Source organism: Oryza brachyantha, chromosome 5 (genome assembly GCF_000231095.2).
Source record: "Oryza brachyantha chromosome 5, ObraRS2, whole genome shotgun sequence".
Taxonomy (NCBI): domain Eukaryota; kingdom Viridiplantae; phylum Streptophyta; class Magnoliopsida; order Poales; family Poaceae; genus Oryza; species Oryza brachyantha.
This window is the reverse complement of record NC_023167.2, coordinates 10,276,049-10,348,137: the sequence shown is the minus strand read 5'-3', so window position 1 is coordinate 10,348,137 and position 72,089 is coordinate 10,276,049. Positions and strand designations below refer to the sequence as shown.

The following is a 72,089-nucleotide window of genomic DNA, read 5'->3' as shown; positions in this document are numbered from 1 at the left end:
CAATGCCTGCCACACCAGTGATAAACCTGGTTAGGGCACTCCTAATACTAGAAACTACTATGGTTTCTGTACCCCAGGACATCGTGTCAAAAAACTATCTTTCACAATGTAACTTTTGTATCTTGTTATTACATGGTCCACTCATCTCTCTCACAATCAGTCTTTACGTGAAGACACTAGTTCTTAATCTAGAACTAGTTTCTTTATTTTTGCCTCTCTCTTTTTAATAATAATTTGTTACATCATCAAATTACTTATGTGACATAGCAATAAATACAGATAGATAGATACTATCCTTTTGGTCTGCATTGTAAGAGCAGGTACAATAGCAGACTATAAGCCAGCTATAAGCATATTTGAAAGAGATAGGAGGGAAGAGAGAAGAGAAGTGGGCTACTAATTTGTAGCCAGCTGCACACAGGCTTGAAGACAAAATATGTATATGATATGTGAGACCATATATTAATATTTTATAGGTAACTATTATATAAATTAGCTATTAAATTAACTATAGATAAATTAGAACCAGTAGTTGAACTATTGAACTTGCTCTAGGTGCCCTTGGCACCGAGGGTGCATTAACCCTGCTTCATCAGCGTAGCCATGTCATGTGTTGTGTGGCCACCATAAGCATCTAGGGCTGTGGACCCCACCCGGCCTCTCGTTTAAAGTCTGGGCGTTGGGGGGCGGGCCCCGCTGTGCCGCTGGAGATGGGTGAAGCAATTGATGAATCGAAGCCGAGGCGCGGGGCATGCCGGTCGTTCGCCGGTATAGACGTATACTCTCTCTGTCCCAAAATAAACTAATTTTTTATTTTTTATTTTTAATTTTTGACTCTTCGTTTTATTTAAATTTTTTTAAAATTGATATTTTTGTTTTTATTAGATAAAAAATCATGAATAGTACTTTACGTGTGATTAATTTTTTTTTAATTTTTTTAAAATTTTTTAAATAAGACGGATAATAAAGGTTAGACACGGAAATCGAAACCAACGAATTCGTTTTTTTTGGCAGAGGGAATAGTAGTGTGTGGGTGCGTGCGGCGCGGGCATAGGTAGGTGACGCATTCATTCGTACAACATTGTCTCCTCTTCGCCTCATTTTCTCTCGGGGCCTCGGGTCGTTTAGTTTACAAACAAAATTTTATAAAAACATCATATTAAAACTTTAAACACATATTTGAAGTATTAAATTTAATCTAATTATAAAACAAATTTCAGATTCCACCTGAAATCACGAGATGAATTTTTTAAGTCTAATTAATCTATCATTAGCATATGTTAGTTACTGTAGCACTTATGGCTAATCATGTCCTAATTAGACTTAAAAGATTCGTTTCACTATTTCCTTTATAACTGTGTTTTAATATTTATATATATTTAATGTTTTATTTAGATATCCAAAGATTCGATGTGATGTTTTGGGAACTAAACAGCCCCTCGTATTCTCTGTGTTTATAAGCAAAAATTTAAAGATTTTAACTTATATTTAGATTAGACTCGTAGGTTTTTAACCATAATTTATTTTCTAACCTTAGTTTTAGATTAAATTTTTTATTTATAAATTTTTTTAATTACAAATATATTGTTTGGTTTTCAGTCCAACACAATCGTCTCCTCTGCCTCTCACCATCGTTTCCCGGTGGATCCTCTGCCTTTCAACATCGTTTCCCGTGGATCGTTTTTGTTTGTGCTGGCACACACGACACACGAATTTTCTATAGAAAAATTGCTTTAAAATTTAAATTAATCTATTTTTCTATTTTTATAGTTAATAATTAATTAATTATGTATTAATATATTTACTAATCTATTATCATATTTTTCGTGTTGGTTAATAAGTAGTTGTCGAACGCGGCCAAGTACTCTTTTCTCTTTTTTATTTCTTTTTTTTCTTTTTTCTTTCGGCAAATCGGTCGATGGATCTGAGACCGATGATGGGAGGATTGCTTGTGTCCCCCGGAGTATAATCCAGGACCATATAGACCATTAGATTCTTTTTAGTTCTAATAAAATAGATTTGCTTTTATTTATTTATTTTCGTATTGCGTAAGCTGCGAGAGCAAGAGGAACCGGCCGGCAGCAGAATAGTTGACGACTTTTCAAAGGGAACAAGATGCGAATGGGGCCCAGTGCAGCATGAAGCTCCCCGTGGAATCACCAACATGTACTGTATGTCTTAATCGCTGCTCCCTGGGTTTCATAACGCAGCAGGTTTGATTTTTTTTTACCCGTAATGTTTAACTATTTATCTTATTAAAAATTATGAAATATCATTTATTTTATTTTTTATTTACTTTATTATTAAAAAGAACTTTAAGCATAACTTGTCATTTTTTATATTTATACTAAATTTTTGAATAAAACAAATAATCAAACGTTGCAAAGAAAAAACAAACATATTATATCATGAAACGGAGATAGTACATTCCAAAATACGAGATGTTTTAGTTCAAACTCCTTAATTTGTTAAACAATAAAAAACTCGTTAATTTGTTTCTTCAAAAATAGTACACTATGGCTCTGTTTGGCACACTTTTGAATCTAATATTTATTTTAAGCTATGTATTCCTAGATCACACAAATGCATGAATTTGATCCACGATTACATAAATAACATGCGGATAAATTGATCTATTTACATTTTTGATAAAATATAATTTTTAAATTACTTCAATTTAACTTACAAACTCTAAATCACTTCATGTATTCGGAGGGAGTATTATACATATGATTAAAAAAAAATAAAACCTTGTTTGAATCTAACAAAACCAACTTACCTGCTCAGATCTCTCTGTGTCAAAATAAGAAAATATAGAATTACTCTCTCTATCCCATAATATAAGGCATAACAATTTTTTATCTCATAATATAAGACGTGCATGCAAACGTACATTAACTAGCACATTCTTTACCATCAAAACGTCCAATCAAATTACAGCACGGACCAGTAATCTAAATTATAACTCTTTCTTAGTCTTTATGTTAGGAGGTGATTATGCCTTATATTATAGGATGGAGGGAACAGATGACTACGAATACAGATAGATGATCCGTTCAAATTAATAGTATATCTTAATATTAGAAGTAATTATTTTGAGACAAAGGTACTTTCCATTTGAATTCGAAATCACCCCGACGTTAATTTGATTACACAAAATGAATCTAGTACAATCAACAACAATGCCCACGGGCCACGGCTACCTAGCTCCCAGCTAGTAGCTAGCAGGCAGCAGCTACCTGGCTTGTCTGCTGAGCCCAATTATTAGATTGCACGGAAATATTAAATTACTACTGCCCCACGGTAAATACGTGCTCCCAGGCCCCACCTCCCTGACGGCTGGGCCCCACCTGTCACGCTCTACGCACAACGACCGTACGAGCGAGCGACCAGCCGCTGATGGGTGATGGTGTGGACGGCTCTGCGATGGTGTGCAAGCCAAGCTAAGCTAGGCTTAAGTCCAAACTAAATCATTGTCATTAGCGACTCACAGACGACCACGTGATGATGATGACGGTCACGGAATATACTCCATATCTGTAGACACCCTGAGCAGCTACGCTTGCCTCGTCTCCGGTTCGATATTTGTTCCAAAATACAAGTATTTCTATTATATTTAGTCTAGGCTAAATAAATGTCAAAAATTCAATTTTAAGCTTTTTCAATGATTAATTTCTAAATTTTAAATTAATTATATTTTTAATTGATTCTGAAATTATTAAAATAATTAAAATCATAAGAATTAGTATAGAAATAATTATAGTATAGTAATAAAAATTTGAATTCTAGAAATATTTATATTTTAGGACGGAAGAAGCAGCATTACAACCGAACAGTATAATCTACTCCTCTAATGCATGCAGGCCAGGCCAACCACGAGAAAGGTAGGTAGTTAGTTAGTTATACTGTACTAGTACTGGTACTGCTGATTAGGAATTCTTCAAGAATCATCAATTCATCACGGAGCATGCATATATACGGATCGATTCGGTTTAATTCCTGCGTACGCGCGTGGTCACGTACGTACCTACCTAGCTAGTGAGTAGTGACACGACACTAATTAATTATGTATTAATCACGCACACTAGGATTCCACGTGAAAATTATCCATATGGAAACTGCGTCCATAAGCTTATTTTGTCTGTGTCCATAAATATATTATATATATCTAATGAGGACGAGTACTAATTTGTGTCTCAAGGTCACATTAGAGCGAGGCTAATAATATAGCCAACAAATTAGCTACAAGACTTGTTACAATATTTTTTTAGCCCAACCATATATTAGTTAGCTCATCTTCATTAATGCAGGACCCACATGTCACTCTCACAGAGCTTTTTGGTTCCTATGCCCAAGCTGGCTACAAGCTAACAGTCTGTTTACACTCTCTCTCATCCACTTTCTCCTCCACATAAACATATAACCAACTTATAGCCTGTTATTATACTTGCTCTTATGCGCATCTTATTTTATCCATTTAAACCAAACCACTCACCTCTAGGCTATAGTCGCGGTTCCGTGGTCAAGCGCTTGCATGGTGGTGTGCGTTGATAGACAGGGATGACGGAGCTAAGGCGATCATGGGGTTCATAGGTATCCGGTCTCGAATTTTTTTAAGCTAGAGTTAATGTATTTTTATCGTACATATATCTAATCTTAGATATTTATAGCGGTCTAAATTTAGTTCAAAATATTAAAAAGTAAGCGAGAGACACACCTCTATATTTTTGTTCTAGCTCCATCCTTGTTGATAGAGGAGAAAATGGTGATATAATACATACTTATTGTTCTCTAACTTTAAACATGAACTCTAGGCTAATGGGTTCATGCATACATATATAAATAGAAATGATCTATATAAGATGATAGCACATTAGACAAGTCTTATATATGATGATAGGGTCCATCAAACTCTATCGTCACACCAAAATACATCAATGCGAGGCTCAATAATCATGACCATAGTGTAAATAAGAGAAAATTGACGGAACCATTGGACGCATTGTGAAGTCTAAAATAGTATCGGAATATCGGTTATGAGCAACTGCATAGAGATATATTGGGCATATTTGATGGTCGCGGCTTTCGACACTAATGAGAGTTTATTCACTTATTTAAAAAAAATTATAGCTAAAAAGGCTAAAAATTATATTGATCTATTTTTAAGTTTGCATTAAATAATATCGATTTAGCAGTCATTAATTAAGTACTCCATCCGTCCTAAATATTTGACACCGTTGACTTTTTATACACGTTTGACCATTCATCCTTTTTTTTAAATATGTAAAGATATATATGCATAAAAATATAGTTAACCTTTTTTAAATATGTAAACTTTTTTTTAAATATGTAAATCTATATATATGCATAAAAATATAGTTAACAATAAATGAAATAATATAAAAATAATTAATAATTATGTAAATATTTTGAATAAAACAAACAGGCAAACATACATTAAAAAATTAATGGCGTCAAATATCAAGGAACAGAGGAGTATCTGGTTAAGTACTCTAGTAGAATCTTCTTACTCCTCGTTCGATCTACACCTCCATGTCTTAAAACCCTCCACCTTGAAAAAAACACAGTACAAAACACAGAAGCGGTAAGCAACAGTACACTAGCGTCCAAGAAGCTGAAATTCCAGAGCATCATATCCTGAACTTCTTACCTGGTGTACAGTAGCGTTTTCACCCGCTAAGCCTTAGGGAGGAGTGTTTAGTTGGTGAAATAAAAATTTTTACGTGCCACATGATCATATCAGACGTTTGATCGGATGTCGAAAGGGGTTTTCGGATAAAAATGAAAAAACGAATTTCATGGCTGGCATGAAAACCGCGAGACGAATCTTTTGAGCCTAATAATCCATCGTTAGCGCATATAGGTTACTGTAGCAATTATGGCTAATCATGTGCTAATTAGGCTCAAAAGATTCGTCTCACGATTTCTCACATGATTGTGTAATTAGTTTTTCGTTTTATCTATGTTTAATACTCTATTTAGGTGTCCAAAGATTTGATGTAATGTTTTTGGGTGAAAATTTTTGGGAACTAAATGAGGCCTTAGGCTCCGTTTAGTTTGTATAAATTTTTTGCAAAAACATCAAATCAAGTTTTTGACATCCATTTGAAGTATTAAACGCACTCTAGCTACCGAACAAATTTTAGATTCCGCTTGGAAACCGCGAGACAAATCTTTTGAGTCTAATTAATCCGTCATTAGTACATGTTGGTTACTGTAACACTTATGGCTAATCACGTCCTAATTGAGCTTAAAAGATTCATCTTATGATTTCTCGTATAATTATGTAATTAGTTTTAATGTTTATGTATATTTAATGCTTTATTTAGATGTCCAAAAATTCGATGCGATGTTTTACGAAAAATTTTTGCGAAATAACCGGGGCCTTATAATAGCGCATACTGCCAATAAAATAGGTGAGTAGTACGAGTATCATTTTCAGGGTCTAGGATCTAACAAATAAGCATTAATATGACCATCTCGGTATAGAGTTTATCGTGCTGTTTTTTAATAATAACATGTCATCGAAACATATTGGATTGGATAAATGAAACATGCACTCTTAATACGAAATTTTACTTCGGGGTTTATAGGGTAACCTACCACTTAAATATTATATTGGAATAAACAATAGAAGTTCATAAATATCCGGAGATAAAATAAATTACTCTCAGTGAGATTTTAATACAGTTTCATGCGTGTAACCGTGTATGTCAAGTTTTAATTTTATAAAACTCAACTCATCACCCTTATCGTATATTTTAGTTAGATCATTATTTTCATGTATATATGACATATTATTTAATAAGATTAAAACCTCATCAAACCTCCCGTTAGCAGTAACGCGTGGCCAGCCACAGCCACAGCCACAGGTCCTTCAGTTTGTGGGCCTTTTTGTGCTGTGGAGGCACATGAGGAGGTGGGCAGTGATAGGTCAAAGCCTTTTTACCCCCACATGCCACTGTCTGGGAGGAATCAATCACCACATTGATCTTGGGAGCTTTTACTTTTACTAATTGGACAGATTATTCAATTCTTCTTGGTCTCCGTGACCTATGAAACATGTCGCTTTGACACTTGACAGTGACTTCGTCCCTCAAAAGGTTATAATATGCAACTTGGTAAAATCACACTGTAATTACTACTTGTAATGACAACTATCCGTGAATGTATCCTATGCACGTAAGTTTTTTTTATATACCGTGCACATCAATTAAAATAATTGTGACATTCTAGAATAAAATTGTCAATATGCTTTTGGTACTATTACACATATATGTATGAAATCTCATGTACAAATTTATTAAATTTTAGCCACAACAAAAAAAAGCAAAAATATAACAGTTTTAAGAGTACAAATATGTATAACAAAATTCAAGATGACATTGTATATGTCTAATACTTGTATATGTATAACATTTATGACATTTGTTAGTTGGTGATATAGAGTGCACACACAAAGTTTGTTTGCACAACGGTCAAATCCTCTGAAGCAGCACTCATTGACATGTGAGTCTCACATGATATTGAGTTACGGATCTGTGAGTAGTATCATAGAGAATTTCACTTTATACTTATGCGATAACATAATTTTTTTAAATATATTTCTCCTAGTGATGTTTAAAGTAGTGAAGTTTTCGCTTCACAAAAATCATGGAATGAGTGTGAAAGTTTTTCGATTGTACCTTGTATTGTTCTTTTTTACTAACTGATGGTTTATCAGGTTTTTGTAACGTTTGAAAATTAAAACTAAATGGTAGTGTTTTTCCCGGAAGATATAACATTTTTATTGATTTTAAAAGATGTTGTATAATACCAACAATCTATCAAAACAAACAAATGTAACATTAATATATAATTATGTGTTTTCAGCTCTGATCATAAGGCGGCGTTAACAACTAAGCTACCATCTCTCTTTTATATGTTAGGACTTTATAGACTTATTTTAGGTTTATCCACTGATAAATATATAATTTGGATATATGTTTAGATTCATTAGCATTCATATAAATTAGGCAAGACTAAAATGTTTTATACTGTGAAACACAAAATTTATGTCATATGAATGTGTGAAATGTCTAAAACAAGTACAAGGTCATCTTTTGGCTTTTCCATAGATAAAAAAAAATATCATAGCTCTAAATGGAAAAATATTCTGTACATGAGATTTGTACATACATATTTTTATTGATATAAAACTAAAGACTAGAAAATAAACTACGATGAAAAAGTTCTAAAATCAACTTTTAGTTTACGGTTAAAAATTTAAATTCTGTTTTATAAGTTAAAGTACAAGTGAAACGACAAGGAAGAAAACAACGTTAAATTTGCTTGTAACTACAGTACAATATGCATGATGTTCGTCGTTTCCATTTCCGATAATATTTCTAATGCCGTTTTCTTTTCCAACTGTACTGTTAATTGTTATATAGAAAATAATTAGTTGTGGAAACAAGTTATTGCTGCGAAATTTGCTCATGCTTTTAAAAACATAGTTTCTTATAAATGACTTCTAGAAAAATTCTTTTGTATTGTTTAAACATATTGTTGTTGAGGTTATTTCTCAAAATATTTATTTTTCACATAATCTACAGAAATATCCGGTGATATTTTTTTTAAAAACAGTTTCCCCCTTCCCAGAGAAAAAGAATATGTGTTGGGTTACCTGCGGGAGAAGCAACGGTTACAAGCACAATGCTGAAACCCCTACTCTTTCCTTTCTCCCTTTCCCTTTTTCTCTTTTACGTGAGTGTTTTATTTTCTTTTTCTTGGGGTTAATAAAACTTTGCTATCCCAGTGGAGAGAGCCGTGACCCCACCCCGCGGGTGGGCCCACCGGTGTAAGTGACCCGGAGGTGGGGCCCACCGCCCAGCCGTCTTGTCCTCTTCCCCTCTCCCCCCTCGCCTCTAAGTGCGTGCCTCCGCCGCGTGTGCCCCTCCGCTCCCCTCCACTCGCTTCTCTCTCTCGCTCGCGCGAGAAAAAAGAAAGAGAGAAAAAATATTTCGACGAAAGGAAAATTAAACCCAGGAGAGAGGGGAGCTTGAGGAGGAAGAAGGCGCTCGAGCTCGAGCTGCGCTGCGCCTGCGCGGCGGCTTTGCTTCGAGGCGGCGGGGAGGGAGGGAGGGAGGGAGGGAGGAAGCGATGCGGATCCCGCGGAGGAAGGGCGGGGCGGGGGGGCTGGTTGTGGGAGCGCCGAGCAGGCGGGCGCAGGTCGCGGCGGTGTTCGCGCTCGCGCTGCTGCTTGGGGTGTCGGTGCTCTACGACAGCGCCCACATCGCCGCCTCGCTCCGCCGCCACGGCGTCGGGGGGAGAAGCGGCGGAGGGGGAGGAGGAGGGGGAGATGGCGCCCGCGCCTACACTAAGCTCTCCGCCACCACGACGGTAAGCTTCACCACCCGCTGCTCTCCACCTCGCTGTCTGCATGTACCATATGGCCAGCTGGTACTGACGGTTCGGGAACAACCACCTGCTCGGCTCGGCAGGAGGAGGCGGAGGCGGCCGAGGTGCGCTCCCCGCCGGCGCAGGGGGTCGAATCGGCGGAGGAGGCGACGGATCGGGGGCGGGGCGACGCTCCACCGGAGCAGCCGGCGGAGCGGGCGGCCGCCGGCTCTGGAGCGTCAGCCGAGACCCCGCCGTCTCTGCTGGAGCAGGTCACGGGTACGGAGACGCCGGCAGCGGCGGCGGAGGGAGGAGATCACAGCGGCGAGAGCTGCGACGTGTACCGCGGGAGGTGGGTTTACGACGAGGTGAACGCGCCGCTGTACAAGGAGTCCGCCTGCGAGTTCCTCACGGAGCAGGTCACCTGCATGCGCAACGGCCGCCGCGACGACGACTACCAGAAATGGCGGTGGCAACCCGACGGCTGCGACCTCCCCAGGTACGCCGCCACACATCGCCGCCGTACTTTCCCTCCCCCTCCCCTCCCCTCCCCACCCTCACCCTGCATACATACGATACGATCTACGGCCGTATACATACGTACGCCGTACACGCGTACGTATCTACGCCCCCGCCACATACGGTTGGGGCGGTAGGCGTGCGTGCGCTTTCGTTTCGTGAACTGGAAAGCGCGGGTGTACGCGTGCTGCGGATCAGGAGGGGCAGAGATCTTGTGTGGTCTTGTGGCGTGGTGAGGTGTTTGACTGCAGGTGCGAGCGAGCGAGCGAGGTTGGGGGTGGTGGGCGCGCGTCATCGTCCTATTTTTCTTTTTTCTGTTGCTCTGTCTGTTCTTGCGAATTTTCCGCTGACGTTGTGTGGTAAGCTCAAAGGTCTCCGGCTGCTGATGCCGCAATTTGCGTATGGTGTACACGACAACAGTATGGTCGTTGATACTACTTGCTCTCTCGCCTGATGTCATTCCATGTGTGCCATCACTAGTTTGGGGCACGATTTGGCTATAAAATAGTGGACTGACAATTAGTTTAAGCGGGGGCATCAGCATGGTGTTTGTAGATTATATCAGCAGCTAACTACTCCACGGCCAGAGTTTTACATTTACTGCAGCTCAATTAGTTTAAGCGGGGGCATCAGCATGGTACAGTTGCATCATAGCAACTTGTGCGTTTTACATTTACTGCAGCTCAATTAAGAGTACTTGCAAATTATTATGATGGCGGTTTTGTTTTTTTTGAACAATGGGAGTGCACTTGACATTTTATTCATAGTTGTGGAGTTCCTTTTTCTGATTCTTGCAAGGGTTTTGTCTTGATTGTTGTTAGTAGTCCAAAGTTCCATCAAGGCAAGTGGTTGTGTAGCATCACTCTGCATTATGACCACAAAGTAGGTCTGGTGTGCTTGATCCATTGAAACCTGTACTCATGAGCTATATTTCTTTGCAACCAAGATTGGTATATGTTGTACTTTAATTGGTTAGGTGCTATAATTGAAGAGAAAAGAGACTGCACCTATAGATCAGGGTAGTCTTCAAATGTATTAATCAATTCAATGGTTGATAGAGAAGTTATGGTTGTTACATAAAGTTGTTAAGAGGGGAAGTTGAGTGGTTTGGAATCTGAAAATAAATGGAAGTTGCTGCATGACAGGGCTTGAGCTAATATAAACATATCTAAATGGGGCATATTAGAGTTTGTGCATGTCTATCATACGGTTCTAACAGTTGAAGATTTTATGAGACCATGGACCATCTGTTTCGAGTTTTAGACATGTTTTATCTGCTAGTGAAATAGCTTTATGTCAAAAACACTCTTGATAAACCACAAAATCTTGATGCAGTACTTTCTGGTTTGGAAATGCATTGCACTATCCTCTCAAGCGTATGAATGTTGAATTGTTCTTGTTTGGATAGGCAAAGGTTAAGCCCAAGCCCATGGGATGAGCAGGGATTTTCATTTAATTTCATGGGGCTAGACTTTCTCCATCGAAATAAACCCTATGTAAACATTGGTATCAGAAAAAAGAATATTGATCATATTCATATTCTGTGTCCTTTTTTTTTTGCGAGAACATATGCTATAATCTATATTATGTAGTTTTTGTTGCGTGTGTTATTTTTTTAAAAAAGGAAAAAACTAAAATTGTGGCTTGACAAAAATATTCTCAGATTTGACGCTAAGTTGCTTCTGGACAAACTAAGGAACAAAAGGCTGATGTTTGTGGGGGATTCACTGAATCGCAACCAATGGGAGTCCATGGTGTGCCTTGTCCAATCTGAGGCTCCATGGGAAAAGAAATCACTTGTCAAGAACGATTCTCTAAATGTCTTCCATCTTGAGGTAACTACTTGTCCCTGACATGACAAATAATGGAATAATTTAATAGAGATTACAGAACAGAGTCCAGACAGTTACTAACATATGACTATAACTGGTTCTATAAATATTAAAATGTCTTTTGTAACAGCTATTCATGTTCTCTAATTAATTAAAATATAAAGCTATTTGTTTTTGTATATTACTATTTTTCCCAACCAAAGAGTAATGGCTGATACCTTACATTTCTAACTTGGAACATGTACATGGAACATTTCAGGAGTACAATGCTACAATTGAGTTCTATTGGGCACCTTTCCTAGTTGAGTCAAACTCAGATGATCCAAACATCCATAGCATCGTTGACCGCATAATCAAGCCAACATCTATTGCGAAGCATGCAGCAAATTGGGAAGGGGTGGACTACTTGATCTTCAACACTTATATTTGGTGGATGAATACACCAGAGATGAAAATTTTGTGAGTGGCTTATAAAACTTAAATCTTTAACCCTCAAGGACATTGACACTAATGCTGGACAACATCTTTGGGATCACCTGGAATGTTATGATATCCTCAATGTGCTAGACTAAGCTTGTAAATGCACTTTGGTTGCAGACGTGGTGGGTCTTTTTCAAAGAAACCAGTGAAATATGATGAAATGGAGCGCGTGGCTGCATACCGGAAGGTCCTCAAGACATGGTCTAGATGGGTAGAAAAGCACGTAGATCCAAAAAAAACTACTGTCTTCTTCATGAGTGTGTCACCAGTGCATATGCAGTAAGTCCTTCCTCCATTCTGTATATGTCCGTTTGTGTTGATTTCTCAGAGGGATCCACAAACAGCATGCAGTTAAATCCTTTACATATCTACGAAGTTAAAATGGTGCTGTTAGCTTGAAAGTTCAGATAATGGCATGTTGGTTTGATGTTATTCTGTTTGGATTGTTATATCACCCTCCTGGTAAAAATGGCTGGGTCTGATCAGGGATTGTATGATAACCTGTGGCTTTTATACAGGAATGAGGGCTGGGGAAGACCAGATGTCATAAAATGCTTCTCTGAGACGCAGCCAGCTATCAACTATAACAAGACATTGGAGCTGGGAACGGACTGGGATCTGTTCTCCATGGCTCAGCGCGTGACGAAGGCGATGAAGAGGGTGCCAGTGCACTTCATCAACATAACGGCATTGTCAGAGATCCGCAAGGACGCGCACACATCCGTGCACACCCTGCGGCAGGGGAAGCTCCTGACAGCGGAGCAGAAGGCCAACCCCCGCAAGTTTGCGGACTGTATCCACTGGTGCCTGCCTGGGTTGCCTGACACATGGAATGAGTTCGTCTATGGCCACATTGTGTCAAGCCCTCAAAGGAGGCCAATTGAGCCGACTGAGAATCAACCTCAGAGATAACAGTTTAAGAACTGTCTATCTGGAATCGAGTAGATCATTTAGCGAGCAAAAGATGGCGGTCGAGGCCATAAATTATTTTCTAGGCTTAGGAATCTATGCTGTTCATTCACCTAGGGTTTAATCAGAATGATGGCCATGGGGGTAGAGAATTGCAGTTGTGAGCAACCAAATAGATCTAGATGAGATCATGAGAGCTCTTGGTGCTGCCGCCTGAGAGTTTGGATGTGGTTGTTTCCGAGGAGAATGCTTCTCTGCTTCTCATCTGAAAAGGTGTGTGTAATTTCCATGGATGCATGTATATAATCTTGCTAAATTCTTTCGGGAATTATTTTACAGATTTGTTATTAGTCAGCCGCTTGAAAATTTTTAAACTCTTCTTCGATTTTTCTGTTGATTAGATTTGCTTTAAGATCAGTGTTTGTTATCCACATGCTATTTTGTTTGACTTTCTTTGCTACCATTTGATTTTAATCTTACTCCTTGCAAAAATTGATGGGTGGATCTAGTTTTTTCGAGCAATTGACCAATAGGTAACCTGCCTTTGTGGTCCATTCGTCTTGTCCTCGAACTTTAGCATTTTCATTTGTGGCAAGACAGCTGTCTCGCAAGGTTTTCTGCCGAACAGCTAAACATACTGCATTTTTTGAACGTAATGGGTTGGGCACTCAGATTTAACGTGATTGAAGTTGTGCCCTCGTGTAACATTACAGCAACACCCAGTGGCGGAGGACGGGGAAAATGAGGTGTTGCAGCAACATTGGGAAAACAACATAGGTAATCAAAATTTTCTATTTGCAATGTGCCGACCTAGGTAATATCTACATTATGAGTTGCTTAGATAAAGAGTACTCATAAGCTAATTAGAAAACATGAGTTAATACATGAATTTTGATATTTTGGTCATTTTGAAGAACTTATGTATAAACAGATCCCTAGAAAAACTTATCCCTGGAATGGCTCTTTTGACGGCGCCAATGTTTTTGACGCCGAAGGTTAACAGGAGGGCACCAATATTATTGGCCCCATTCTCCTGACACTTCATCTACGTGATCTGGTAAACTTACTGAATGGATCCATCGAGGTGATGCATACATCAATAAAATCAGAGAAATAGGAAATAAAACAAAGATTCATTGGGTTACTCCTCTAAGCTGATCAGCTCGCACCTCCTAATTATGCCACATCGCAGCCTTCACTCGTTGCCCTGCATGGTTGAGCCTCCTCCTGTATCCTGCCCGCGCTGGCTCAATCGGCCCCAAGCCGCCGCATTGGGTGCTTCCGCTGCCAAAACTTACGGCCTGCAGTCTACACCACGTTGTACTGCCTCCGCACATATGATGCACTCTTTCAATCATTGACCTACATACCAATGACACCGTTACAAACCCACAACACCAACACACACGCACAACCCATAGGCCCAATAGGTTGCCTCGCCTCTCAACTCGCTATCTACTCTTGCATGTCACATAACACAATTCGCTATCTACCATTGGCAAAGTGCTCATGTAGTAACTCACAACCAAATCAAGATATGGCGAGTGCAATGTCTCGCCATACCAAAAGCTCCGACACTGATAACATGCAAGGTGCTTCCTATGCATATAATTTAGATTTAAGATTTTGAGTATACTTGTTTTAGTTCTTTGTTTGAATCTTAAGCTCGACAGTCACTGGTCACGATCATGGTTACCGTATCCTAGCGGTAAGAGCGATTACCATGCGGCAACTAGGAAAAACAGGATGAAATTTATCAAAAAAATCATACTACTTACTAACTCTGTTTTTATCTATCTTGATAACGTTCATCGCAAAAAGTATGTATTCCACAGAAGATGCCACAACAGGTCAAATCAATGTGTCAGTATAACGGTTATAAAATATCCAATAGATGTGTACCTATTTTAACAAGAGTAGTACATACCTAGTGATATGTAAAAAGAGAGCCTTTTCATACATACATGTGCCCTACCAATAGAAAGACATACCACCATACTTGGTTAAGGAAAGACGGTGCAATCCTATCCAAGTATTAATCAACCTTGGTTAAGGAAAGACGGTGCAGTCATATCCCAATATTAATCAACCCTCTATCGTATTGTCTAAATACTTCTCCGAATTGTATGTGACACTTGTTGGTATAAAAACAGTGTCCTCATAGGAAGGGAGGAGAAAAAAATCATAAGATAAACATCCGTTGAGTCAAGATCCAAGGAGTTGCCTCACTGCAAGTCGTTGACTTCAACCTCTCCACCTAGTTATTTGCTTTATAGTTGTAAAGTCGATTGCTCCCGCCTTGCACTCTGTATGGATCTCTTATACATGTAAGTATTGTAAAATAAATATCTACGGATTGTTCGAGTACCATACAAACATGAAAAATTTGTTTTTTTGACCAAGAAAGGATATATTTTCAATAATCTTATTCTGACTAAATGCAACCGAGAGAAGATAGCCAGTACCTCCCAAAATGCTCGACGTGTTTATGGTCATAATTAAGATGTATAAGGAAGGTAACTTACGTTGGTAGGAACAAGATAAAGTAAATGTTTATAATTGTGGACAAAATATATCTAGATACACAAAGTTTGTTAGGTGTTTTGTAACTATAATTTATCTATTTATATTTAAAATCTACATTAAGCTAACAATGCTCGGGACTTTAATGTTTGCTAATAAATTTATTCGAGTATTTTAGGTGAAAGAAAGAACAGATAAGTGGGTACTCTCCAAAAATTTTATGCACGCACTTGGATGGACAAAATTTTCAACTATACTCAAATATAATATGTGGTGGCAAGGATAACTTGATCGAATGAAAGGATCAACGATGACCACACTTACAGATGTGCATTTTTAAAGTTTACGGATCTAAATAATATCTCCTTACATGTCTAAGGACCAACCATGTATTTTACTTTTTTATAATCACAGCAAATTCACAATCCTCTGTCCAGTTCATAAAATGAAATTTCTTTGTCCTCGTAACATAGTTAAACAATCTTTTAAACAATCATGCTTCTTTCAAGAAAAAATGTTCGGGATAAGAACTCAAGTGTGGTCATCGCTTTTCAGGGAAAAGACGAAACAACATACTTACAAATAAAAAAATATTCATGAATACAACTTTTATATATATATTTTTTGATAATCTAAAAGCAAAGACTAAAAATAAAATAGGGTAAAAAACTCAAAATCAACTCTGCATTTAAAGTTAAAAATTCAAAACTTGACTTATAAGCATAAAAAAAATAAGGTTAATCAAACTTGCATCGGTACACGCGAGACTATAGTCATAGGGGGTAATTGTTTGTTTTTTTAAGAAAAACCAAATATCATATTTGCAAATGAAAAAAATGAATAAAAATTTTATATACATATTCTTGGTGATCTAAAAGCCAAAGCTAAAAAAAATTGAAATTGTCTTATAAGCATAAGCATAATTAAAAAGATAGGGCGATAAGAAAAACAAAATGAAATAAATGAATAAAATCACTGGTCTGAGAAACAAAATGCATTATAATAGTTCAATTCGCAACCACTGGCACTATTTTATCAAAACTGGTCAACTCGTCGTACACTAGAAACCTAGTATATTGCATCGAGCCCAATTATAGCGAGCTATGAAAGGCTCGAACAAGGCTTACTCGTTCCTTTGCTAAAGCCAAAAGGGAGAGAACTGACATCTCACTGCAACAGGGTTCATAGAGTTGTAATATCAGAAAGGCAATATGAGCATCGCAAGGTAGAAGCAAACGATTGAGGCCTCCGCACAAGCCTTGGCATTCCAGCAGTATAGTATGATCCTTTCTAGATCAGAACAATGAGCCCCTAATACTATTTCAGACCACATTGTCACAATCGGTGATCACGAAAGGCAAACACCACACCGCTTGTAATGATGTTTACATAGATAATTGCCCGCAACACTGCTAAACGTTTCTTGCAATTTCAGTGCAAGGCCATGCCCTCATGACCATGAGTCATGTGAAGCTTCTCAATCTCCATGAGTCCTACAAGATGTGTGGTCGGCAGTAGGAGCCGAAGAAGTGGGAGCATGGACAAGCTGGACCGAGTTCTGGGCTTCACCTTTTCAATTGCAGATGACACAATATGGGGAGGTGGGATGTTGTACCACTGGAGATAGCAAGAAAGGAGCACAGCTTCGTTTTGTGCATCAGGCCATTTGCCTTTGCTCAGGTAATTCACGAAGTTGTCATGCAGGTTTGGCAATTCTGCGAAGATGTATTCTATGCGCTTCATAAGTGATTCCAGAAATGTAGACTGAATAATGCCTCCAGTTGTAATTCTACCATCAATCAGTGCTTCATTATAAGCTGATGCAACCTGCATGTTGAAAAAACATTACCAAAAGTTGCTCATTTTCTTAACGATCAGAGGGAAATACAGAAAAAAAAGGTATATTAAGAGCAGAAGATGCATGTGAACCTCCTATGGTATAATATGAAAAACAAAACATCGACCAACCTATGAGGAACTAGGCAACTTATTAAATTAAGAAAAATAGGCACTCAAATCCTCGATGAGGACTTCAACTTGGGTGGGTCTAGGCATACATCCACACCCTCGACCAACTGAGCAAGCCCAGTTCCTGAATTTCTTCAGTTACACACAGCGAAAATCTTAGTTTCTAATATCAGCACAAAATCCAGTTTCTGGCAATTCTAGCCTACAGCACGATTTATAATTAGTCAAAACAAGAGAAAGCACGTGAAAATTGATCTAAATAGAGAAAAATGCTGACAAGAGAGAATCATGAGAAAACAAAAGGGACAATACAGAAAGAGAAACAACATACTATAGAGATTCTAAAAGAAGGTAATGGTGGTGGCAGAAAATCTGCCATCCACCAACTATATTATTTCAAAATAGTACTACTTATTAGTTCTATTTTTCATCTCTAAAAAACAAGTTCCAAACAATACTAGCATGCGTACAATTCATATTTTTCCATAGCAAAGCACGGGTGTTTAGCTAGTACTATAGAGAAACAAATAAAGGCAAACAAATAAAGCTCTGTGAGTAACCCAAACTAGCAATAAAGAGAACATATCATATGCAGAAAACATAGAAACAGGTACAAACCTTCAAGCTGCAAAGGAAAAGAGAATCGGAGAAAGGGAAGTTTCCAATCCTTAGATGCTCCCACATAGTCTCAACCATAGTGTAAAAACTTATATAGACCTGGAAAAGAAATAATGATGACTAAATTACATGATAATTCATGGGCAGGGGACAATTAACAAAATGGGAACAAGTATTCAGTAAGAAACCTGTAATAACGCTGGCCTATCCTTGCTCATACATTCATAAAGTACTTGAGAGCAGAACTCTTCAAAACTGCCATTGTGCCTGCATTTGACATTTAAACTTAACGTTAGAAAGCAAGTCAGACACTGATGAGTGCTTACTATCTGATGGATAGGCCATGCACTTTGCACCATCTATAGGTTATGTTACCCCTACCCCCCCCCCCCCCCCCCCCCCAAAAAAAAAAAAAATCAAGATAAGATGTCACCTGCCTGTGCTTCCATGACTGACAGCACAGTTTTGCAAAAGCTATCAAGCTTGGATTAGCAGAAAATGTGCTTACTAGCTGATCAACTCTAAATGAACTATGAGTACCACTGTTTGCTTGATTACTGCACGATGTGGATGGTGTATCCCAAACCTAAAGAATTGACATAGAATAGTTAAATTAATATAGAAAGTTAGAAACATTAGGCACAGATTTTCTGTCAGAAGGGCAAGAAAACAATAACCTCATGCATTGCCCGAGAAAGCAAAGATTGGCATCCAATTGGATCGTCTGAGTAGGAACAAGATCCAACTTTCCGTTTTATATAGAGTACGCCACCATTAAATGGATCATTCTTGTCTCCAGATTTCCACCATGGCTTATCTATTGAACAGACAATATAAGAATGATCCAATGATACATTTATTTTTCTGAAGAAACATGAAATATTTAGAAGAGTTGTATACCTTCAGGTGTAAGTGTTATCACCTGAGTCCAATATCTGGGACCACAAACTCGAATCTTCTTCAGCTGCAACAGAATTAGCCTATCAGATTCTGCAGTTCATAGGTGAGAAGCCCACTCTGGTTCCATACACTCCAAAAACTGTAGATGAAGGGTAGAGATACTCTATGACCTTGATTTCCATACACTACTTTTAGACTTCTTTTATGTATATCCCAAATGATATAAAGTTTAATCATTAAATGTCATTTCCCCAACAGAGCGACTCCAATATTTTGAGAATTTTTCACATCCTTTGTGCATCAAACAATAGGGTTTTGCACTTTACAAGATAGCATCACTATTTGATATTTGCACTTTACAAGATAGCATTACTATTTGATGTTTGCCCTTTACAAGATAGTATCAGTACATTTTTGTTTACAAGTAACTTCTGTTCATATATTGGTTACTACTTGTTCACAATTGGAAAATAATTTCTGAACAGGTCAGTAAATTTGCTGTAACTTAGTGTCAACTGACATGTTACAATTATTTCAACAAATAAATATTCTGACAGTCTACATACCACTGAACGTTCTGGTAGAAGACAAGGTGTCACTTCACAGTAGTTTGTCTCATCGTAATACTCTGTTTCAGCAACTGTCACTTCCAGAGGACAATATACCGGAAGTCCTGTGTCAACATCTACTGTCTGAATCCATCGAGGTTCTGTAGCTATTACATACAGATGCCTGAATGCCTACTTACAGTACCATATAGAGAAGATTAGTTGTTTACAACAAGGGAAGCTACCAATATAGTGAAAAGTCCAGAAGTCAGAATTACAGGAACCTCACCTGGAGATGACAGCGATTATCATTTGGTCCAGTAGGCAAACGTGGGTATAGGGTGATCAGCAATGCAGCAACTGCACTATTTGAAGTTGAGAATGTGTGTGTACCACCTCCAAGGAATAAGAATCCTATAGCCAAGCTTACCTGGATTATAGACAAGAGTAAATGCACAGATAAGTCTACAGCTCGTAATTGACCTGGCAGATCTATCCATCCAGATCACAAAATAAGCAATCAGAATGTCAACAGAAATTTCTGTGCGATTGGAGACTTTATTTTTGAACTTGATGCAGTGATTTCTCACAGTTTGTAAAATAAGCTATCAGAATGTCAACAGTTTCCAAATTTGGCTGGCATAAACCAGGCACAAGTTCTCACTAAACTATCCAGGATTTCCTATATGAAATGGTCCTAGGTTGGTTCCAGGAATATGTTATTTGGGGGATGACCCGGTTGAAATGGTCCTAGGTTGGTTCCAGGAATTTGGATGGTCTTTTGGCAGCAAACAGAATCCAAACAACTTTAGACTTCTAGAAAAATGCAATGAAATAATATCAGTCCCTATCTGGTTTTTAATTTAAAGAGAGCACATTTTTTCATAACACCCAGTAGTAGTACTCACAGCCATCTGCAGTCCATAGTTTACTTGTCCTTCAGCAGAACTTCTTCCCCTCAGATAACGCAGTAAGCGGAAAATTTGTAAATGTCCAGATCCTGCCATTACCTTAACAAAAACGAAACACAAATTAACAAAACGAAAAGGAAGTGTCTTTATTATAGTGATAACCCATATTTATGACATAAAGCTAAAAGATTTCATGGAAAGCTAGAATGTTGTATCAATTATACAAAAAATAGCACCATATGCATTCTAACCAGTGATAAAGAAAGAACAATAAGATGCAAACAGAGCTCAAGAGTCCCACGATCAACATGCTGTAACAATCCCTTCAGTAATATGCTTTGAGTCTGAACTGATACGTGTTTAATCTGCAAAAACAATTTACTTTATAGTCAGACCTAAATATAAGAAAAATATTGAATAGGGACGTATCTCGGTACCTCGTTGAGAAAATGAACCGCATAAGCATATAGCAGCTCTTGGGCATCACTATTTCTGCTGCCTGCATACTTGAGTCCTGAAATCATTGATAATTGCTGGTAAATGGCAGCACAAGCCTGCTAGGTGCACAAGAATATTTAATGCAGATTCTACTTGTTACTAGCCAACACCAACAGTCCTGTCATGCGTTAGGAAATTAAACTAAGTTATACCAATGAAATGCAGTGCTACCAGAAGTAGGAAGGCAGTAACCAGGATGGGCCGATGGGGTTTACTGAAACATAATCAATGAATAATGAAGGGGTGTTTTAGTAAAGCAGATGACATTCTGCAGCAACAGGCTGTACCTACTGCCTTCAATAACAGATAGAGAAGGTTCAACGCAAATTCAGGAAAAAAAAAAGGGGGGGGGGGTGATCCCCAATCCAAAACAGTGAAGGCTGAAGAGCAGCTCCATAGTCAATTTTGATGGGCGAGGAACAAAAGCACAATGATTCCATAGGGAAAAGAAAGGTTCAGAGGGGTATGTACTGCTTTCCTTCGAAGGATGTTTCCAGGTTAGCCTATCTGTACATATGGCCAGCCTAATTAGACAATCACTGGTTAATAGATAAGTAAAGAAGGTTCCCTAGTTGAATTCTGCTCTCAATTACCAGATAATTTTTCACTCACTAACTATATGAAGAAATCTCCATTGAGGTTAAACTTGCACAATCATACATGGGATGAAGCCATCACATACAAATGCTGTTTCAAGACTAGCTGTCATATAAGGAGTGCGATAATAATAGCAGGGATATGGCGAAGAAAGGGATTTATGGAACAAATGCTGACTACTCACCAAGTGCAATGCATGCTCCAGTGATAATATTAACATAAGCTTGAAAAAGAGCTTCGGTATCAAATTCGTCATTGTCCATAGCCTCTTGACTCGTATTGGTAACACCAAACTTGACAAATGAAGGAATTTGAGATTCGACCCAATCTTTGGTAGGTTGTATTCTGTGAAATAAAAAACATTACCAAGCTTTATGGCACTAGTTTACAGCAAGTTTGTTAATGAGTTATCATAAAGGCCCACTAAGAATTCAGATTGATATTGCAAGATTTACCTGCTCCACAATATTAAATTCCGCGCTACAATGCGAAGCATTACAAAATCAGGTCTCACATACTGCAGATCAAAGTGAGTATTGGGAGCAGTAAGTCTAGCTGCAATTTCTTCTGACTCTGCCTGTACAGTGGGCAATAATTAGGAAATACACTAAGAATCTTTCTAAAATGTAGACTGATCTTTAGAGGAGTTAAAAAGGACCCAAATGACTAAGTGAAGTTACTTTAAGAAATATTAGGGCTAGAGCAATTATGGCTCCAGGTGCAGTAACATCAACATTTATCTGTGCTCCTTCCATCATCTGCACAAACGAGAAGATAAATATACAAATAGAATATACAGTTCACATGTGACTTATGGAATGTGCTGTGACTGAAAAGAATCAGGACCTGCCCAGTGTTGCCACTTTGCTCATCAGCAGCTATTGATGCATTTAGTTGTTTTTCCTGACAATATTAACAATCATTTATAAACACATTAGCAAAATCTAATTGCTCCAAAGGTGCAAAAATCATAATATATATAAATAAAAAGGTGTCAAAACAAAGATATTAGTTAATGGGAGTACAAGGTAGTTGTTTCCTCGACTATGCACCTGTGGCTTAGTGAGAGAAGCATCTCGAAGGGATTTTTAAGGGAAGTACAGATAGATGGCAAGCAAATTCTTTTATTATTGCTTGCCAAGATCATGCACCTTCACTGTTTAAATAGAAAGGCTGTAACAAGATTATCTAATGCAACTTAATTAGTTCAACATATGTAGCAATGAACACATGTCATTTTAATAGCTGTGCAACAAGGACATGCACAAATAAAAACAATACATCAGAATCCCATGTGGACTTATCACCATGTTTGGCAGCAAAAACAACAGCAGTATAGAGTCCTGCACAGCAGGCCACTCAATTGACATATCCAGACTTAAAAGAAAAGCCTTCATCTTAGTTTGTATTTCCATCAGGCATCAAGTGAGTTTGAATTAAGATTCCACAAATTCCTTAACTATAATCCTTAACTATATTTGGTTTTCCCAGAAATTATCTTGTTAGGGTTGGCTCTGTTAAAGGAGTCCTGGATTTCTGGGACATGGTTGCAAATTTGCAATTGAAGAAAAGAAAACGACGATCTATCTCTCTTCTAACCACTTGCCACGGTGACAAGATGCACAGCACCCATGTCTTCCCATCGAGCATAGTTGTTATCTCCATTCTTTCCATGCCATTCAAATCCACAAATGTTTTGAATCAATTGACACGTATTAAGAACAAACCATCTTAGGGGAGCACTCAGCATTAGATACTAAAGATAGAGGGCTATGAGATCATACATGGTAGACTTCCTTGCTGCCAATGTACTCAAAAAGCCGGTCTAGGAAAGTGTCCATGAATCCAAAAGCATTGCTTCCACGACCTTCAACAAAAGCTTCAGTTATTTTTGTTGTGAAGAAGTGCTAGCTTAAGATATGTATCTGTCATGAAATGCAATTCACCTAAGGCAACAAGTCCTAATGCAGAACCTGCAGCAACAGCATAGCCTTCTCTTTCTAGCACATTATCACCACCACTTCTTCGTCCAATCTCACCCTGCATGTATTAAGTGCACTATAAGTAAAAAAAATAAAATTTTGCAATTGGAAAAAAATAATCGTATACAATTAGTCTATATATTATCACATGGACAATGCCACACCAGCTGCCTATATGGGCCCAAGAAGCTGGGGGCTGCTGCAAGGAAGAAAAGTCAGTAGTATACTTTGCTTCAGATTCATTTTAGTACAATCACTTATTTCGGTTTGATTTGATTACATCCTTCTTTGTAGCCTTAGTGCCTTTTAGATTGGTTTGTTACCGCTGTGATTCTATTTAAGTGGATGGCAGATTCATTAAGAAGTAAAGTAAAAGGATGAATAAAACATCTCGTAGTCCCTAAAATTCTGCAGATTATTTTCTTAGCCAGCTACTCTAGACCTATTCCTTGTCACTTGGTGCCCTCATTCACGGTGTTCATATAGTGTTTCTGCCATGAAGACTGATAGCATATTGAAGGCCACAGGGAAAGATTAATTGATGTTTGGTTGCTGCCCTGGGAATAGGCCTACTAATGGGTTGGGTAGGAATGGTTTTAATGGGTTGGATTTTGGTTTGGTTTTGTTTTGGTTGGGTAAAAATGGACCGATACCTCTAATGGGCTGGATTGGTTTGGAAGCATAGAGATAATGGAATGGTGTGCATTGGTTTTGGTAATTAGTTTTTGGGTTCAAAATGATTACAATCCATGGGGATCCAATGGATTCTACTAAATGGACTGAACCAAGTTCAAACACAACTACAAAGGAGGTGTCCAAGCAGAGACTCCAGAGCAAGCAGTCTCCTGGCATGCTCAGCACGGAGGTCATCATCCGAGGCTAGCGGCGGTGGTAGGAGCAGTGTGTGGGTGACAGACCATGATCCTGGGATGTTGCACACAATGGAGCAGACAGCAGAGCATGGAGAGGCAATCATTGAGCCGCTATCACCGCTACAGATCGGTTCAGGTGGCCTAGCTCCTTGTGGGACGATCTCCGCTGCTCCACAGCTTGTCGTTTCTAACCAGACACAGCCTACCGACCGCCAAAGCTCTTCGTCGTCTCCGAGTGGTCGTGTTGCACTTTGCCACACCATGCCGGCTGCCACAGCTCGTCATTGTCTCCAAGCGGTCGAGCACCTCAGAACGCTATGCCAGCTGCCATAGCTCGCCATCCTCTCTGACTGGCCGAGCGCTTCAGAGCGTCATGCTGACCGCCACAGCTTGTCGTTGTCTCCAAGCACGCTGTCGACAGTGCCAATACAAACATGGACGGATCGGCAGTAGCGGTGGAGCTGCCAGGGAATTTGCCACGCCCCTCCATTCGGAACATCCCCACAATTTTCTTTCACTGTCTGCATTGGCCTGGTTTCCGTGACGCACCATTTGAGTAGTGAGTATGCGCGTGCCGTAAGCCTTCCTGATCAACATGGTGAGGTCGTTCTAATGTGCTTTCCTGTGAGCCATTGCCTGTAGTCATAGAGCTCATGGCCATTGTAGCATGTGGTTTAAATCCATGGGTTGGAAATGGGTGAATCCACTTGACTCAAATGGTTTGAGCAGAAAACTCTAACAAGTTGGATTGGTTTGGAGCTTTGAGGTAGAGAAGTGGAGTGGGCTTGTTTTGTATGTTGATTCCTAGGGAAATGGGTTGAAGTGAGTATGGACTGGATCTGACCCCATTAGCAGGCTTACCTGGGAATCTTGACTAACTCAGGCGTCTGATTTGGTCGCCTGTGGCCGGATCGACCTGCCTGAGCGAGAGCCCCCAGGCCATGGCAGCAACCAAACAGGCCGTGTAGACATGCTTATAGGATGGCTTGACTATCATGTGTCTACAGAGAACTCTTGCTAATGAAATGTGATGAAAAATTGATATTTGTGAGGAGCTTATGTCCTCATCCTTACCCTCTTAACATTAGTGTCATGGACAACTGATAATGAAATGCAAAGAAAGGCAACACAAAAGGCGAAGGAATCCCAATTGAATAGAAGAAGAAAGAAAGTACCAGAAGAATCTTCATGGTTAATGCATGTGCTGATCCTTCATAGAGAAGTCCGATTCCCATAACTGCTGCTGACTGGAAAGAATAGAAAATATGAAAGTGTAAATACATTGCCTGCTAGTAGCATGTAAATTGCAGGAAATTTAGCTTACTCAATAGAACAAAAAAAACAAAGAAAAAAAATTAGGTAAAAGATATATATATGATCATGAATTGATCAATCACTCCATAGCAGGTGAAAGTGAAGAGACATTTCTGTAACAGACTACGGGACAACAAGATACAAGATGGAAATGAACCAATGATAAAAGGCACCAAGGCAGGAAGCCACATTTGAAGATTCTCAGTCTAACTCTAATGTAAGGTGCAAAGATTAACCCTGGTCACACCCAAACTAAATCCAACCTATTACTCCCCACAAAAAATAATAAACATATTATAATGTTGTACCAAAACTAAAGCCAACAAATCAAATGCTAAGCATCAGTTTGTATATTTTTCTATATTTTGGCCCATAAACCTTTGCTTGTCAAATGTACTTAAACTCCCAGGTTAAGCATCTTCAGTCAATTTTGGAAATTGCATTTGCTAAAACCTAACAATATAAATGGACTTAAAGGAACCACATTATCTCTGATTTTTTTTTTCTGAACAAGAACATTAGGTAAAAAGATGCATTATGAACAACTGCATAATGAGTTTTTAGTAGGTTAAAATCATTTTCATTGCATCTGCCAATAAGCAAGCAAATTCTCAAGCTTCATCGAAAACAATCTCTACAATACAACCATCAAAACTTGCAAAACAACACAGTCTAGGATCCATTTCACTAACAAACATTCTCAACACGCAGCACTATACAGCATGTTAATGTAACACCTGTTAACACAAGGATCACATGCTAAGAATCCATAAAACTTAGTAAAAACACAGTAAGTCATTTAGATAATCGCATTGTTACCTGCAAAAGAGTAGGCAATTCCAACTCTGGTGTAGAAGATGGATGCCGGGAAGGGACATGAAAATAGAGCATCTGAAAAATTGCAATCAAAACAAAAACAACAAAAATTAAATTGGCAATCCACAAAGCAGCATATCCCAACATTCAAAGTAACTGTACAAAAACAAAACCACAATAAACAACTACAGAAGTAAACACTGGATGATGTATTTAACTTGTGCATTCAAAAGGGAAAAAAAGCAGGACACTGTTCCTTTATGCTCATACCAAAGACGGGGAACTACAATCAAACCATGTCAATGCTATGCAGATGGTTTTAGCCCCATCAGTTCCAATATCAAGTCTTCAGAGAATTAAAAGTTATTTATTTGGTTCTACTCAAAAAAGGGTTTTGAAGATAATATCTGCTACTCCTCCGTCCCATAATGTAAGCAAGCCCCTAAATTGTGTCCAAAATATAAGGGATTTCATGATCCCGAAATAACACTTCATTTCCCATACATCAACTTGTGTACTACTTTATTCTGCACTTATCAACTTTTATGCTACTCCCTATTTTAATAGATGACGCCGTTAATTTTTTGTTACGCATTTGGTCATTCATCTTATTCAACAAATTTATATAATCGTGATTTATTTTGTTGTGATTGGATTTATAACTAAATATACTTTTAAGTATAACTTACATTTTTGCATATTTGCATAATTTTTTTTGAATAAGATGAATGGTCAAACATGTAACAAAAAGTCAACGGTATCATCTATTAAAATAAAAAAGGTTTACTTTATTCCCTACCTACCAACTTTTGTACTATTTTATTACTCCAACTACCACATTTTGCAACATAACTTGTACTTTTTTCTACTATTTTTTTGCAAAAAGGGCATAATCCCTTATATTATGGGACAGATAGAGTATATCTGTTCAACAAGATCCTATGCAGATAAGGAGGAAAATTTATTGATGACAGAGGTCATGTATACAATTCACCATATATTCCTACAATGGATGGAATTCATAATGCCACTACTTTGAAAAGAAACAAAAATAATACACATATGAAAGGAAGACTTTTCTATTAAAGAATCAGTCATCATACAATTATCAGATGGATAAAATTTACTGACTCGGCAGTAACATACTTTTGACAAGTAAAAATTGTACAAGTTCAACACAAACTCAGGCTGTATACCTTTGATATTGCTGGGTGCATTGTCCCCCTATTAGATGCTGCCAAACCAAGTAGCAAACCAAGTCTAGTTATATCATGCTCCTGCGTTAAAATAATAATAAGATAAACCACACAAAACAAAAATGATATCATAACCCCATTTTCTCCTACTAGGTTGAGTACAGAAGTAATCAAAGGGAGGACAGAGTGGTGAGTGATGACTAAGGTGAAAAGTGGCCAAGTGGTACACAACAGTTAAGAGATAACAATGAACACATGAACACAAAATTAGTGAAAACAAAATTATTTTTTTAAGTAATGACCAAAGGACATGAAAGTCACCTGGGAGAGATATCGATAAGCATCAGTCATAGTTAAAACTCGTAGATGTTCATGCAAACCAAATGCAAGAAGCAGACCAGCATGAGTAAAATTTGGTTCTGAAGGTCTATTATATTGTATCCAGGTTCTCAACATTTTCTCCTGAAAAAGGAAAAATGACTGTTACACATCCATAAGTAGGAGGAAACACAGAATAAAAGCGGCAAGCATTTTCTAAGAGTTGTGAACTTTGCAGCTTGCTACTGCTGGCTAATATGGTCTATCTGTTTTGTGAGAATCCTCTTTACCTGAAAAGGAGCAAGCCTGAGCCCAGCAGCCACGCCATTGTGAAACTCAGCCCAGGATTTGAATTCTGAGACACTTCTAGTACTTAGGTCAAGATTAACCTACAAAATAATGTAACAGTAAAGATGAAGTTAGAATCTGGGATCTACCATGAAGAAATATTATAAAAATTCAAGGATAGCACGGAGTTAATGTTAGAAAGTCAGATAGATTGAAGGTGGTAGCTGTCGCAGCATGATATTTATTGCCCTGCCATGCTGCACATGGGAAGAAATGCAGTTCGGTGTGGGGGGCTGGTGGTGGTGGATAAGCTTAGTTTCTGTGGCTTTGTTCATAAACTGGTTAAATAAAGTTTGTCTGACATGAATATCCAATCAAACGAACTAAAAAGGAGTATCTAACCAACCCTGAAATGTCTCAGCTAAAATCATATCTTGAACTAAGATAAGGGTTGCTATCTCTAAGATGGGCATACAGCACAACAGTACCAGATATGCTGTTATTCAGCTGTTGTACTGCCATGAATAGGGGAGACCCTGTCTGACGCATGAAATAGACAGTGATGGCGCAGTAACATCAAAGTATGCCGCGTTATTTAACCCTTCTTCCCAACCTATATTCTCTTATTTCCATGTGCACGCTTCCCAAACTGTTAAATAGTAAATTTTTCACAAAAATTTTGTGCAGTAAAGTTGCTTTAAAAAATCATATCAATCTGTCTTTTAAGTTTATATAGCTAATAATTAATTAATTAATCATGTATTATTCTGTTGCTATGTTTTCCACGCCGGTTCCCACCCCAACTAAAGAACACGCCGTAACAATACATCTTTGTGATCTTAATAGTGGAGTTCTTCAGAAAGCAAGTCTAACAGAAAACATATAAAGCTTGAGTTGCATAAGAGGTAACATTACAGTTGCATTCTGCTGTGCAGGCAGCCGACCAGCTAGAACAAGCTTTGGGAAGACAAGAGCCTGCAGCAAAAGAAAATGGTCCCATAACATAGATAGTATCAACAGGCCAAGGTAACACAGTATTGGACAAAATGCAACCACAATCATGAATCATCTGGCTATAGTGACCGTGTGAAGTCATACCTCTGTCAACAGCGTGTAAGTTGTAGCTAAAGTAAAAGCCCCACGCCCAAAAGGTAAAGCTGTTGTCCTTTGTGCAAAATTCCATAGTTGTTGCTGAAAATACAAGAATAAGTTAGAAATAAGGTCACTCATAACTATTGAGATCACAGAAAGAACTGAATTAATACCCTGAGTCCCTGACAAAAATGATTTTTATCATTATTTCGAATTTAGGAATACTTAAGAAAACTAAAATGGCATATCACAAAGAGTGAAAGATCATCAACATGAGAGAAGGTGATGGTGACAATGGGAACATGGTTTTTCGTAATTCAAATTTAACAGAAACAATAATTTAATGTGATAATAAACAAAGTTGTTGTTGGGTGAAACAGTAGTTTACTGTATGTAGTCAGTAACAGCAATCAAATAGCAAGAAGAGGATTACCTGTTGTAGGTCCTGATCAGACACACTAGGATTAGTGGGTGTTTGTATCACGACAGGTCTTGCTGAGCATAAGAGACGTCTAACCTAGTTAACACAATAGGATAGAACAAGAAGCAATATATATAGAATATTAGAATAGACATCATGTCAATTTGACATATAATGACAACATAAGGTTAAAGAAGACTAATATAGCTTATGCAAGCAATGTGATTTCCTGTTGTTTATACGTATCAAGGATAGAACCATATATAAATAGATGTATATTTACTTGCTATTTTCATTAAATTATTTGAGCTTGCACCTACATCTTTACAGCCAGATCTGATGATCCATTGCAAGTGTTGAATATGTCAAAACAACAATTTTTGTATATTGTAATACTTCTGTGAAACATATAATTAAAAGACCAGGAAATGATTAAAAAACATGGAACCTCAAAAGGTTGCTTTAGAGTAATTTACAACTTTGTTTGTCAAAACTATACCTTTTCTATAAGAGAACTTTAGTGGGACATCAGAGAACTACCACAATAGCAGACATTTTTTTATCAAAACTGTACGTCATGCACTGCTATTAGCAACTGGACCATCTGATACGTCAAGCTTGCATGTCATACACAAGGCAATACTCATGATGTTACAATGCACAAGTTGGCCCTGTGTGTCTGACAGATAGACCCAACCTGTGAGATATCCTCATGCTAAACGAATTGTATTTTTATGACAAAATCATGCACTACCATTGTAGCTTGGTAGATTTACAGCAAATTTATAGTTCGGACAAAACAATTGCATTTTTCTGCAACTTCAGTATAGTCATAATATCTTCAAGTGGGCTCACTAACTCCTACTGCATCAGTCCTTTTTACGTGATATTTTGGAATTGACAATCTCCAATGCTCATGTTCTATCATTACTTTTTGTGACTATATATTTTGTAAAAAAATGTTGAAAACATAACTACATGAAAGAATTTATCATGATAAAACTATTAAATATCATTTTCACATATAAAATCCTAATATTTGTGCATATATTAATGATTTAAGATTTTAGGTGGATTGGGGCACTGGACACATTCTAGGACATCGTGTATGATGTATCTGAGAACAGAGGTAGTAGAAATTAAGAGTGAAAGACGTGCAGCTGTAGGGACAGTCACTGGAAGAACTTGATGTTAAGCAAACTAGCATATTGCATGTCTGTGTTGCAACAGAATTTTTTTTTTGATGAACATTGTCATCAATCTGTTTTGGCACCACTTTCTACATATCTCATTTTTCATTTCTACATATATCTTTTAGCTGACAGTTGGCCCTTTGGCCCCCTCAGTCCCTCACTCTCCTTTATTTCCTTGACAAATGGTAGGAAGTTGGTCATGGGGTGGTCACAGATTCACCACTCACCTCTACAACTTGCTTCTTTTAAAGTAGTAGAGATAATACTGCAATTATTAATATAATAACTCAAAAGACAACTGTAGACCAAACAACTAAATAACAATACAAACCTCATTCAGACGCAAATCACGACCATATCGCAGCTGTGTTGTTGAGGTGAAGATGTGTTCCATTCCATCCTCAACAGATCTGTAGACAGAATCAGTATCCTCAGAATTCAAAATTTCCGATGAGGGGACATCCAACGCAGTTGTTGGTACGGTTACAGGTTGCAAATGTAGCATATATGGGACTGATATTGATGTCAAATTATCATTGTTCCAAAACCCATTTTCTTTCCTTCCTGACCCCATCTTTGTCATAGCTAGATCATCCCTCCCAACAAGAATATAAGCCGGTGCAGGCCAGTCATCAGGAGGAAACTCGCGGCATTTGTCCAGTGCCTGTAATACAAAAATTATATCTTAAGAGAAATTCAGCACCTGCTTATAACAAACAACAAAGATAGTGGACAGACATGGCGAAGCACAAGAGATACTCCAATCGGTAACAAATCCAATTGTTGACGCCCAAACTTTTCAGCAACCATAGTGAGAACAGTAAGTTCCTCAGTGCTTCTAGCTGAACCACTGGCCACTTCACAGTAGACACCAGAAGAGAGATTTTTTCCTTTCCTTTCTGCTCCTAATAATAAACTATAAAATGACACCACTTTCCTGCCCCAGCTCACAGCAGAACCTTTTTCTTTGCACATTAGAGCAGGAATATCATCTGAAGTCTTCATATGATAGCCATATTGCAGACAGTTTTCAAACCAACGAAACAAGCATGGTGGAGATCTTAAAGCAGTAACAGATGATAGCGAATGAAATTCAAACAAGTTGTGGGGAAAGTCTCGGCAATAGTAATCTACATAACTTTTTTCACCAAGGGATGAAGCAACTCTACATAACAAGGAAGCAAGACATGCCAGATCCCTGAAAAGGTAAACCAAAGAGCCAACATAGGTTGTAAAGTCAGGAGAGCTTAACATATGCATGGTAACAACAAAGTGCTGATATATGATCCAAAGATGTCTCAAGCCATTCAAGATCACATGAATCTTATGTAGGTAGATTTAGAAAGCAACATTAACATGCGGAAATATGCAAGTTTTGATGCATAGGACCAGATAATATAACATGGACAGCAAACTTATTGGTGGTAGAAATGCTTTGATCCTGACACTAAAACAAATATCCTTATCACTGAATAAGCAAAAGAAAAACTATAGTCCCATCAGTCAATATCCCACTAACTAGTTGCTCCACACCTGGAGAAAAGCAAGAGCTCAAGCTGTTGCAAAACTCTAAGCTCTTCACTACCAGTTGGTGGTGAAACCTGACCTATCAAGAACTTAGATGTTCACTGTTTAGCAGCATGTATGATGTAGGACTAATTATATGTGGCTCTATCAAATAACCCTCATATCTCTGGAGGCAAGGGTACAAGGCTACCCTGAGATCACTTCAACATCAAGTTAAGACATCTAATGTTTTGCCAAATTACACAATTTTGCGATCACAAAGAACCAGATATTATGCTGTAGTAAATTTGGACCACCAAATTACAAGAATACAATACATGGTACAAAATATTTAAGGTCATAGGAGATGTATAGTGAAACAAACATCAACACGATGGCATTCAGAAGCGACAGAACAAACAGAATGTTTAGACAAAAAGAATAAGGAACTTACTGTTTCCTCAAAATGTTCAGCTTCAGGTTCTCATATAGGGCATGCAATGTGTCCAAAATTTCTCTTACAAACCGAATATAGAATGACACATCTGTGCTATTTCCGTCTTGGGGGAAAGAGTGAAAATCTGTGCTGCTAGTAGTACATGGCACAGGCAAAAACGAAGTGCAAGAGGATGGAGAAAGTTTGCCATACTTGGCATGGTGTTTGCTGTTGATCAAAAAGTCCCAAGCTGTGCAAGGCGATTTAGATGATTTAGCTGGTGAAATTTGTCCATATTTTGCACAAATTTTTTCTATCTCATAACTAAATGATTCCCATTCTGAATCCACATGAGAGCTCGAACAAAGGTACGCAGCATCACTATCACCCCAGAGAAGAGAAACAAAATGGCTGTAAAAGCAGCTCTGCAAGCCTTCTGCCATTGCGGTTATGCAATCACTAACCAGAGAAGAGGAAGGGCTCTTGCGTAATGAACATCGGAGCATCTGGAGAGAGAAAATTTGTAAAAATGTTATATAAGATCAACTGAAAGGTAAACATCAAGGCCTTGTACAATTGGAGATAATATGGAGTTTACTATCAAAGGCATATAAGGAGATAAAATGCAGAAAGGAGATAGTTCATAAGAACAATCATATTCTGTATAGATTAGTCTTCTCTGTGTTGGTGACAGGTAACCCAACCTATAATTAAACAAATCACATCGCAAGTTATTATGGGCATTGGCATTTTAGCATCAACAGTAAATAGACAATAGTGAAGTCAGAACATCAAAACGCAAGTCCCATCGATTATAGGAAAGGTTAATGTCAGTGAAATTGAAACCAGACACAACATATGTCTGACCTTGCCATAACTCAACTTAGTCTACATGGGGTTCGCCACAAAAGGTGTAGTCGTTAAAATGATGGCCCAAGTTAGCAAAGGTTGGCGAAAAATGGAGTCTGACATATGGAGTCATGTGGCTAAAACAAGTGGCAAGCCACAGCTGCATAGGACGGAAAATCCCACTTAATCATAGTTGTAGTTATATTATAATCCGTTGTTGAACGGGTGGATGCAAAATGAATTAGTATGCAGGCTTTATGTGGGCTAGTGCGCGCGCTAGCCCACTTGCATCCTTTCAACTGCGGCGCGCTGGCATCAAACCAAACAAATGCCCAAGAACTGTTGCTGCTGCTAGCATGCCAACAATATGCGAGAAACCAAACAGCCCCTTAAGAAGTCTTTAGGATTAAATTAGTGATCAATAACAACCAACCTTAAGAGACAAAAGCGGAACTTTGTAAGGGAGGCTTAGAGGTATATTCACTATGGTCTCTTGAGCAACTTTATGCACCTTATCAAAAGGTAAAAACTAGCATAATAGCATGAACAACTGACTTTCTATGCATAAAAGTTTGTGTTAAAAAAGAAAAGAATATTAAGACAGTTAGAGTCAACAACCTTTACTGAACAGCAAACAACACAACCATCACAGATAACGTTCATATGTATAACGCCATATCCATAACATTAGTATTTCTACATTGCAGAAAGCAGCACACCAGCATGAACTTCTGGGTTCTGACACATCACACCTAAAGACTACTAAAGCAATATAGATGAACCTACCAGGCCATTGCTGCATGTCACATTTATACGACCTTCAACAGCATCTGTTATGCTTGTGATCTCCATATCAGAGTAGAAGTCCGTAACCCCAGAATTTAGCTCATAATTTGAAAAGATACCCTTCCCCAATTCAGTAGGAAGTGTATATCTGCAGAGGCACTGCTTTCCAGACTGCACTTGATATGTGAAAAAAGAGCAAGAATTACAGCTTGGACACATAGTTTATGAAAAGTTTACAGTTTATTGCAGCTAAAACCTGCTAAAAAGTGAAGTATTATGCCAGAATACAGGGTGCAAATTGAACACTTTGCTTAAATCTGGTGCGAGCTGCAACAAACACTCTAGTACTTAATGCAAACTAAAATCTAATCATAGACTAGAGAGCACAGCGGCTATTCTGACTACTAAAGTAATGGAGAACTGAAGCTTTCCACATGAATCGACAGCTAAAGGCCCAGCATGCAAAAAAAGGACAGCTGCTAGGGCATTATGTTGGAACAAAATGTAAAGTACCAGGAGCATGACTTCATAAGCATATGGACATGATGAAAGAACATACATAAAGAAGTAGGTCATTATCAGGAGTCAGAATGAGGATGTCCGTAAAGGGAAGGATTCCAGCTCGTGCTCTGCAAGGTACAAACAGCAACATTAAACTAGTTCATTGACAATTCAGAACTGTGTGCTAAGGCAAACCACCTTGGGCGTGTTACAACAACTGGTACAGCAGCAAATGCAGGAATGTTCCAGCTCATATGTGGCTTAATATCACTAAAGGATTCTCCGATAATCTCATCGACTTGAATTCTTACAGCAAGTAATATTTTTTGCTCATGTAGTAAAAAACAAATCATCGGTGTCCCATCAATGTCAGTTACCAAGAAAACCTGATAGGAACAATTGGAGTCATTTTCAAAACATATCAAAGAAAATGGTGTTGGTAAGAAATAATGCAAAGTATATAAACAAGGGAAACAACAGATACAGATATGAATCATGCTAAACAGAGTTTGAATATCTTGTTAACTTGAATTTCATAGGGGTGCACAGTAGGCAGCAAGCCAGCAAGGATCAGGGAAGGTCTCTAATAATAAGCCACCAAAAACACTCCCCACGAAAAAATAAAGCCTCACGCATGCCCCTTTCACAATTAGCCCTTCAACTGAAATGGAGCACATTTGGCAATTTCCATTGAGCAGCAAGCACAAAAGCACAGAAGACAGACACACGATATGGTAAGCACTGTTTCTAAGGAGCTTCTTGGCCATATTGTTGCAATGGATATTTTGCATCACACTTGTAAAAATATGGTTTCTCCAAAAATTTTCTACATCAACATTTGTTTAAACCACTTGGTCTAAGCTATTTTTGTGTTTATAATATATAATATTTAATTCATTCCTATAAACAAGTTGATAATCCATCATCGGCCTTCATCGACGTTTCAGCTAAAAAAACAGTTAAACAGGACAAGAATAAGAGAAGAATGAATTAATCAGAAAACAAGCAATATGGCATGGAAAAAGAAGGAAAAAGTATGCAATAGATGGAAAATATGACACAAAGAAGAGCTATTTTCATGCAGTTCGAATGGACCAACCTTACTAGCAGCAGATTGGGAGCATTTCCCCTGCCATATCTTACGGAACGCAAACTTATGCATAGAACTATCATATGGAATTAGGGACGCTGCACTGCCATCCATTGTTTCCTGGTAAGTTGTACCATCAATTTGCCAAACAGAGTGCTGAAATTTGCCTGTCACACAAAAAGCCAATTTCATATCAAGCCACAAAATTATGGGAATGTACAGACCAAAAATTTTAAAAATAATACCTTTGTGGTATGATGCCATTACAGGTATTATATCACTTGTCCATATAGCTTTTTCATCAAAATCTTTCATCACATCCAACCTACCCCTTTCATCAAAATATGTTGCCTGAAAAGGATTCATCATTATGCAACCAAAAACATAGGTAAAGAAACTGATCATACCTCTTATATGTTCATAGAGTGAACAAAGGAAACATGACCAGCTAATAATATGTGAAATATGGATAGCATATTTCCACTGCATGCACATGCTCTGATAGTTTGATGTGCAATGTGCCAAGCAGTCAGTGCCAGCTAAAACGTTGTTTCCTTTGTTGTTCTTTGTTTGCTTTACTTGGGGATTTTCAAAATTAGATATTGACCATTGATTATTTGATTTCTTTTATAGTGTATTTTCAAATAGAAGTCCATTTTCAGAATCAAATGTATCAGTACATTTTTCTAACAAAACATATGTATTGCTGGGCTGCGTTAATTAAAATTAAAACTTTGAACCAAAATGTGATAACACATTATAAAAATCATAAAGGCAGTCAAATAAGCAAAACAAGTGCACCCTCATGTTTTGGCACACTGGGTACTGCCACTGTGGAGAAATCAGTGCCTTCATATCTACCAAATTTGAAAGATGAGAAAGCAAATTCATCTCTAAAAACATGCATCATGGCCAAAACATAAAGTATAAAGATACCTGAGGCTCTTCAAGTGGATGTTTCAAAATGAGGTGAGATGAAATATCAGCTTTACTGACAGTCTCCAAAGTATTGACTTGAGATGAAACGTTGTAACTCAATCCAAATTCCTTGTTAGGACGAATTACATCCCTCGTTTTTAGCAGTGAAGTTGAGGATAATACCACACGGCCTCCATCGCTAGATCTCTGAAGTAGAAGACCAGAAGGAAGAGGCCATATTGATGAAACAGCATGTGGTAGTGGAATACTGGCAACCTCACCTGCAATATAAATTGTGCATTATGAGCATGAGAAAATTATAGGATAATATTTCAGCACTGTAATTTGGCACTATGGTGTAATCAGGGGGATAAACTCACCGTTTACATTGTATATAGATAAAATATCAGCCTGCAGAACACATAGAAGTGCATCACGAGTGGTGTCCATCCTACACCAGCAGGCCTACAGTTCAGGTCAACAACAGCACATGAGCACCTATTGTCAATTTTTAAGCAATCAAAAGCATGTTGATCAAATAAAAGCAAATGCACTGCAAGCTCAACATGTTAATTTTGTTCTCCAGAAAGATCAACCTACCACTGTATAATTAAATGTGTACAGAGTAGATAGTTAAAACCTTGAAGGGTAATTTTCAGGTCTAGTAAAATTGGAGGCAATTTAGGGTCTAGCTATTTGGCAGGCATAGCTAGAAATTTAACTAGTGAACACCTTATCTACTTATCTTTTAGTTGAAAGTTTTTCAACTGGAGTTGAAAGTTTTAGCTCACGAGTTGATGAAAGTTTTAATTTGGAGTTGAAAGTTTGGAGCTGGAGTTAAAAGTTTTGGTTGCATGTATGTGGGTCCTGCATCTGATTGGATCTGCCCACCGCCAGCAACACGGGAATAAGAAAACATGTACGTACACAGGAAAAAAATGCTGAGGTTAAGTACTCAGATGTGGGAACGCATCTAGCATAGAGATATTAGCAAACACAGTTCTAATCTATGAGCAACTATATGCAAAAATAAAAGATAAGGGAAGATTGTTACTTGTCAACAAGCAAAACAAAAAAGTCAAAATACCATTATGACTGTATTTGGTGAGAGGTATCTTTTGTGAACACGTGAACCGGCACTCCATATTATTCTGCAAGACAGGGAAAACATGAGCATATCATACTTATTATACAAGAAGTCAACATATATCAAATGAAAGAATCAATTGAAATACAAAATTCAAGTAGTTTGAGCACAACATATGGTACCATCGACAAGATATATTCCACCCAACTTATGTTGATGTGTTTTCATCTAATTCACTGGAAACATGCTTTGGCATGAAAGAAATGAACCAAGTTATTGTAAAAAAAAACGAACAGAACTTCCATCCATTTAAATTTAAACAGATCACCAGGCCAAAAAAAATTAAACAGTCACAGCTCATGCCACATTTTTCAGATATCAATAAAAACAAAGAGCCAACTAATCAATTTCTATCAGATATTCGTAGCATCTAGCTTCTCCATTCCCTTATATTCATCATTTGAGGCATTTATATAGCCTGCCAGACATGCCTTTTCCCATGCTAGCTAGAGTGTTAAATGTAACGATATGGTAATAATATCATTAAATTTGGAGAATGTAAATATTTATGTGAATATTTGTGGTCAGAGTTTTCAGAGTACAGAACTGAAATGCATGTATGCTTAAACAGAACATAATGAAGGTAACATGCCCTATTGTGTTCACATATTTTACATTTTTACAACCGTAACAAACAGCAAAATTAAAAAAAAAATGGAAGCCAATACACAGAATGCCAATTGCAAACACATAAACATTTGATTAATAGAAATAACAAATTAAAAATGAACTAGCATTGCTTCTACTCACTGTAGTCTGCAAGACTATGCCTCTCCAAGAGGTAGACATACAATTGAGCGAGAGAAGGCAATTTAAACAGTGGAATTCGGATATTCCTAATGCATAGCTGTTGCAACCAAGATAAAAAAAAAAACCTCAATTCTGCGCATTACCCCCCATTTTGAACGCGATAACTAGTTTAATCTTGCCCATTTCCCCGTTTCGGCCAACGCCACACAGTCACTGTAGAGCGGAGGAGTGGGCGTGCGCACCGATTCCCACGGATGAAGAGCTCGTGGTCGCCGTCGGCGCCTGACGAGGAGGCGACCTCCTCTCCGGGGTCCGGGGCGGGGGAGGCGGCGAGGGCCGGGTCGAAGAGGAAGTAGTCGTAGTCCTGCGGCGGCGGCCGCTCCCCGGGCACCCCCTCGCCGTCGGCCTCCTCGACCGCGAGCCCGTGCGGGCGGAACTCCCGCAGCACCGTCAGCCTCCGCGACCCGATCGCCTGAGCCATCTCGCTCTCCGCCGCCGCCGGCGACGAGGAAGAGAGGAGTGAAGCGGACTACGGAGCCAGCCAAAAGCGCGGGGCTTACAAAATTATTTTGCCGCAGTGGCGGGGGCGAAAACCCTAACGTGACGGACGAGTGCGAGGAGGGAAAAAAAAAGTAAATATCATCAACCTATCTTTTGAGGCATATGTGTGTAAATAAAAACCACGGTTACTGTAATTTAAACCTTATATTTTGAAACAAAAGTTTCCAGGTCCACGAGTTTATGTAAAATACTCGCTTTATATTTTTCATATGACGTCGTCGATTATTCATCTTATTCAAAGAATATATAATTATTAATTACATTTTTATAATATGATTATTATTGTAGTAATTTTAATATGTTTTATAATTTTTCATATTTGGATATAAATTTTGAATAAGACAAATGTTTAAACGTAGACCTAAAAATCAATGGCATCGCATAAAAAATACAGAGAGAGTAGTTATTGCCATTATGATATATAGTATTTAATATACATCCTTTTCACATAATTTATCTTATTTCTTGTTGTCGCAATGCATAATTATAAAATTTATCATAATCCTCACGGTTAATACTAATGAGAGATTAACCAATTTTATATAAAAAAATTGTACTATCTATAATATAACTAGCATATGTTGAAAATATAACTAAAGTAATGTATATATATAATTAGAAATGTCTCGTACTATTTGTTAAAAGAAATTTACTCAAATAGAAAAGAAAAAAATCGCATCTGAGTGGGCCTGGGCCGTTTGTTAGATGGCCTGGGCTAGTGGGCCTGAAAGGCATGGCCCACATCCAGCTTTTGGTACATAGGCTGGGCCTGTGGTAGGGAAACATCCATTCGCTCGCTCGCTCGCACGCAGCTCGACGTCGCCGCCGCGTCCTCAACCTCGTCGTCGCCGCCGTCGAGCCATTGACCGAGCGGCCGGTGGCCTGGAAGCTGCGGGAGACAAGGGGCGCGAGGATGATCTACCGCAACTGGTCGCTGCTCTCCTCTACCGTCGTCATCTGGGGCGGCGTCGCCACCGCCGGCCTCGCCGGGATCTTCCTCTTCGGCGGCAAGGTACCCCCTGAATCCCACCCAGTCCCTCCCCCATGGGATGCCCCCCCCCACCCCACCCCGGTGGATTGTTGCCTCGCGTCTGTATCTATCGATGCGTTTTCTCTTCGTGGATTTGTTGGTGTATCCGGTGGATCCGGCGTGAAGTGGCCGGTAGGTAGGAAGTCTAGGTTTTGGGGGCAGATTTTTTTTGTTCTAGAGCTTGATTGTGTCAACTGTAGAATGTTTAATTGTAACTTCCATGAGGAATCACTAGCAGGACGTCGGAGACAAATCACTAGCAGGACACGTAAATGAAATGAACAACAAGAAGTGTAGAAAAAATGACGTTAAATCTGCAACTTGATTAAATCAAATCGACAACAGTTCAAACCGACAAAACACAAGTACTCAGAACTGAAATTCCACACTGAAACGTTCTGATGAGCACACGTTGATCATACTAAGCATCAGATTGCTCAGGATTCCAACCTTTTAACTTCCTTCTTCAACCACAAGTCATGGTGCCAGCCTGCACGGCTGCGCTGGTGGTAGGCGTGGCACAAAGGGGTGGAGTCAGTGGAGCAAAGCACCATGGATCTGGTTCCAGGGCAGAGCAGAGTTTGGCAGCGGTGGAACAGAGGCCAGGGCCAGAGGATCAAAGTGCAGCACAGTGGTGGCGGCTGCCTGGCGAAGCGGAAGGTTATTGTTGCTCCCTGTGACCTCAAAAAGATAGCTCGAGACTGAGCAAACCAAGCCTGACTTTTGTTGGGAAAAAAAACATGGCTCTGGGAGGCCACACTTTCTTTCGGGCAGAATAGGCCAAAAACACCTGTAAATCTAGTGTGACGGCCCATCTAGGCATCTTTTTTGGATTCACCTGGTAAAAGCTTTCAGCCTGTATTTTTCATTGGTAATAGGCTGAAAATTAGGCTTTGAATCAGGACCTTAAGGCTACTAATGTGTGTTATTGACTGATGTTACTAGTAGAGTTTTTCTTTGGAACGTGCAGTGTAAGGTCATTAGACAGAAACCTAAAATTGCTGATGCATGTGGTTATCAGCAACCAATAATTGCTGATTTTAAGGCAGATAGTTAAGGATTATCATGTGGGTGGTTAAAGTACATCATTTCTTGGATTGACCACTGTTGTGAATTTTTTATTTGGGACGCTGTTGCATGATTTGGTGCCTTTTGGTTTGCACAACAACTTCTTTCATTCCTATTTCAAAAAAAAAAAACAACTTCTTTCATTCCAAGAACACGCAGCAGATTAGTTGTCTTAGAATGCCAGTAGTTGTTAGCCATTCGAGGGTAATAACATGCAATGTGAGCTTATGCCTGTATTCTTAATATCTGATATTATTTTGTATTTTTAATGGGAAACTTAATGGTTGGCTGTAAACCAGAGTATCTGGACGCTAAGAACCGTGAAATGTTAGATGTGCCAGTGCTTGGTAGTTCATTTATTCTATTTGGTTAATCCTCAGGTGTTGTTTTTCTTACATACCTGCAGCCCTGCCCTGTTATTGTTTAATGAATTAGCCTGGGATCAATAGCTTCAATTAGGATTTCTGGGGTCAAATGGCTGTGGTTCACAAATGGCCTCACTCACAAATTTAGTGTTTTATGTTTTCAGTCAAATATTAATCTATTTGCATGGAATATAAAAGATTGTGGAGCTCATGTTGGAATGGAGTTGCAATGCACTAGTTATACAAAACAATATACTTTTGTGCACAGTGTGATCTATTGACTATGCAAGAAGTGGATAAATCAACAGTCAAAGAACCTGTTCTATGAGTTCTGTTATGACATGAGAGGGCTTGTCATGCTTGCTGACATACAACACTCTTATTTGGGGGCTATGTGTAAATCAAGTTGGGAGTTAACTATGAGACAAATGCGAGGAGACTGGTATTCCTTGAAGCCTCTGCTTCTGGTTTCTCAGGCAATTTTTAGGAAACAGTATGTTACATTGTATTGTGGGAAGTATTTGTTCAGAAAGTGGTTAGTAGAAGCAATACTTGTAATAAGCATTCCCATATAGTGCTAGTCTTATAACCATGAAATGTGTAGATTGTAGGAGAATGTTTTTTCAGATCTAATCTACCAAAATAAACCATGCCTTTTCAAGTTCTCATGACTGAATTGTTAACTTGCTAGATTTCTCCATTTTGGTTGCTTGAGGCTGCAAAATTTCTGTTGTACTACCCCTGTCCAGTGGAATGGGTTGGAACTATATTAGTTAATGGATATGTTTTGGTGTATGCTGGTTGCCGATTCTACCAGTAGTATTAGATGTTACGTCTTGTTATCTATATCCAAAGTCTATCAATATGTTCATAACTTGACAAATTTCCCATGGTAACCAACCTGTTAATGCCAAATTGCTCTCAGCCACCTCTTCTTGCGGTGCCTTCTAGAACTGATCCAAGCTTGACTGCACAGTTGCATGTATTTTTTTTCAGCCTCTTTTTTGTTCAGTTTGGTCGCTAACAGGTATGCATTACTTGTGTTTGTTTACTCTTCATGGGAGGTATAACAATTTCTTGCATTCTGGCAGGAGAAATTCCAGAACTATCTTTCCCGTGAAGGCGAGAGGCTTAGGCAGCAGGACAGAGCAGCGATGGGCAAGAACTAGCGAAAGACCTAAGGCAATCTCGATGGCGCACCATGTGTATTTGGCATGCCATTTCAATCTGCACTAGAACTAAGTTTTCTCCTAGGGCTACCCCACCAATGGCTGGAACTATATCCACAATAAATCGCGATGGCCATGGCTGGAACTTGCAACGAGCTCTAGCTCTGGTTTCTGGCTGCTGTGCAGCATTTGTATAAATGATTGACGATTTCACTTTAGTCTCTGATACCCCTTGGTTTATCAAAGCTTTTTAATTGTGTTTTTATCAACTTCTTTTGGGGTACTCTGAAAATCTGAATTAATAAAGGTTGTTTCATTTGACGGGGACTCTGTATGTCGGCGCTTTGTACAGAATATGCGTGAAAAAGAATTAACAAAGCTTATCCAGTCAGACACAGCAAGTGTTTCACTATTCACTGCATAGCTTCAAGTAACATGCAGTGTGGCTTGGCTTGTTCCTGTTAACTCATGTGATTTTCTCTTGCGATGACTAGGTTAATATTCCGGTCTTCTGATGCAGTTTATCTTCGACCTTATCGAAATATCTCTACTACTTCACCTCACGGAAAAACTACCAGCACTTTAAAAAAAAGGAAAAAATCAAGTAATTTCTTTAAAAGAATGTTCCTTTTCTCTGTAATGCCCCTGTATATTGCTAGTATAAGCAAAAACCGATATCAGTAAGAAATAAGGATACCGGGTGCATGCTCTTTTATATAAAAAAAATCAAGTAGTTTCTTAAAAAAATTGTTTCACAACAAACAGAAAAATCAAGTGGTTTCTTAGGAAGAATGTTTTTTTTCTCTATCTATATGTTGCAATGCACGCCTATATTACTAATATAGGCAAAAACTGGTCTGAGTGAGTTTAAAGGATACTGGGTGCAGGGGTTTTCAGTATTCACCCAATTTGTTGAACAGGTTTTTGAGAACTTGAGTCATCAAGTTGGAAGCCATCAACCTAAAGCATGATACAAGTAGAATTTAGAGTACATTTCATAAAATTATAGGTTCTTCGACTAAATTATCATAAAACTATTGATTTAAAGTTATGTATCACAAAACATATTTATCTGCAAATTTCCTAGAAAACTATATATTTAAGATTTTTGTATCACAAAACTACAGACTTAGTGGTGAAACTTTTTAAAGAAATATAGGTTTTAGAGTTTCATTATTATCATTTTGATCATGTGATCAAATTGAATTTAAATATGTAGTTTTATGATGCAATATCTTAAATATATAGTTTTGTGGAAAAATGGTGTTTAGTATATAGTATTGTGATATACCAACTTAAATCTATAGTTTTGTGCTAGTTTGATGAAACTGTATGTAATTTTGTGAAACTTACTCTAGGAGAATTTACAGAACATTGTTGCTTGACATCACCATATTTTCACTTCTACTTATACTTATAAGCCAAAATTTGAATTTTTAATCTTAAATTTAGAGTAGATTTTGAGTTTTTCCATCGTGTTTTTGTTTTCAGCTTTGGCTTTTAAATCGCTAAAAACACGTATATAAAAATTTTTGTTGCAAATTAATTTTCATTTGCAAATATGACATCTGGATCTTTTTTAAGTCACCCCCTGAGATGGCAGAGGTCAATCAGCCTTGGGCAGAGGGGCATGGACTCCCTTATGGCATTACTAGAGGAGGCACTGTTCGAGCTAATACTCTATTGTGTCGTCTACTCCATTAACTTGTTTACAATATTAACATATTTACAAGACAAATCCATTAACTTATTTACAAGGCGAATCCTTAAAATGACATTTTCTCCACTATTATTATAACTATGTCGCAGTTTATATATAGATTCCTTTTAGAGTGCTCCATCTTACCTCCCTAGAGGAATCAATCTGAACCATTGAATTTATTTATTTATTTATTTATTTATTTATTTATTTTTACTTCCTAATGAATAAATCACAGTAAGAAAAGTAGTATTAAAGACCATAATTACTTTTTATAAATTCCAATCGCGCATGCATGATAAGTGTAAATGAATTATACTTTATAAAATAAAATAAAATTATAGATTTCAGATGTGAGAAATAAAATTCAAAAATTTCCAATTTTCAAATAGTTGAATTAACCATATGAACTTAAGTGAATATGGTATGAACAATGGTACTATACATTAATAATTGAACTGCACTAATCTAAAATCAAGTTTTAAAATTCTCATCCAAGATTTAAATGCATTTGATTGTGAAGATTTAAAATTTTTTTTTGTAGTAACCCTAATTTGGGGGAAAAACCATGCAGATTATTCCTAAATTATATATAATTCAATTGTTTTTAATTAAACCTTTTATAAATCAAGCATTTTACCATTATAATTTGGATACTGAAGTTCAATTCAATATATGGCATGATTTTTATTATATGCTTTTATGAATTTAATATCAAAATAAGGAAACATTGGTGTATTCCATATTATACTCCAATAATTACATTTAATAGAGTTTAAATAACAATAAATGATGCCTTACCACCTATGAGGTAAGAGCAACACTAGTCATTGGATCAAAAAATAATGGATGGTTAATAATAACTTGGTGTACCATAACAAATTCCTTTTTTATATATATTATAATATATATATATATATTAAATGTGTGTGTATATATATTATATGTATAATATATATGCCTTGCAAATGCACTTAGGGCACCACTTTGTACCACAAACAGCTGCATAAAACAAAAACAACGTGGATGGGATTTTGAATGAGGAATCAGGACTCATGAGTTTTCAAGTTCCTTAGGTTTTTAATACGCTTTTTGGCTAGTCCTTGTGAATCACTGCACTTCAAAGTGGAGAGAAGAGGAAGAATGAATGAGTCAAGCGCTATGTGAAAATGGGAGTGAACCCTTATTTACTTTATGTGTGTGCACACAGGCGAACACACATATGTGAGAGATGGTACATATACTTTTGGCTTCACTCCACCATGGCTCTCTCAATCCACTGGGCTACTAGCCCACTCTTTTCTCATGCTAGAGAGTAGAGAAGAGAATGGGTGGAGAGGGGGACTATGAAGACACGAAAGCACTTGCCTCTCATCCATGGCATTTGCTCTCCCTTTCCTATAGACAAACATCACATCCCCGCTCTTGCTCAAGGAGCTATTGTTGCTTGAGTTCATCGGTACTGAATCTCGACGAAGAGGAGGCAGTGGCACAGCAAACTGAAAGGTTAGGGGATTGCAGAAGAGCGAGTTTCTCCAACACCAGATCCAATTCTCAAAAAATGTTGGTTCGACCACCTGCTTCTTTGCCATGGGAAGAGAGCAAGAGAGAAAACTACTTGTGCCCCCCTAGGCACACCACCAACAATGAGGGGAGTGGTGTCAGCTAAGCGAGAGGAGAATGAGGGATAGTGGGGGGAGGCTACTCGAGGATGACTTGACAACCACTGAACCTCGTGTGCTGCCAATTGCCATTGTACCCAACCAAACTGCTCGGGCGGAGATGCAGCACACTTAATCAAACTCAACCAAGCACAATTTGCAGGTAGACTGTGGAGAATGGCTCGTCCTCTCTGCAGTATCTGACAAATGTGTTGTCTTCCTTCGGTCATTTTCCTCCAATACGGTAGCATGGAAGGAGGTTGTGCCTCTTCTACCTTTTTCTCAATCAGATCTGGCCATTAGCCATGTTGTCAAGAGAAGAACGTCGTCAACCACTTGCCGGCTGCAGTTTTGGAGGGGAAGGAAGATAGCCATGTATCACTGGAGCAGTAGCCATCTCAGCCTTCTGACCTCCTCCGAACCCATCTTGGTCCCCTTTGTCCACTCGTGAAGAAGCAGGTGGGGAAAGAGATCCGAAGGAAGAGCCAACACTAAGTGAATCAGAGCACTACCGAAAATTAGAAACATGAAAAAAAAAAGAACTTTATAGGATACATCAACTCCAAGAGTTTTCGCCGAACGGGAAAGAACACCTGCTAGGAAGACGAGTAGGACAGTCATTTCCTACTCACCTGGGTATTCGTTTGCACTAGCTTACACAACGTCAGGATCACTCGGTTGGCCACCTTACCGTATCATTGACACAAGCGTAGACCTGGAGGTCAACACAAAGAAGGTGGAGGAGGGAGGCACCATGCCACCTCAGTCACACTAGACCCGAGGGAGGAGGTTCAGTGATTGTCAAGTCATCATCGAGGTAGCCTTCTCTACCATCCCACGTGCTCCTCTCGGTCGGCCGATGCCTGTACCCTCGTTGTTGGTGGTGTGCCTCGGAAGGGTGGCACCAATGCATTTCTCTCCTGCTCTCTCATGCTGAAGAAGCAGGTGGTTGGACCAAAAGTGCAGACAACTAGATCTGGTGTTGGAGAAACTTGCTCTTTCGCAATCCCCTACCCTCATCTCGGTTTGTTGTGCCCTTAGGGATTCAGTACCACTGCTCACTAGTCACTACCATCGCCTAGAATAGGAGCAGGGATATGACGCCTAGTTGTGGGGAGGGGATAGCAAACACCATGGATGGGAGGCAAGTTTTTTCCGTGTCTTTGCAGTTCCCCTCTCCTCCCATTCTCTTCTCGTCTCTCTAGGGTGAGAAGGGAGTGGACCAGTGGGGCGTGAGATCCCCTCCATTAGGAGCACATTTCAGCGTGCATGGAGGGCACGATTGCTACGGTAATATATGTTATATTCTACATTTTCATACATACATACATGCATGCATGCATGTATACATGTATGTATGCATGTATGTATGTATTTAGAACATAGGTTCATGTGCACGTATAATCTTAGCCTTTCATATATCCTCGTGATGTGTGCACCATATTAGATGAAGAGTATGTTATATTACATATTTTCGTATGTACGTACATATATGTATAAATATGTGTGTGTGTATATATGTGTGTGCGCGCGTGTGTGCGTGTTTGTGTGTGTATATATTATCAACATGGATATATACATGTATATGTATGTATGTGTATATTTAAGGATGTGTACGTTATATACATATGTATGATCGATAATGGATGGATGGTAGAGATTTCTTGTGTAGGTGAACATATGTTCTATTATACATTTCCGTATATGTGTGTAGAAGAATTCTCCTTCTATTTCTCACATGATGTATATGGATAGTTAGGCAAACTACAAGGAAATATCTTAGAACATTTTTCATGAACATATCCATAACATACCTATGTATATTTCCTTTAGTGGTACATCCCTTAGGGGATCTGCCTATTCCCGATGCCCTAGGGATATGGAAAGTCACTAGCTATGAAAGTATAATTGGATCATGATTTATGTTCTTATAGGATATTCATTGTCATGGCCTGATACCAGTAAGGTCCTTTTTAGTTCCCAAAAACTTTTCCAAAAACATTATATCGAATCTTTGAACACCTAAATAAAGAATTAAATATACATGAATATTAAAACTAATTACACAATTATGGGGGAAAATCGTGAGACGAATCTTTTGAGCCTAATTAGCACATAATTAGTCATAAGTGCTACAGTAACCAACATGTGATAATGATGGATTAATTAGACTCAAAAGATTCGTCTCGCGGTTTTTAGACAGAATCTAAAATTTATTCTGTAATTAGATAATGTTTAATACTTTAAATGTGTGACTGTACGCGTCTTTTTGGAAACTAAATGAGGCCTAAATGATAAAGATGTATTTACGATTATGTGAGATGAAAATTGCCTTTTCAATTCATAATTGTTCAGGATTTGTCTTAGATAGAAATAGTTGTTTCAATTCATAATTGTTCACTGTGAAAAACAATGTTCCATAAAACAATCTTTTGTAGAAACTTTTTTTTCCTTTTGATTCAAGAAAATTACATTTTGTGTCAAAGAAATGAACATATTTTTATTGGAATTTTTGGTACATACGTTTTTTAGTTACATATTATATTTCTCAAGCATTTTACATTTTCACCATCATAGTTTATTTGGTTTTTAGATACGAAACGATATCAGTATGCATGAGCAGGAATAGCAACTTTTAGCACCACAATTTTACACTCATTAAAATTATATAGCTTTAGTTCATATAACTAGAATATCAAATATTATAGTTAAGATTTGTCATGATTTTTTTTACTTACTGTATCTATTCATTGTTTCCTAGGAGATGCTCATGGCATCGTATTCATGAAAGTAATTGATATTCTTAATTTCTTATTCTTACCAATCGTATGTCATGAATGTCCATAAATACATAAGAGGTTCTAGCAATTTTCATTTTGATAGATTTTGGACTCGGCGGGTTTTTTTTAAAAGAAAATCTTTTTTGGCGTATGTCGTGCATGGCATTACACATATTTACTACTACCAACTCAATTACTGTTAGCTGAACAAATGAAGTATAACTATCCAATGAAACAAAACCTAGTAAACTGAGGACTCAAATCATTCCTATTGCTAAATACTACTCCGTCTGAAGATTCATCCTATCCATCTGATTAATCTAACAACAAACTAGGCAAAGCTGAACACAACTCAAACACATGAATTTTCAGAACTCATGTAGCGCTTTGAACCATTTCCCATCAAATTCCTCCATTTCAAAGATGGCCTTAAGATTCGACAGACAAAGGTATCCACTTGTAAAGGGCAACTAACCATCTGGTCACCCAAACCTCTTCTTACTTCCATGGAGCAAAATAAGCGGCGTCACTTTATTCTAAGAAGTACAAGATTAGGAGAGGTGCATAGGTGCATGCAATGTTTGGTTATAGCATTCTTTACAACCAAGAGGAGGGCGCAATTACAATCACACCAAGTAATTGTTTACCGGCCTCCATACAGCCTAAAATCTAGCACCAGCTGTGAGCCGCTTCATCCTCTTCCTAATCTAAGCTCCAATCTTATTATGTATATATCTTCTTGTACTTTAGTGTTCCTGGGGGCATTCACTTGTTCCGAAGATCCACTTTTTGGCTTGGAATCCGGACACTCTGTATCACAGCACTTTTCATGCTGGCTTCCAGATACATATCGCTTTTCATGTTGGCTTCCAGCGACTGCCAGGTTGATAGAGAATACATTAAAGGCGCACAGTTTGATTTTCCACATCACAAGATAGGCACGCGGCGGGGCAGTGTTTAATAGAGAAGAAACAAAACGAAACGAAATGAAAGTGCGAACTGGCTGAGAGGTGACTAGTGCATACCCAACATGAAATGTAGCTCCAGGGTAATTGCACCGTATACACCGGGGTACATGTTACTGGTCCACCTCATCAGGTAAGATGACATTGTTTAGGTATACTAGCCGCATCTCATCTCTCCAAATCTGGAAATCACACAGATTTATGATCGGTTAATGCGGCTTGTAGAGGACAGTCAAAATTATAAGTTATCCATCCAAGAGAAGTAAAGGATATATGTTCATACCAAGTCCCTAAATTGAACCCTGATGTGAGGCACATTAGTTTTATGGATATCATTCCCTGAAGGGCCTCGTTTGTAGTAATTCTTGCCAATCCAGTGTGCCTGCAAGAGATGAAATGATTTGCTTCATGATATCATGTAAACACATCACTTACAGGACATATCAAGCAAGAATTTTTGCATAACCATAATTTACGAAAATGGTCTGTGGCCAAAATGAATGTAATAAAGCTCAAGACCACCAACAAGCTTGGAAAGTAGTCACCAGGGTTGTTTACTTGCCTTGAGAGCATGTGAAAAGCCTGATTGATAGACAGAATTTCTAGCTATTTCACATAAATCACAAGAACTAAGCTTCCAGAGCTGAAACAAAAAAACACAAGTGAGTGCTTCCATATGAAAAAAGTGGTTAGCAGTTTATGTGTAGAGAAATATGAACAAGCATACAGGTGCATACTGTACTGCGTTCTTGTATGTCTTGCACATGCACATGTATAAACGTTAAGTATGTACATTATTGTCTGCAAAAGATGAATAGGGAGAGGGGAGAAAGAGGGAGTACCGAAGCGGCAATGCTGTATTCTTCCACCAATGGTTCTTTTGTCAGGTGGATTTGCAATGGATCATCCGTCGATAGGGAAATGTTCAGGCCTCGTTGGAAAAACATTGGGAAAGGATTCCGGTGGTAATCGAGAAACAAGGAGTTATTACTTAATGGGGACATTGCCAAACCAATCTGACCAAATTGAAAGCAACAGGTCAAAGAAATAATAGTCACTTAAAGGTTTCTTTAAAACAAACAAACTACACTAGACTAGACAAATACACTGTGCCTTTTACTCTAAAATTACAGCTAAAGAGTTTCTTAAAAAATGTGCTGGATTATCTAAATATGAAAAAATACCTGGCCAAGATAGTATAGATATTGAAGCACAGGAGACTTCCTTAAATTGATTCCATGCGATATATTGTGACACAGAAGAAATGTTGCTGCCAAGTGATCGATGTCTCCAGCCTGACACCATACAATTTTAGACAAACACAATATCAAAAAGCCAAAGTGGAAGATTGAAGAGATTCTACCTCGCCAGCATGTGGACGGAATTTGATTGTGGTCATCCCCTTTGATTCACGCAGCTAAAATTGGACAGGGGTATTACTTTTCCAGCAAAATGGGGAAACTTAGAGGTATAAGGACAATTCACTACCTTATTAAGTGTGTATAAGTTAGCATAGCAGTAATATGCATAATATGAAAATGCTGGGTTGAAGACATTGGTCCATTGTTCAGGTGTAGGCATATGCTTTGTTGGACGCCTTTCAGGTTTACTTTCATCATCAACCAAATCCAATCCTACAACCTGCAAGGCAAAAACTCAAGTTAATCCTAAGGTTGCCTGCTTATGAAATGTGCCAGATTAGGAGTAACATATTTTGTAGTTTGAAAGAAAAAAGTGAGAATTATGTAGTTCCTGGTCCTTTCCAAGATTAAAAAAATCAACTACTAAATTAACCAGGTATAGTTTTAAGCTTGAAGTTCAAGCATGAAGATGAAACTCGACTAATACCCTGTTTCTGAATTGTGATTTTAGAAGCTGGATTCTTAAAAGCCAATTGTGGATTTAGATTTTGATACATGTGGAAGATACAGTTTATATAATACTCCTAGTGACATCCTGAGAACATCATTCAAAATCACAAAAGTAACTCCATGGCCTGCTTTTGGATTCTAGAAGAAAAAATGTATTTTGATTCTTAGAAGGAAAAACTTTAAATAACCCCTGAACTATTGGGTTGGTTGGTCTACTTAACCACCGGAAGTATGAAATGGTTATTCTACGCCCTAAAGTATGGAAGCCGGCTCAAATAACCCCTTAGAGTGGTTTTGTAGGTTGTTTTGCCATGTAGATGATGACTTGGCAGCGGTATTTCTTGCATGGCACAAAGATTTGTCCACAAAACTAAGTTGACCTAACCATTTCCTTTCACTCACTGATTGGCAAGTCAAAAATTACATTTAGTACTAATGCACATCATTCTCAGCCATTCCACTTGTGAAAAAGTTATTTAACCGATTCTATCACCATGTTATTGCCCCCCACCCCCAAAGACATGAATGCCTCAAATACAAGACATGTCTAGGAATGCAATAGGCATTTAAAAATATATCACTTGGAAATCTGTAACCACACATCATTTAACGACCCTCACCATTCGTTAAAGAGAACTTTCACTGTATTTTTATTCTAGAATTTGTGCTACAACAGTGACTGTAGCAACAAGAATTTATGAAAAAATAACAACAGGTTAATATTGTGTGAATTGTTGGGACAAAATGCATGGAAGAAATACAAACAAAAATTATGCAAAGCACAATATGAGAAGACAACTATCGGACCTGCTTTAGAAAGACATGAAGCTGCGGATGCGAAGCAGGATCAATAGTGACCTCAAACAGAGGAAGGAAAATGTTGTCCAGAAGAGTTTGGAATGATGTAACGATACCCATTTCCTTGTACACATTATATAAGCGTGGGATCTGCAAAGGAATGTAGAAAAATAATTACTGCACGCAACACTGAATATCAAATATATCAGAAGGCATAAATCACTTTACATAAATAAACATTTAAGGTTTTTGATTTCAAAAGAATGAGTGGTTTATAATAAGATCACTTGCAGACCATACAACAATATACAACATAATTAGTCATCCAAGTAGCTTATTTTCTTTAAATATCAGATGTAACTTGCAAGAACAAAAGGAAGCATAATACAACATGAAAGTCATTTTTCGAAATTCTGGAACTTTCAAGAAAATTAAGGTGCACATATTGAAGTAACATAAACATCTCTACCCTGCATTTAGCATGCTTTCATCTTTCTGATTAGTTTGAGCTATACAAAAAAGTAACAAACTACTTGCCATATGGTAACTGAAGAGGCAGAGGTGGCCTAACTATTTATATTTTCTCATAAGAATATCAGACAATGCTACCCCACCTTGAGAGATGTGTGACAATGGAACTAGTCAAATGAAAACGCAAGTGCAACCTACTGGCTATTAGATTATGGATTTGAAAATGTCCATGGATATGAACTGACATTATGCTAAGTTCTCATTGTACATGCTAGGTAGAAATACGGAACACCTGCAAAATTAAGATTTTCCTATGGTAATAGTACAGAAATAGATCAAGAACATAGCATCAACATAACTAGAAGCTTAGGCTTGCTACACAGTAATAGAAGCAAGCACAAAATTGTGGAGCAGGTTGGAGCCCCCTTTAAAGAAAATTAAAGTAAATCTTCCTATTTATTCCCCTTTTTCTTCAGGCTTCACTACAGAACAATTGCATTATACATACAAAACAATGAAGCACGGAAATCTATCCAGTGTATGTAGGTTAAATAAGTGCAAGACAATAATAGAAATACCTAGTGCTAGGTACTGGCAGAAATAGCAAAAGGGTACCTGAACCAGCCAGACAACATTTTCACTAGACAATTCATTGTTCACTATCCAGCTTGCAAGGTTGTCCCACTCACTTTGCTTCCTCCCATAGATTGAAATCCTATATTCAGCCATCTGGTGAAGAAAATTAGAGAAGATTAAATATGGATGTCTCAACTAAGCATTACATTTGCATGAAGCAAAAAAGAACATGTAGAAGAATTTACCTGGTATTTACTTGCAGTAAGGTCGGAGAAAACTTGCTTTGTCAGCTCAGCAAGAAAACGGCCTAGTTTAGACCAAACAGCAATAAATAAATTTCGAATAAGGCACCAAGACAATTCTTAAGGACAAAATATTGGGCACAAGTGGGTATACTAATCAATCATGGTGATTCCCCCTAAAAACAGAACAAGTAAATATCATATATTCTCTAAGTCTTTCAAATGAGCATATGTAGGTTTCAGCATAGAATTATGCTGAAGTTCATTCTTCAAGCAGAAGCTGGAGCACAGGATGGTGGATTATGGATTTATAAGCTCATGAGACCGTAAGCTGGTTTCACCAAATATATTTAGATCTTATCATATAATCTACAGTTACAAGCCCAATAAATCAGTTTATACTTAGGCCAAGGGACCCTCACCAACCATAACAGCGAATGTTTAACAGGACGTGCAAACTATATGATTGACAAAAGGTGTATATCCCCCACCAAAAAGATCTGCGCATCACACGTGTTTAAGCTGACTACCGTAGAATATTTGAGCGAGCGCAAAGCACAGCTTTCCTACTCTTCGACGAAACTATAGCACTACTGCAGAGCATTTACTGTGGCAACTCCAAAGTATGTGTCATATATGAAGATACAAGTGAATTTATTATAATGTATTTGTGAAGAAAAATGTTTAATCTTTCTTTGGAAGTTATTTGTTGTGCATATAGCTATCCAAGACGACTTCTATAGCATCTCTTCTATTTTTCACAAGCAATCGATTATACTAAATCTGTTACATGCATTCTGTGTTCACACGTTGACTTCTTGGTCTGGTCATTTTGATTTTTCCACAACCTACCCAAGTGGAGCAGTAATGTTGAACAGATACTTCCTCTAAGCACACATAATGTAACTAAATTGAACCTCATCACGGCACTCCTATCAGTGGCAAAGACATGTCCAAATCTGTGAAGGTCAGATGAACATATATTTTTGGAACTGGGTACTGCATTTTTGCATTTGCGCTGTAGCACAAAAATCTTCCAAGACTTCAGGGATGTGTTTGGTTTCAGGGATGGGATGGGTTGAGACAGAGCCAACCCATCCCTAACCCTGTTTGGTTGGTGGATGGGTGGGATGGGTTGGACCAGGAGAAAAATATTTCTCCCAGATCCAGGTCCAACCCATCCCACCAAAATGATGGAACGAATCCGTCCCAGGACGACCACGACGCACAGATGGGTGTCCATTTTATTTATTAAATTTATTTAAAATATATTACTTGTATGAATATACATTCAATTACTTTAGGTTATTCATATATTAATCCTAGTATTTAATATTTTATTTTTTGATATGAGAGGTAATCTTTATCCTATCTCATCCCTTCAACCAAACAAAAAGCAGGTCCAAATCATCCCATCTCATCCCTTCCACCAAACAAAAAACAGGGTCCAACCTACCCATCCAACCAAACAGAAAAATAAAACCAACCCATCCTACAATCCAGGGATGGAGCCAACCCAACTCACCTCATCCACGAACCAAACGCATCCTAGATGAGTTCACTGATTCAACAAACAGGGTTTTGGTTCTGGCTTCACTGTTGTCTCATATATATCCAGGGCATGTCAAACCATATAAACCTTCTAAATAGATTTTATGTCCAAGAGCACTAGTGAGACCATCCAATATGTGACATGATCAACAAACAAAAAAACAAGTAAAGTATCTATACCTTCTATATAGTTGGAACCCACTAGCTATAAAGCTCAACATGCAAACATGCCAGATCATCACCCACTTGCAATTATTATATTTAAAGCTCATCCAAGCATACTACATCATCCACAATTCATTGGATCCTAAAGATTAATATGCAAGCATGTCAAATCATCATGCTCTACATCACTTTCACAATATTTTCACATATACTCATCCACTATTTTAACAATATCTAACATATATTCATCCATGTATATCATAGCAAAGCATGGGGCATCATCTAGTTTGTATGATGCACTTGTGCAAACAAATACTCCCTCCATTTTTTTTATTTTTGACGTTGTTGACTTTTATGTTTAACTATTCGTCTTATTCAAAAAAAATTACAAGCATGCAAAAATATAAATCATGCTTAAAGTTTACTTGATAATAGAACAAAATAAATAATAATTATGTTTTTTTAATAAGATGAGTTGTCAAACGTAGGTTCAAGAGTCAACGGTGTCAAACATAAAAAAACAGAGGGAGTAGCTTAAGTTTTTTCCCGTCTTAATTTTGCTACTGCATTTCTGCAACAATCTGTTGAATGCCATTGTTGCATTGAATGCCATGAAATGTTCATGGAAGTCATAAATGACAACAACCATGTCAAGCAAGACGTAAGCATCATTATTTGGTATTCAAATGCAAAATGCTATAGTATCATTGCGTCCATGTCTCTTCATTTACTCATTAAATGCCCATAGCTGTTAAACCTTTTGAAGTGCTAAAGTCTCAAATTTGACATGAAATCAAAGCCGATCAGACCTCTTGTGCAACACATCAACTTCTCCACCAAACAACTCAATAGCTTAAACACTCACATTATTGCATTTGGAATTTGGTGATAATGCAAAATGGCTACCAAATACATCGGTTTACAACCTTGCGTAAAATGAAAACAGCATGATGCTAATGTTTTGATAAGACCAAATAGATCAAAACATTAGCATCACGCTGAAGGAATACACCAATGGAAAAGTTAGTCATAACTGCATTTTATAAAAACAATGGGCAGGGTTAAGCAGAAGCTCCAAAATCATAATACACAAGTTTTCAATATATCCACTAGTTTGGATGTGATAATGTTTACGCCAAGGCAATGGACCCTATTTTTTACATGGACAAACATCCACAGGACTCCTAAGGACAACTGTTTTAGGAGAAACTGTGATAATAATATGGAGCTGCAAGCCAGTTTAGCAATAACAAAAACAGTAAGATGCACAAAAGTATTAACAAAATAATTGAAATAAGCAATACCTTGGATAAGATTGTCCTGTTTGAGGAAAATCTCTCTGAGCCTACTTTGACCACATGGATTGTATTTAAGGTTGAATTTGTCAAAACGGTGAAATGTACTTTTGTCCGCATGGACATCTAGTAAATCAACATTCAAATCATACCTAGAAAAGAACATGAGGGATTGATAATCAACTAAATAGTAGCTTCATCATTATATAAACATAGGATCAAATCCAATACGCACCCAGTTAAGTCCAAGCTCTCAAAAACCTCCTTCAAAGTCATGTAAGTGCCATCCCTGAAAATGACAACCTAAATGGCAAACCATATATAGTTATGAATTTATGATTATAACATGATAATGTGTTATGTCCACAAATACAAGCTGTGACGGTCAGTGCAGCGATTGTTTCAAGAATATACCTCATCAGGTTCTTTCCTTAATTTGGATTTTATAAATCTCAGCAAGTGCTTTTGATTCATGCACGCTGAGTGGTGAACATGAGTATCAACCTTCCTGACATTATAAAAATCACGATGTGGTGCCGTCTTCTGGGCAAGAAACTCCCTATCCGAATTTAACATCAGATGAAATTTGAATTTCTGGAAATGAAAAAACATTGCACGAAGAATTTTAGAAGAGGATTCAAATGTTTTCACCAAGGTAAGCAAGGAGTAAATGATTTGACAATATGATTACATGCTCTAAAAGATTCAACCGATTATGACACACGGTCCTTGTGTTTCCAGCAGAAATCACCCGAAGCATATAATGCAAGTCAGTAAAGAAGGTTGTTGCATCAGCAACAGGATAAAGTCTTTCTGTATCTGAGGCAAAATGAGGAAAAAAATGAGTCATAGGAAATTGAAAGCATTTGGTCAGACATATGAAGCAAAAGGGCTGACGGGCTGGACTCCTTACAGTCTTTATCCGCATAGACATGGACAACACCATCAACCATTTGGAAAACATGCTGAAATCATAATCAGTGAGAGAAATCAGAAGGAAAAAAACAGACAGAAAGTTTCGAAACACTGAAAAGCCTGAACTAGGTTACCTCTGATTTTGGTTCGGGTACATAAGTAAATGGATTGGGGTCAGGTTTTGGTGTACAGGGATCATTTATGACCTCCTTCTCCCATGGAGCAACCTCTTCTCTAAAAAGATAACAGTCTCTTAACTCAAGACACTTCTGAAGGAGCTTGTAAACCTCAATTTCGTCAGGAGATGGAATCTCTGGCATAAAATGGAAAATGGCATTTAAGAATAAATTACTTGGGATTTGAGAATAAAGGAAACAAGAAGAATTAGTACAAAAAATATCTCTTATCAGTAACGAGAAAATTAATGACTATTCAACAGGAGAAATATGAGATTGACATGCGTACATTCAATAATATGGTCTTCATGAATTTTACTAGTATTATTGGTTCTTATCTTACACCTAATAGTTGACAGAAATGGCAACCTCCTATAGTTCACAAAGGGGTACAGCATGTAAATGTTTTATCAGATGAATTTGCTTGAGTAGAAATGCTAGTACTCACCAAAAGAATAACAAAAGTATAGAAAGTTCACATAGGATAATATTACTGTTATTTTAATATCAAATACCATACCATGTGGAGCAGTTAATAGCTTAATAAATGACTCTTGCTCAGGTTCTTTTCGAAGAATATCTGCAGCAACTGGATCAGGTTGAACACCATGAAGATCATTGGATATACTATGAGACCGAATCAAACTTGCTGCAGCTAATGGTGCTGCAGCCCCATTTTCCAGTACTTTGTTTCCTTTTTGTTCTCCTTCCTGATTAATATGATCAGAGATATTGAAAAATAAAATGGATTTCCACAATAAGTCCCAGCCATTGTACCAGATGAAAACCAACATATTTGCCCAAACAGAGAGTACTATCAGCACATTTACTCATATGAGCAGCAAATATTACTGGTTGTATTCCTAATGGTAGCATTATCTAATCAGAAGATTTCGTCTACCAAGTTATTAACTGTAGAGTGACTGTCAGAGGAACTCACGTTTATCTCATGCTAGTTACTAGCTTTCAGTAATATAAAATCTGCAATCATTTTTGTAACAAAATCTGCAGCCAGCAGATATAGATAGCTTTCAATGCATGTTCCTTTTATAATGCATCCCAGCAGTGTTTCTTAGCTAGATTTTAAGTGCCCATTGTGTAACTTGTGTTAAATGTTTTTTTAATCTAAGGTGAATCTAAAGGACAAGAAGATAAAGCAGATGAAAAAATGAGACTCGATGCTCAATAGAGTAAGTAAAGTATGCAACAAATTCGCTTGTTTTATGCGCATGATCTACTGATTTCTGGTACAAAAATTGATGTCAAATCTATTTAAACTCCAAACAATAGAGGTCAATTATTAAGAATTAAGAAAAGGATTATAAACCATAACAAGAAAAAAGTAATGACAGCAGGATGGCTGACACTTACAATATTTCCATTCGTCTTCAGGTAGCCATTATCAAGTTTACCATTTTGCTGTGTAGCCTCATCCTCATCTGATCCTTCTACACTCTCAAAAGCACTTGCACTGGCAACGGGGGACTTGGGTGAATTTGGTTTGATTATTCCAACCCTTCTGTTTGAGCTTGAACGGACAAGTTGTTTATTGCCTGCAATAACCACCTGTTAATACCCAGTGTCGTTCTAAAACATAAAAGATAGGCATATCATATCATACTAGTGTAAATAGAATGTTCTCAAATAAAATGTAAATAGACTAATAAAGAGGGCAATGTATCACAGGAGTACAGGTGTATTTGATGCTAATTTAAAAGGCATTGCATCAACATATTGAGATTGGACTTTGGAGTCAATTAAACATTCTTTGCAATTAGTAAACATTTTTGTATGAGCCCGTAGTAGATTCTAAAGCAACAACAAGGACTAGCCCAACTAGCTAACCTGATTAGCACATTTGTCAAAACAATAGCAAATAATCAATAGGTTGATCAGCCTTAACTTCTTAAGTAGGCACTAGTTTGTAATCCCTTCCCATGAAGGCCCACCATCACATCCTCCCTTGAACGAAATTTCACATTTCTTTATTCAAAAGTATGGGCAATAGGTGCATTTCAAAAGGTACTGCTCAAACCCACTGCACACGAGAAGTATGTTAGTGCATCTAAGTCCATACTTGATTCACTCCATGCTACATCGGATTACCTCATGCATTATATCCTTATTTCTCTTTCTGTTTTTTGAAGAGTTTCACTGCTTGTTATACACAGCTGTCATGACGCCTAGAGCTTGAATTTAGCCTTTCAGGTTTCATCCAAGTTATTCGTGAATGCCTTCAATACTATGCTAATTTTGCTTATTTCGCATTAAATTTTATACTAGTTTCAGCAATAAATGCTCCACCAGAAGAGTTATATGAACACTTGATAAGCTGATTTAAGACGGCAACAATTTTGTTTTCTTCTTCCTGCAGTACGAACCGCGCACACACACACACTGCGCCACACTCTGAGCCCATTTCGCAAGCTAGCAAAGCCACGAGGTACTCCAAAGCCACAACATCACCAATCCAAATATCCAATCCTATCCAGTCCAGCCACCTGCACGCGCGCCTACACGTGTAGCAGAGTAGAGACAACAAACTCACCGTCGGGCCCCACGTGCAGCCTCGGCAGGCCGAGGGGAACCGGGAGGCACGCCTCGGCGGCGTCGGCGAGCTCCCTCGTGCCGTCGTCGTCGTCGTCCTCCTCCTCCTCGGCCACGGGGTATCCCCTGGCAGCCGCCGCCGCCGCCCCGACGGAGTAGAGCGACGAGAGGTCCGGCAGCGAGGACGACCCCGCGGGGGCGCGGCGCGGCTGCTGCGGCGGCGGCGGGGCCCGGGCCTTCCCCGCCGCCGCGCGCCGCCGTCGCTGCTCGGCGGCGGAGCGGGAGAGGCCGTCGCCGAGCTGCGCGACGGAACGGCAGTGCAGGTAGTAGCCGGAGGCGGCGGCGACGGAGGCGCCGACCAGGGCGGCGCAGGCGAGGTGGAGGCGGTACGAGGGGTCGGAGGCGTCGGAGCCCATGGAGGTGGAGGTGGTAGGGGGTGTGGGGGGGGGGCGCTTGGGTGGGGTGGGGGTGGGTTTAAGGGCGGGATTAACGGGGGGGTTAACGAGGGGGCGGAGGCGGAAGGGGGATTAGCGCGAGAGAGGGGTGGGCGGGGTATTTATAGCGGCCCGTCGGGATAGTGACGCAGGTGGACTCCGGCCTCCGGGAGGGGGGGTGTTTAGATTAGTATCACCTTCTTTTCGTAGCCCAAGATATTTGATTTTTTTTCCTGTAATTTTTAATCATTCATTTTATTAAAAAATTTAATATAAATATAAAAATGATATATTGTGCTTAAAGTTCTTTCGATGATAAAGTAAGTCATAAACAAAATAAATGATATTTCTATAATTTTTTAATAAGACAAATGGTTAACATCGTAAGTAAAAAAGTCAAACATCTTACATTATGAAACGGGGGAGTATTACCTCCGTCACATAATAATTTTATTTTTGATTTATGTGTTTAAATATTTGACCATTTGTTTTATTTGAAAATTTTATATAAAAACTTAAAAAAATTAGTCATACATAAAGTGCTATTTATATTTTATCATCTAGTAACAATAAAAATATTAATCGTAAAATAATTTTAAATAAGACGAAGAGTCAAAACATTATGTGAAAAATAAACTTAATATGGAACGGAGGTAGTATATTGCGGGAGTGTTTAATTAATAAAATTGTTTTTTTTTCGAACTAGCAATATACCCATGATAAAACTATGACCTAATTTAATAATACAAATAAGATATTATATTTTTAATGTAATTATATATAAACCAAACATTAGAATTTATTTGTCTATTAAGCATTTATTAATTTAACTATTTAAACAAACTCCGACAAAACAGCAACAAGCCACCACTAGTTAAACATGACTGTTATAGAGCAATATTCCCAAGTTACATGTTTAAGTTGTAAAAGGTTTGGCAGCATAGTACTTATGTATGAACATATTTTTTTGCTGAAGCAATGGAGTTTACTTGCATGTTTAGAACATGTGAAGCATTACTTCCTCTTATCAATCATCATGATGGTTGAGGAAATATAAATGTAGGCTGATGTTTTTTTTGTTTGATGCGTGAAATTTACTACATGGGAAATTATATATAGGAAAAAATGATAATGCAATTATGGTATTCAATTACATGATAAGATGATGAATCCAACAATTTGGTTTGTTTGTGAATTCTTAAGAATGAGCAAGGACAAAAGAAGATAAAGGGATGGGCAAAGAGAAAGGAAGATAAGGAAAATGAGGTCTTCCCTTCTGCTTTCGTCATGAATTCTTGAAATTTTCATGAAGACAAGAATGGTTACATAAAAAATAAGATAAAGAAATTATCAAATCCATGATCATGGTTGTGTATATTACTTCAATCGGCAAGCAAACTCAAGTGGTTGTATCCTTTTAAGTGATGGGTGTGATATAATTAAAAAAATAAGGGCCGATCAAAATAGAAAACGTGTAAGAAATATAATAAACAAAGTATGGAGTTCCTTCATGTTGTTTTTATGGAGGATTTAATTAGACATATGTAGGGGTGAGATGTTTGTGGGTAATTATGCACTCGTGAAGAATACAATACACTTTACTTGTGTAGCTTGATGCATTAGCCTAAAATCCTAAAACGATAAAATTAAAGTATGGTATGTTTGCACTAGTGTTGGAAGAAAACACAAACGACTTTCAATCATGTTAGATTTGCTCCTGGAAAAGCCTTATCGATGTTGTATCTCCAAAAAAAAATAGTTGGACTAATTAATTGAAGTGAATATTTTCACGCTTTTAGTATTTCAAGATCTACTTTTCATGTTAATATACTTAAAAAATGTAGAATTGCAGTGAAAATTTGTTGTTTTGGATGAAAATGATAAAAAAACAATGTTGAAGACAAATTTCTAATATACTGTTGCAGTCTACGATAATTAATGATAACCATTTAAAAATGGTTGTAAGATTTTTTTTAGGGTTCTGTTAGTATGACCAATGAATAGAAAGAATACTGGAACAAATTAAACAAAAAAGATTCCAGCAATTGTAAGTGGGAGATGTCTTTAATAACCATGTAAGCTTCCATTTAACCCTTTTTAATGTCTTATCAATAAAACAAGAGCATCTTATCAATAAAATAAGCACATCACTATTCTTTTTTATTTAGCTTATTTAATAATGATGTCGTATAGAAGCTATATATGTATGGTATGGACTTGTAGGGACTATAATAAAATCCAGTCAAATGACAATTATTACGTATTTATACAAACTATGAAACTGAGAATTTTCAACCCACGTCCATAAATAGTGTATGCTTTGGGTTCACTGTTGTTCCTACCTACTACTATTACTATAGCCGCATTCGTATGGGTGGAGGTTAGTTAACTTACTCCGACGTGAAAAACGTAGTATTAGATTAATACATGATTAATTAATTATTAATTATTAAAAAAATATAAAATAGATTAATATGATTTTTTTAAACAATTTTTCTATAGAAATTTTTTATAAAAAATACACTGTTTAACAGTTCGAAAAACGTGTACGCGAAAAATGAGAGTGATAAGTTGACTTGGAGGGACTAGTGAACGCGGCCTATGTATGTTCATTGGGCACAACAAGAAGTGCAATAACAATGGACGCTCTACGTTGCTACTACCTCTGTTTTATAACATAAGATGTTTGACTTTTTTGTTACAACGTTTAACCATTCATCTTATTTAAAAATTTAGTATAAATATAAAAATAATAAGTTGTGTTTAATGTTATTTTGATAATAAAGTAAGTCACAAGTAAAATAAATGATATTTTCATAACTTTTTAAATAAGACAAATGGTCAAACATTACAAACAAAAAGGTCAAACATCTTATGTTATGAAACGGAGGAGTACTATTTTATAAATATAGCATGATATGTTTTCTATATTAGAGTTGCAATAAGGTAATGTTCATCCTAGGGGAGGGGACGGTCAAGATAACAAATATTGTGCAACATGAAAAGAGAGAGAATGAAAAAAAACATAGTACTCAAAACAAATTTTAGAAATTTCTTGTCTTTTAATTTCTAATTCGGTAGGTAGCCACCATTTTTTTTCCTTTAGTTTTGATGCAATTCCTACAACTGTATATATACTTTTTAGGGGATTATCAACGTTTTTTTTCCTAGTTAAGTTATACCTTGTTCCTATGTATATGCTAGAAAATGGAAGCACTTGTGTTGCCGGTATGCAATTTCTCTTCATGCGTTAGACACCAGAAAGGAGAAACTAATTTTGTGGTGTATACGTTTGTGCATGGTTTATTTGTATTGTTTTCTTTTGTTCTGCGTGTTAAAATTTTGATTTCTTGGGAAGATTTACTAGGTAGTTGGAGCAACCATATCTTTTAATCACCTTTCCACTCATACATATATATATTCGAACTATCCATAATAAGCTTCATGATAGCAACACTTGCTCTTGATGTTTATCTGAGCATATGACAAATAACCAAAAAAGTAGAATGGCATCTCAAAAGAAAAGCATAACTTTACTTTAAAAAAACAAAGAAAAACATAACAACAAGCTTGCAACCCACGCCATTGTGTATAGGCGTGTCATGAACTATCACTAATCACAATAGCTTGTATTGGATAGAGTTATTGCATTGACATCTTGCAAACAAGGTTCCTATGGTAGATAATTTTTATGATATTTCTTAAGATTCATAAGTACACAACAAGAGAATAATATGCGAAAACATACTACACAAAAGGGACACCTCAGGAATTTATAGAGCCACTTTGTATGTTTTTATAGAGTAAAGTTGTGGCGCGGTACTACTTAGTTCTATAAACTTAGAAAATACACGTTTAGATTATAAACTCGTTTTAATGTATAAAATCATGAACCTTGATGATACATTAAAACGAATTCATGGACATGTATGGTACACTAAAACAAGTTTATGGATCTGGATGGTTAAAACAAGTTCATGGATCTAAACATGCATTTTCTAAATTTATGTATCTAAGTGGTACCGTGTCACAAGTTTAAGAACCGGCCATGTACTTTACTCATTTTTATATCAATACTATGTCACTTCACCTGTTGTGATAGTTGTCCATTTGGTGTTCCAAACTCGCTAGGCGCAGTTATATTATATTCCAAGCATAATGAATTAATACTCTATCCCAGCTCCCAAAACAAGTGATTATTTTGGATTTAAAAGAAATGACTTTAGAATACTACTTCTCTCACATACCACCCATCTTTTATATTTGTACATATCTTACCCTGAAGGCCCCAACCACTGCCCGCTCATTGTTGGCTCTCATTTAATAAAGTCATTTTGGTCATTTTCTCCGCTCATAAATTGTCTTCTATAATTATCACTTAATTTAGGACATATGGAGTAGAAAATAGTGAATATGGCATATTATTGAGAAAGTTTCTTTTATGTCCCTGAAAATTTAGCCAATCCCTTGCATACCCCTGAGTTTTGGTCACTCTCCTATATACCCCTGAATATTTGTATTGATCATTTCTATACCCCTCCCATTAGATGACCGTGAGTTGACTATTAAATAAGTGTAATAATGTTTATTTTACCCCTGAATATGTAAGAAATGAGGAAATAAAGTATTTACACATTAAAAATACAATACTTTGTTATATGACAATAAGTTTGATGTATGAGAAAGTAATATGGGTAGCATAATAGATTTTTAAATGGTAACCATAATAAAATTAAGTTATCATATTTACACATTAAAATTGTAAATATATATTAAAAAATATGTAACAGTTTTAAATTATGGGTAACATTTTTTAAAGTTATACGACACGTAGCAAATCTATTATACTACTATCACAAAAATGCATTACATATATTTTTAATAAAAATGATATATTTTATTATTATTATTATTATAAAATATTTTTGTCATGAATAATACCTTACACGGTAAGGAATATAATGATCACATGCAACGAATTTATAGCTTTTTAATACTATGTTTTACATATTTCTATTGTTTTTCTTTCTAGGCATAAGGGGAAAATTGACATTTTTACACAAATTAAACGGTCAATTCACCAAAAGGGCATGGAAGGGATCAAAATCAACATTCAAGAGTACACAAAGGAGTTAGCAAAATTCAGGGGTACATAGGGGATAGGCTGATATTTGGAGGGCATGTAAGAAATTTTCCCCATATTATTCTTGCTTCCATAAAACGAATGAAAGAGAATATATACCACTGTGTGTCTACTATGGCTTCTACCATAGCATATGCTGATTGGTGTGAATAATTTGGATGGTCCATACATCCTTATCATTTCGAAGTGGGCGGTTTATCATAGTTCAGGAAATCATGGTTCCAAAGCATTATCTCATAACACATCAAAATAGTGCTTTTAAGTCAAGGAACAATATTACTAAGGGCATGTTTAACTCATTATGGGCTCTATCTCAAGCCACGTCATTAGAAAAAACTCCCCGTACAAAGGACAATCTTTCAAGCTGATTCTTTATAATTACAGGCTAATTAATTCTCCGTTCACATTCCATCTGATCAGCGTCTCTGATTAGAGTCAGCACACGTACAAAGCAAATTTCCTGGTTGTCTCCTCGTTTTATGCACCAAGAGTCGATATTTTGCTGACTTCATGCAAAACAACCACTTTTCTCTCTCCTATCATCTCTCTCTTCCACATCAGTGAGCATGCAGCAATAGAGACGGCAATGAGAGCACTTTGTACATGCCCTAAGCACGACTTAAACGAAGAACACAAACCAAACAATAGTATTATATAGGCCTTTTTTATCAATTGCATGCACGAAAAAAGGGAATTCAGTCGTGCCATCAACATCAATATCTTGAGATACTTTCCTGAACACAATTTCCCTCAAAAGAAATTACTTTCCTTGGCTGCTTTTCCTCCTAAAAAGAGAGAAAAAGAAAACCTACTGCAATGAAAGGATTTTCCTGGTTATTAAGGTGAGAGGATTTATGTTGCATGCCAGCACCACCACTCACCTTTGACTGTATGCAGCAAATTAATCAATCAAATTATCTGCAAAGGGGCCACAAAAGACACAGTCACAAGGGTTTGGATTTGGTTAGGTCCCTCCACTAGTAGAACACTAGCTAAAAACTGCACCTAGAAAAGCAATAAGAAGCAGATCCAATCAAGCAATCAGTCTCTTTTTAAGTGGCAGGATGTAAAAGATGCCTGCCTACTAGCTGGCTGCTTGGCCGGCCAGTGCATGATCAAGCTGCCGGCAAAAAAGGACATGATGCATGAAAGTGAAATGAAGGTTCCTGTCACTTGTCTGAAATCCTGCCCTCCCTCTATTATCATAGTGGCAATTGCTTGTTTTTTTCATGGAAATAAACCAAATGACATATTTTTAAATAAAAATAATTTATGAATGAAACTTTTATATATGTATTCTTAGCGATCTAAAACTTAAGGCTGAAAAATAAACTTCGATAAAACCCCCCTCTAAAATCAACTTCAAATTTAAGTTTAAAAATTTAAAATTTAGCTATAAGCATAAGCACACGTGAAAAAAATTAGGATACATGTGTGTCTGTGGTATATAAGATTTTGAATATTGGTTTCACAAGAGAAAAAAATTCATACCCACCGGAAAAGGCTGACAGAAGGCTAAGTACCGTTTATTACCAATAAAAGTTTGGAGCCAAAAACTTCAAAGTTTTGAATTCAAAATTTAGGCAGGGATAATATCAATGCATCACACAATATAAACATTCTTGCACTAATTCCCTTAATTCCAATCATTCCGATGATTCCAGACATTCCGATTATTCAAGAGCATACGCTTGGAAAAAGAATCTAATTAATTTAAATTTCAAAAATTAACCGTTAAAGTGACTAAAAGAAAATCTTTTGCTCTTACCTTACTGTGTGCTAAATAATGTATTGATAATTAAATTTTTGAACATAGGAAGGATAAAATAAAGCCATGTACACGTGATGCTGCATATACACTGTAAAAAAAAGATCTTTCATGACACCGTCCTTTTCTTTTTTAATCAGACTGAAAGCAGGGTCACCAACGAAAATCATGTTTGTTTTTCCTGGCAGACGACATAAGTATCCGCTAATGAAAATCAATTTTCACTGGTGGGCGCTTTAGACTTCTGCGAGTAAAATTCGTGTTATCTTTACGGGCGAATGACACAAGCACCTGTCACTGAAAATCAATTTTAGAAAAAAAAATTATTTGTGCCTATTTTTTTAATAATATGTTAGATTAAAATAAAATTTATACCAAAGTTGTAGATCTCGATGAGGTCTAGAATTTTTAGTTGAAAACTTTCCATTTGAGATTATTTAGGGTTTCAAATATCCATATAATATTTAAGATCTATTTTACAAAATATCAGATTCATGATTCAAATAACCTCTAATGGACAAGCTCTACGAGATCTAAAAATTTATAGTTTACAATATTTTTATTTGGAATCATTTACAAAGGTCAATAATTATTTTAAATGTCAAACAATGGAAATCAAAACATGAGTATTTAGAATATACTAGACAACAAGTACTTCATAGTGAGATCTTAATGCGATATGTGTGGAGAGATCTTAGCTTCAAATCCTACTAATCACATAATCATGAATTAATTCTGAAAAGATGCCTAAATTGTTAATTAGGATTCATAGTTGTACAGATGCTTAGTTAAAATCGGCATATTTTTTATTTTACTTTTCTACCTAAAAAATTGAAAATGCAAATGTGGAAATCAATTTTCACTTATAGCTGCGTTATGCCGCCCAACAGGTAAAATCGATTTTTAGTGACGATTAGATGTCTTTCATCATCGTTTATACCATTAAATAAAAATTAGATGATATTTTATCTTTCGTCTTTTATAAATAAAATAAAGCCTTAGATGGCATACGATGCTCGCTGCCCATCTTGCAACGAAATATCCTTGGAGAGAATGGGAGAGAAAGTGACGTGCAGCTATCTCCGAAGCATATCTTGCATCCATCCATCCATGCATGCATGCAGCCACTTGAGTACTTGTGGGAATTTCTTCTTGTTCGATTCAGAAAGCTGCACGTGTATGAAAGCAAAATATTCAGATAAATTTCTTCAAATGTACTCCCAGAAGAGTGAGGAACGTACAAAAGATGCCACCGTATTCACCATTAGGAAATTTGGAGGTGGCAGTACTTCCTCCATGTTTTGTTTTATATCACACTGTTGATTTTTATATTTATTTGATAATTCATCTTATTAAAAAATTATATAATTATCTTATTATAATTTAATTTATTATTATGAAAACTTTAAATATGACTTGTATTTTTTATTTGGATAAAGTTTTTAAATATAACGAACGGTCTAGATCCAAAAGTCAACTACGTCATATAAAAAGTAAAAGGACTAATATTCGGGAGATTTCTAGACTTCAGGGAAAAACTTTACTTGGACTAAAAAGGTACTCCATCTATGTTAAGGGGTTGTTTAGATAGGGCTAAACTTTTTAGCCCCATGTCACATCGGATGTTTGGATATTAAACATAGACTAATCAAAAAATTAATTTCATAAATGAGAGCTAATCTGCGAGACGAATTTTTTTAGCCTAATTAATCTATAATTAGCAAATGTTTATTGTAGCATCGCATACACTTCATTAGGTTCGTCTCGCGAATTAGTCCAAGATTATGGATGGGTTTTATTTATAGACTACATTTACTATTTATAATAAATGTCTAAACATTCGATGTGACTAGAGACTAAAGTTTAGCCCCTAGAAACAAACGCCCCTCCTAAAATAAAATTGTATCTACAACTCTTTCAACGTTTTAAACTGAAGGTGTTTTTTCACCGTTCCTATTTTGAACTAATCATAACCATATTTAATTTTCTGGCATACATATTCTCTTCTCAATCAATTAGGGTACAACAGTTCTCTAATAATTTTTACATACTTTCATAGTATTCGTGCGCAGCTTTGGAAATGTTTATCTTCTGGGACAGTGAAAGTATTAATTAAAATTGAAAAGGAAACTGAATTAGACATGATTGATGCTACACGAAAAAGCTCCTGCACCCGTGGTGGCCAAACACAGTATCATCAGCTGTAAACCAAACGATCTGAGGTGGTGTTTGGATTAGGACTAAACCCCGGTCGTATTGGATGAATTTTAAGTATTAAACATAAACTATTCATAAAACTAATTACATAAACGAGAGCTAATTCACGTGATAAATTTTTAACCCTAATTAATCCATAACTTGTACATGTTTACCGTAACATCATATAGGTTAATTATGAATTAATTAGACTCAATAGATTCGTCTCGCGAATTAATCCAAGATTAAGGATAAATTTTATTGATAATCTATGTTTAATATTTGTAATTAGTGTTCAACCATCATCGCATGTGACAGTCTCATCCTGTCATCCAGAAGAGCGACATGACAGGCCACGGTCCCAGAGCCACCGAACGCACGCAAGAACGAGATTATAAACAAAGCGCTCCCCAACAACCTCGTGGTTTTCGCATGCAAATTATTAATGTAACCTACGTACTACTTTGCTCGCTTAGAAAAAGAAAGAACACTGTGTCTCGACGTCACCGTCGAACGGGACGGATCAGATGGGCCGACGAGGCGCGTGCGTGGAGTGACGGTGAGGTGGATCCTACTGCCGGGTACACCTGCATCATTAGCAAATTTTTAATTGTCCTCTTGTTTCTTGGTTTCAAAATAAATTTATTTTTTAGTTTTTAGATACGATGTTAACTCTTTGTTATATTTTAAAAATAAGATTATATTTTTATTGTTATTAGATGATAAAACATAAATAACACTTTATGCTGACTATTTTTAAATTTTTCTAGAATTTTTTAAATAAGACAAATGGTCAAATGTTGGACACAGAAGTTAAAAATAAAGTTTTTTAAGGACGGAGGTAGTACTACTCGGTCCGTATTAGATATTTTTTCTAAAAATTTATTGCACTGAAGTTAGTGGAAGTAACGGTACAAATAAAATAAATGACATTCTAATATTTTTGCTTTTGTAGTGATATAGGTGAAATAGTTTTAAATTATTTTGAAACGAAAGGAGTACTCACCTATCTCCAAAAATGAGACAGATGCTCCCAACTTGCCGTGACAACATGCAAGAAAATTAAGAGGATGTCTAGGAACTCACCCATGTTATATTCTATATACAAAATAGACGATTAAGGATAAAAAATGCTCTATTTTTAGTCATCATTTATACGGGAGAGGGCTCTATCCTTACCTCATCAAATAAGGATGGAAGACTATTTCTTGAGTATTATATACTTAAAGGAAAATGGGTTGCTGATATATATTTAATATTAATAAAATATAGGTAGTTGTGATATAGAAGATATAATAGATGATCTGCAAGAATACAAACAAATATGAAATAAAAATCCTTTTTAAATGACCATTTAAATAGAAATAAAAATATGAATAACTGAATTTGGATGAGCTCTTGGTTGTGCTCGACATGTTTTCTTGTAAGGAGAAAACTAAGGACATGTATGTTGCTGCGTAGAACGG

General features: G+C 37.3%; 4 protein-coding genes across 4 annotated transcripts in view; 1 reads left to right on the top strand and 3 right to left on the bottom strand.

Moving 5' to 3' along the window:
- The first annotated feature begins 8,954 nt into the window (after nucleotides 1-8,954).
- On the top strand, nucleotides 8,955-13,467 carry LOC102707876 (protein trichome birefringence-like 28). The gene is made up of 6 exons (XM_040524198.1): nucleotides 8,955-9,402; nucleotides 9,504-9,898; nucleotides 11,582-11,753; nucleotides 12,010-12,209; nucleotides 12,348-12,509; nucleotides 12,749-13,467. Exons 1-6 carry the CDS (start codon nucleotides 9,163-9,165, stop codon nucleotides 13,140-13,142), a joined length of 1,563 nt encoding a protein of 520 aa, XP_040380132.1. The 5' UTR covers nucleotides 8,955-9,162; the 3' UTR covers nucleotides 13,143-13,467.
- A 3,423-nt stretch (nucleotides 13,468-16,890) lies between these two features.
- On the bottom strand, nucleotides 16,891-39,691 carry LOC102707591 (anaphase-promoting complex subunit 1). Its single transcript, XM_040524096.1, has 37 exons — nucleotides 39,420-39,691; nucleotides 38,368-38,431; nucleotides 37,661-37,745; nucleotides 37,299-37,561; nucleotides 36,608-36,713; nucleotides 36,372-36,529; nucleotides 35,471-35,658; nucleotides 35,331-35,400; nucleotides 34,772-34,942; nucleotides 33,155-33,642; nucleotides 31,933-32,392; nucleotides 31,526-31,858; nucleotides 30,014-30,097; nucleotides 29,587-29,679; nucleotides 29,404-29,463; nucleotides 28,491-28,589; nucleotides 28,204-28,344; nucleotides 27,883-27,963; nucleotides 26,690-26,761; nucleotides 25,732-25,803; nucleotides 23,649-23,742; nucleotides 23,487-23,569; nucleotides 22,549-22,605; nucleotides 22,383-22,460; nucleotides 22,158-22,279; nucleotides 21,887-22,047; nucleotides 21,045-21,121; nucleotides 20,859-20,972; nucleotides 20,605-20,706; nucleotides 19,986-20,126; nucleotides 19,715-19,888; nucleotides 19,149-19,212; nucleotides 18,926-19,065; nucleotides 18,686-18,834; nucleotides 18,437-18,515; nucleotides 18,249-18,347; nucleotides 16,891-17,489 (listed from the first exon to the last, which is right to left on the bottom strand). Exons 1-37 carry the CDS (start codon nucleotides 39,656-39,658, stop codon nucleotides 17,094-17,096), a joined length of 5,457 nt encoding a protein of 1,818 aa, XP_040380030.1. The 5' UTR covers nucleotides 39,659-39,691; the 3' UTR covers nucleotides 16,891-17,093.
- Nucleotides 39,692-49,875: 10,184 nt separating this feature from the next.
- On the bottom strand, nucleotides 49,876-61,523 carry LOC102707036 (probable AMP deaminase). The gene is made up of 20 exons (XM_006655158.3): nucleotides 61,084-61,523; nucleotides 59,907-60,088; nucleotides 59,056-59,245; nucleotides 58,494-58,672; nucleotides 58,358-58,409; nucleotides 58,136-58,263; nucleotides 57,859-58,038; nucleotides 57,680-57,747; nucleotides 57,454-57,596; nucleotides 54,437-54,498; nucleotides 54,231-54,344; nucleotides 53,154-53,294; nucleotides 51,964-52,116; nucleotides 51,839-51,892; nucleotides 51,660-51,770; nucleotides 51,318-51,491; nucleotides 51,038-51,118; nucleotides 50,759-50,857; nucleotides 50,536-50,657; nucleotides 49,876-50,386 (listed from the first exon to the last, which is right to left on the bottom strand). The coding sequence occupies exons 1-19, from the start codon at nucleotides 61,496-61,498 to the stop codon at nucleotides 50,589-50,591; spliced, it is 2,595 nt and encodes an 864-aa protein (XP_006655221.3). The 5' UTR covers nucleotides 61,499-61,523; the 3' UTR covers nucleotides 49,876-50,386; nucleotides 50,536-50,588.
- A 10,380-nt stretch (nucleotides 61,524-71,903) lies between these two features.
- Nucleotides 71,904-72,089, bottom strand: part of LOC102718833 (nuclear pore complex protein NUP50B-like) — a 3,926-nt gene continuing 3,740 nt past the window's right edge. The window contains exon 3 of the mRNA XM_015837733.2: nucleotides 71,904-72,089. This exon is cut by the window's right edge and continues 69 nt beyond it. The gene's annotated coding sequence lies outside the window, so the exon portion shown is untranslated.

What these genes read in the sequence shown, in the direction of transcription:
- LOC102707876 (XM_040524198.1), top strand. Translation starts at nt 9,163, where the DNA reads ATGCGGATCCCGCGGAGGAAGGGCGGGGCGGGGGGGCTGGTTGTGGGA. An exon ending in AGCTCTCCGCCACCACGACG is followed by an intron (nt 9,403 to 9,503) that starts GTAAGCTTCACC and finishes TCGGCTCGGCAG; the next exon opens with GAGGAGGCGGAGGCGGCCGA. An exon ending in GACGGCTGCGACCTCCCCAG is followed by an intron (nt 9,899 to 11,581) that starts GTACGCCGCCAC and finishes AAATATTCTCAG; the next exon opens with ATTTGACGCTAAGTTGCTTC.
- LOC102707591 (XM_040524096.1), bottom strand. Translation starts at nt 39,658, where the DNA reads ATGGCTCAGGCGATCGGGTCGCGGAGGCTGACGGTGCTGCGGGAGTTC. An exon ending in CTTATCGATATCTCTCCCAG is followed by an intron (nt 27,964 to 28,203) that starts GTGACTTTCATG and finishes ATTTTAACGCAG; the next exon opens with GAGCATGATATAACTAGACT. An exon ending in TGCACCCAGCAATATCAAAG is followed by an intron (nt 26,762 to 27,882) that starts GTATACAGCCTG and finishes GCAATTTTTCAG; the next exon opens with ATGCTCTATTTTCATGTCCC.
- LOC102707036 (XM_006655158.3), bottom strand. Translation starts at nt 61,498, where the DNA reads ATGGGCTCCGACGCCTCCGACCCCTCGTACCGCCTCCACCTCGCCTGC. An exon ending in TGTCTATGCGGATAAAGACT is followed by an intron (nt 58,264 to 58,357) that starts GTAAGGAGTCCA and finishes ATTTTGCCTCAG; the next exon opens with ATACAGAAAGACTTTATCCT. An exon ending in TTACTGCAAGTAAATACCAG is followed by an intron (nt 54,345 to 54,436) that starts GTAAATTCTTCT and finishes TTTCTTCACCAG; the next exon opens with ATGGCTGAATATAGGATTTC.